The 72,089-nt window shown below is 41.9% G+C and overlaps 1 protein-coding gene and 1 long non-coding RNA gene across 2 annotated transcripts; both read right to left on the bottom strand.

Moving 5' to 3' along the window:
* Nucleotides 1-12,915: 12,915 nt before the first annotated feature.
* On the bottom strand, nt 12,916-16,555 carry LOC133804521 (uncharacterized). Its single transcript, XR_009878516.1, has 2 exons — nt 16,478-16,555; nt 12,916-13,465 (listed from the first exon to the last, which is right to left on the bottom strand). It is a non-coding gene; the product is annotated as an uncharacterized LOC133804521 (long non-coding RNA).
* Nucleotides 16,556-44,002: 27,447 nt separating this feature from the next.
* LOC133806433 (uncharacterized) lies at nt 44,003-45,462 on the bottom strand. Its single transcript, XM_062244534.1, has 3 exons — nt 45,185-45,462; nt 44,621-44,809; nt 44,003-44,300 (listed from the first exon to the last, which is right to left on the bottom strand). The coding sequence occupies exons 1-3, from the start codon at nt 45,460-45,462 to the stop codon at nt 44,003-44,005; spliced, it is 765 nt and encodes a 254-aa protein (XP_062100518.1).
* Between the last annotated feature and the right edge of the window lie 26,627 nt (nt 45,463-72,089).

The raw sequence follows: 72,089 nt of genomic DNA, 5'->3' as shown, positions 1-72,089 counted from the left end.
CAGACCGCCGCTGCTGCACCGTCGAATCCACCACCTCCTCCTCCCCCTGCAAGCATGGCGGAAGATGAGCCGCAACTAGATTTTGAAGAGGAGGAAATGGACGACGCAACTTTGAGGAGCACCTTGGGCACGTTGCAGGAAGAGTTGGCTAGTCTGAGAGCCAATCAAGAGACTGCCGCAGAAGCTATGGCAAGGCAGCAGCAGGAACTTGATCGTCAGCGGGCGGAGTTAAGCGAGAGACAAGCGGAGGTGGATCGCCGCCAGACCGAGGCCATGGCAGCCCTTGAAGCGGCCTTGCTGTTGGCCAGAAATCAGGCCGTGCCTGCCTCGCAGCCTAATCAACCTGAAAATGGGCCACCCCAGGGACGTCCCAATCCTAGCCCACCGGTCCATCCTTCAAGTCCGCAAAGGCCTGAACAGCCCCAGATGCCCCATGACGACGTCCCACTGGACCCCGAGGCAGATCCACCATCCCACGCTGCTCGAGGTAATCCCCCGCAGCAAAGGCAGAATAGGGCCGAGCGACAGCCTCGTAGTCCTAGACGCCGCGAGAATGATGGGCCACACCAAGCGAACAGGGGGCACTACCCTCCTGGTAACAGGAGAGACTCGGAGTTAGGCTCTGCGGTCCGTGGATCCCAACGGCATGATAATGCACGGGGACATCGCGACCAGCGCAGGCCACCCTCTAACGCTCGGGGTGTTTTTGCCAGAGACGAAAATAGAGGGAACAACTAGTCTTACCACAGCCAGTCGAAGTTCAAAGATGGCCACGGCTACAACGAGGCTGACTCAGGGAAGGACAATGCTGATGGGAGGAACGGAAATAGAGGTAAGAGCAGGAGCCAAATACCTCAAGATGATCAACCAAATAGACAAGATGTTGGGGGGCAACCCAGGCAAAATAATTTCTTCAACCGGCTCGGAGGTAGCGAGCAACGGAGAAGAGAGGAAGATCTAAGAGACATACTCAATGATCGTCAAGAGAAGCATGGTGAGAACATCCCCCCAGCAGCAGAGACTGTAGCTATTCCTACTGCGTTGCAAGCCCAGATAGACGCACTAAATCAGGCTGTGCAACAGCTGGTCGGAGGAAGGACCTCTTACATCGATCACGATAGAAGAAAAGGCACTCCATTTATCCAAAGAATAGCCAACGCAGAAACTCCCGGCAAGTTCAAGATGCCTACGCTCCCAAACTTTGATGGATACGGGGATCCCGTCTCGCATGTGAATAAGTTTGAAATCCAGATGGACATTCAGAAAGTGTCCGAAGACGCTCGGTGCAGGATCTTTCTTGCAACACTTTCTGAAGCCGCGCAGGAATGGTTCTTTAAGTTCCCACCTGCAAGCATAGTTTCCTGGGAAATGTTCGTAAGGGAGTTCTACGGACAGTTCTACGCAGGTCGTGTCCACCCGACCGAAGCAAACCAACTGGTTGAGATCCGCCAGCAAGATGGAGAATCACTAAAAGATTACATCCAGCGCTTTATGCGAGCGACAGCCGGAGCAAAGACAGTCGGGGACGAAGGAAAAATGATGGCTATAACCGCGGGAGTGAGGCGCCGTTCGCCCCTATGGAAAAGTCTTCGTAAGGATGGGGTTAGAACCACCCAGGAGTTCTTAGACCGAGCTGATCGGTATATCAAGCTCGAAGAAGCCATTGCCGATGATGGAAAATCCTCGAACAAGGGTAAGAAGGCTGCCGAACCCGCCAAAGCCGCCAATGGCACCAAACCAAATGGCAACGGCAAGGGCAACGGAAACGGCAACGGTAATGGCAAGAATGGTGGGAAACGGCCACACAATGAGCCTTCCACCTCCGACAATAAAGGAGCCAAGGGTAATCGTTATGAACCTAGGTTCACTAACTACACTGCCCTCGTTGAGTCTCGAGGAGAGGTTTACCAGGCCACAAGCTCTAGTGTGCCCTACAAGAAACCTGGGCCCATCCGAAAAGACATTTCAAAAAGAGACACTACCAAATTCTGTCGTTACCATAACGACTACGGACATGACACTAATGAATGCAACCAGCTGAAAGATGAAATTGAGTTCCTCATTAGACAAGGACACTTGAGAAGCTACGTACGGGCCTCGGGAACTTCCCAACGAGAAGCTCTAGGTGGCAACGAGCATACGTCCACACGCCAACGCTCGCCACCATTACAGCCTGCCCCCGTAGCCGGAACACTCTTAACCATCTGTGGAGGCCCGCACCTCGCAGGAAATAGCGGAAAGGCTAGAGAACGATATGCTCGAACTCTACGCCACGACCAGGACATCGAGATGATGACTGTGGAAGGACCGAGCGCCAAAAAAGGCCCGCTCAGAGGAATGCGGGATAACCTTCTCTGAGGGCGATGCCCAACACGTCCGGTTCCCACATTCCGATCCGCTGGTCGTGGATATCCAAATGGCCAATATGATGGTAAAAAGAGTACTGGTCGATACAGGAAGTTCAGTGAACATCCTGTATAAATCAACGCTGGAACGCATGAAGCTGTCCGTGAAGGACTTGGAGCCCTGCAATCAAACCATATACGACTTCTCTGGAGAAGGACTCGCACCAGCCGGAATTATCAAACTCCCAGTGACAACGGGTACAGCGCCTGCCTCAAGGACATTACTCGCCACTTTTGTAGTGGTCGATTGTCCTTCAGCGTATAACGCCGTTATTGGAAGACCCATACTGGTTGAACTGAGGGCCATCATCTCCATGTGGCATCTAGCCATGAAATTCCCAACGGACGTAGGGGTAGGATGCGTTTTGGGAAACCAATGGGAAGCCAGGGAGTGCTATAACGCCTCGATCACAAAGGCAAAAAGTGGAGCATCGAGGAGCGCTACCCCAGAACGATTGCAGATGACGGAAAACAGACAAACCCAATCAGGTGGAAAAGTCACCAAATAGGGTGTTGCCCAAAGTGAGGATATAGATTTGGATCCTCGCTTTGGGGATTTTGAAGAAAATGTTTGACCCGTTGAGGACCTGGAGGAGGTCCAGCTTGATGAAAAAGACCCGACCCGAATCGTAAGGGTTGGGAAGAATTTAGAACCTACAGCAAAGCAGGCGCTGGTGGAATTCTTGCAAGAGAACCAGGAAGTTTTCGCCTGGTCACATAAAGACATGGTCGGAATAGATCCTGCAGTGATCAGCCATGTCCTGAACATAAACAAAGTCTTTCCACCGGTGCAACAGAAAAGAAGGCTGCTCGATAAAGACAGATCAAGAGCCTTGAAAGAAGAAGTCGAAAGACTTAAAGAAAATGGGTTCATCAGGGTGGCGTTTTATCCATCATGGGTCTCCAATCCGGTGCTGGTCCCCAAGCCTAACGGCAAATGGCGGACCTGTGTGGATTCCACTCCCGAGGATCGACCAGCTAGTCGATGCAACTGCTGGGCATGAGATCCTTTCGTTCATGGATGCGTATTCAGGCTACAATCAGATCAGCATGCATCCCCCTGATGAGGATCATACCAGCTTTCAGACCGATACGGGCTTATATTGTTACAAGGTAATGCCTTTTGGACTAAAAAACGCAGGTGCAACTTACCAACGACTGGTCAACCACATGTTCAAGGAGCTGATCGGAGTAAGCATGGAGGTATATGTGGATGACATGTTGGTAAAGTCCAAGAAGGCTGAAGGACATGTGAGGGATTTGCGAAGGTGCTTTGATGTGTTAAGCAAGTACCATATGAAGTTGAATCCCCTCAAATGTTCCTTTGGAGTCGGGTCAGGAAAGTTTTTAGGGTTTATAGTAAATTCAAGGGGAATCGAGGCCAACCCCGACAAGATAAAAGCCCTGATCGATATGAAGTCGCCAGAAAAGATCAAGGATGTCCAAAGCCTGACCGGAAGGATAGCTGCCCTTAGTAGATTCATCTCAAAATCAACTAACAAGTGCGTTCCATTCTTCAATCTACTTAGGGGAAATAAGAAGTTTGAATGGACGGAAGACTGCGAGCAAGCATTCCAGACAATAAAGGCTCATATGTCGCAACCTCCCATCCTATCAAAACCAATCGAAGGAGAGACTTTGTATATTTATCTGGCGATTACCGAAGTTGCTGCTAGTGCGGTACTGATACGGGAAGAAGAAGGCGTGCAGAAAGCTGTTTACTACGTCAACAAAAGGCTTATCGGTGCAGAATTAAAATATCCATCGATCGAAAGATTAGCATATTGCCTAATTCTAGCCTCCCGAAAGTTGCGACCGTACTTCCAAGCCCATCCTATCACGGTTCTGACCGACCAGCCCCTTCGGCAAGTCCTCCAAAAACCCGAGGCGGCTGGACGACTGTTAAAATGGGCAGTCGAATTGGGACAGTTCGACGTAACTTATTCACCGCGAGCAGCAATAAAAGGGCAAGCCTTAGCCGATTTTATTGCGGAATTCACCGAACTCCCCAGCAACGAGTTGTGTGAAAAGCCTGAGGCACCCATGCCTCAAGACAAGACTCCTTTGTGGAAACTATTCACAGATGGATCATCTAATGAATCTCACGCTGGAGCGGGAGTGATATTGATAACGCCCGACGGGCATCGATTTAACTGCGCAATCAGATTTGACTTCGCAGCGTCAAACAATGAAGCGGAATACGAAGCACTCCTTGCTGGACTGAGAATGGCCAGGGAGATGAATATAAAAGCGCTCGATATTTACAGCGACTCCCAGCTGTTTGTGAATCAGGTCCTGGGAGAATATCAAGCGCGAGGGTTAAAAATGATGGCCTACCTTAACAAAACAAAAGATTTGCTAGCACAGTTTACAAAATACACCCTCCAGCAGATTCCGCGAGACCAAAATTCGAATGCAGACGCCTTGGCCAAACTTGCAAGTGCTAAAGATGCTGACACCTTGAACATAGTCCCAGTAGAGAGATTAAGTGAACCAAGCATTGATGCGACCGAAGCCAGCATGGAAATTCGAATAGAAGATACATGGATGGCGCCTTACCTGGAATATCTGACAAATGGGACATTGCCAGCAGATAGAAACAAAGCCAGAACTCTGCAAAGACAAGCTGCTAGGTACATACTACTCGACGGTATTATGTACCGAAGAGGATATTCAATGCCACTGCTCAGGTGCATTACATCAGAAAAAGCTAAGGAACTCATGAAAGAGGTGCATGAAGGCTTCTGCAGAGATCACGCTGGGGGGCAGAGTTTGGCGAAAAAAATTCTTCGACAGGGCTATTTTTGGCCAACGATGAACGAGGATTCAATGGAGTACATACGAAGGTGTGATAAATGTCAGAGGTTCTCCCAAATCCCACGAGCAGCTCCAAACGAGCTAAAGCAGATGCAGAGCCCGTGGCCTTTCGCAATATGGGGAATAGATTTAATTGGATCACTGCCGACAGGAAAAGGAGGAGTAAAGTACGCAGTTGTGGCAGTCGATTACTTTACAAAATGGGTCGAAGCTAAACCACTCGCAACCATCACAACCAAGAAAGTTCTCGACTTTGTCATCAAGAACATTGTGTGCCGGTATGGTTTGCCCAGAAAAATAGTATCAGACAACGGAACCCAATTTGACAGCGACCTATTCACCGATTTCTGCGGAAGGCATGGGATAATTAAGAGCTTTTCTTCAGTCGCACACCCACTAGCGAATGGGCAAGTCGAAGCTGTAAACAAAACCCTCAAGGACACCCTGAAGAAAAGACTTGAAGAAGCGAAAGGAGCATGGCCAGAACAACTACCTGAAGTCCTCTGGTCGTATAGAACATCTCATCGAACAGCCACAGGACGTACCCCATTTTCCTTAGCTTATGGGTATGAGGCTATGTTACCCGTCGAGATAAATCCCCCCTCACATCGGCGTTTAACGTACGATCAAGAGCAAAACAGCCAGCTAATGCTGGAGTCCTTAGACTCAATTGATGAGATACGAGAAAAATCTCAACTCCGAGTTGCTGCTTATCAACAAAAAGTCGCCCGGTACTTTAACTCCAAAGTTAAAGAAAGAAGATTCAACGTCGGAGACTTGGTGTTACGACGAGTTTTCTTGAATACCCGCGACCCCACTGCCGGCGTGCTCGGACCTAACTGGGAAGGACCTTACCAGATTGAAGAAGTCCTTCACCCAGGCACCTACAAACTTGCACGCTTAAACGGAGATCTCGTTCCACGTTACTGGAATGGAGAACACCTGCGCAAGTATTACCAATAAACAACCCTTCTTAAAGGACTGGCTTGTTCAAATTTTTCTATTAATTTTTACAAGTTTTGCAAAGAGGGTTAGCCACGGTGTATGGCTAACTGCTCGTATATGTAAGATTCTGTTTCAGAATCATTCGTAAAGACATGATTAGTCCATTTTTAATACGAAATTATAAGGGACTGTGCTCAGCCAGTCATTCTTGCCAACCTTTGTGAATTTACATTTACAAGTATTTGTTCATTACGTGTGTTGATTTGCTGTATTACAAGTATCATTTTTCCGCACGAACAGGAATGTTCAGACAGGCCATGGTCAAGGCAAGTGACCAAGGACCTAAAGCTCCTCGATCACTTGGGGGGCATATAAGGCACATCGATAGCAAAGCATACTCTCAAGGTATGTAAACACATGAACAAAATGAGTGAAAGCATGCTTCAAGTACTTTGTAACGCCCTACTCCCTTAGAGCCGTTACTAAGTGAATTTTTAAGACAAAACAGTGCAATGAACTCGGTAACCGAGGTTTTGAAGCAAAAGTGTGACTAATAAAAGTTAAGGCTGTAATCTTTGAAAATGCGTTGACTCAATAAGAACTTCTAGTTTTAAACAATTGGGATCCCAAAAATAAGGTTTGAAAAATATTTACATCTTGAAGTAAGTTTACAGTTGATCAGTTATAAAATCATAGGTTATTACAGCCAATTTCAAATAAACCCCCAACCAAAGCAGTCGGGCAGGCCAAACATGTACGCGTCGCTTCACGCTCTCCGTACTCATGGTTGGTTGACTCAGTCATTGCCTTTATCTGCAACACAGAGCACCCGTGAGCCGAAGCCCAGCAAGAAAACTCATGTAGAACATAACATATGCAATGTATACAATTTATCATAACAGATAATCCACAATTAAACAAGTCAACCATTAGACTAAGCAAACACGGCCATGCCGCCCCAGAAGCCTTACCAAAGCCCTGGGGTATCGGTTCTCACCGCCAAGATAACTCATGTATCCCTTGGGTCCCACCCTGAATATAACATAACAAATGTATCCACCGGGCCCCGCCCTGACTATAGCATCCCATGTGCTAGGTGTTACTTTCGGCCCACGGCCGCCCCGGCCTACACCGTACTCGGCCCACGGCCGCCCCGGCCTACGCCGTACTCGGCCCTTGCCGTTCATTTCATCATAAACACATATATTACATTCAAAATAATCATTCACACACATCATGATTCATTTAAGGTTAAACATTTGCACACAACACAATCTGGGGCCATGCCCTGCAATCATCTCATCATGCAACATGCAATATAGGGCCATGCCCGACAATGACACTATGGGCCCACGCCCTATCATCCTACGGGTGTTATAGTTTTCTTACCTTAATTCCAAATGCTTTAAATAGAAAAATGACGGCCCCCGAGCACGATCCACTTCCCGAGCACTAGCTTAACACCTAGTCACAACCAAGATAATGGATACCAATAAGATTAATCTCAAATGAGTTTCTAAACCAAGTTATAGTACTCGGAACGTTGAAATTCACCAAACATTGTAAAAGACTCAACCCCGAGCACCCTAGGTTAAATTCCCAAGCCCAAATTCTCAAAATCCCAAAATTCCTTAAGCGCTGCGGCATGGCCCAACCATGCCGCGGCATGGCCCCCAAACAGAGCCACAAAATGCCCAGAAACAGGTAAGGGCCGCGGCCCTACATGGACCATGCCGCGGCCCGCCCTCCATCCTCAGCACAACTTAGCCTTCAAGGGCCGCGGCCCTCCAAGAACCATGCCGCAGCCCGACCCTTCGAACCCCGAAAAACCCACCATTTTCAAGCTTAAAACCTCACCTTAAGCCATCCAAAAGCTCCCAAATCAAAACCAATTAATAATCACAACATTAGGATGGTTTAAACAACACAATTCCACCAAAAATCCAACCTAACACTCACCAAGATCCCAATTCCAAATTTCTGAAATTTCAAACCTAAATCTCAAAACCAACCATGGAAATTCTCAATTTCAACCATCAAACTTTAATTTAAACCTTACCTCAGTTGTAGAATCATTTCCCAAAGGATCCCATGACCTATCTTTAAAGTTTCAAGCCTCAAACTCCACCTTGAACATCAAAATCCATAAACATTCACAACCCAACAAAATCTCAGAAATTTAACTTGAGAAAAAGAATTAATTGCTTACCTTTACCCTGATTTGTTCTTGATTAACTCATGAGCTAAACCTCCAAATCCCACCATCAATTTTCAGAAATTCAAGCTTGATTTCTCCTAAGATTTCTGTGGATTCATGAAAGAAAGAGGAAAGAAAGAAGAAGAAGAGAGGGTGGAGGCTGGGTCGGTTTCTCTAAGTCTCCAAATGGTTTATTTGTTTTGTTTTTATAACTTAAGCTGGTTACCCCAAGGTTCGGGGTACCAAAATATCCCCGAGGCAAAAATGGTAAAATCCCCCAGTATTCCCGCCTAGACATCCTAACCTCAAATATATCTCCAATTATTTATTTTCATAACCCAACATCAAAATACTCCTTGACTCGCTCAAAGTCAATCATAATGCCCCGTTGTGACTTTTCCCCGCTATCCAGCTCTAGGATCGCCTCGTGCCGAAAGCTACACATCACGGATATACCCAACATGGCCAAAATTACAATTATGCCCTTCTAACACAATCCGGGCCTACATGCATACTAATATACATAGTCATGCATCTCAAATAATCAAATAGTCACATAACACGCTTTAAATCATAACCATGCATTTAACTCATAAAATCACACATAAATCCCAACATGCCCTCCTGGCACACTAATCAAGGCCCTTAAGCCTTATTAGCGATTTTGGGTCGTTACATACTTAGAGTATTTTTTCAAAATATATGTTTTGATAAATCATGACAAAGTACTATGCTAAGTTCGGTCATACGGACAAACGTTATAATAAGTAAAAATATTATAACACCAAGAGTTAAGCCTTTACACCGCAAGCATTGCTGCTTGAATGTAATTGTTCAAACAAAAAGATTTACTGCCCGTGCAGCAAAGTTTAAAAAGAAACTATTGTCTTTACATTGCGACCTGTGGGTCACATGTTCAAAAAGAAAGAAAAACAGTTAAATAAATTAAGAGGCATGGGGGGCAGGAGGATCCTGGGCAACAACCTGGTCAGTCTCTTCCTCGATGGTTTCTTCGTCCAAACTAACGACGCTTGGGGTTGCAGGAGTCGCAACTCTCGCCTCCTCTTCAGCCAGTTGAGCAGTGCACCGAGCCAACTCCGCAACTCTGACCTCCTCTGAAAGGTAGCTAAAGTCAGCACCCTGATTGTGTTTCCAGAAGTTATAGAAACATCGGAGTGTCGTCCTTTTGTACTTTTCCAGATTCTTGGAGTTGTCAAGCTCCGACTGCTGCACCTTGCCCTCGAGAGTGGCAATAGTCTCGTCCCTAGACTTGACTACCCCCTCCAGATGCTTGATTTCGCGGAGATGAGTTTTGTTGTACGACCGGTACTCTTCCCTCAGCTTAACCGCTGCATCTTTTGCAGCTTTAGCCGCGGACAGTTTGGTCACCGCTGCATCCCTCTCTCGGACCACCTTCTCCAACTCCTTAGCATGTTTGGCCTCAGCAGCCGAAAGCTCCTCAGCCACCTTCACCTGATGTTTCTCGAGAACTTTAGCCTCAATCTGCTCAAAGTAGGCCTGGGCTCGGGTACGAGCAGTAATGGCAGAAAGTAAGGCCTGTAAACGAAAGAAAAAGAAGTCAAGACTTATCACGAGAACTGAAAAAACAAAGACTCGAGGAACAAAGAAATACTTACGCTGGAGATCTCGTTCAGAGCTCTGTTCAGGATCTGATCGACTGGTAGCTCTACAGCTTGGATCATGGCGGCCCCAACACGCTCACCTTTGCCAATGCGTTCAATTCGATCCTTAGCGGATCGAATGGTACGGCTCACGAGCCTGGCCTCATGAGCCTCTTCGCGAGAAAGATGCTCCCTAGCAGGCGCAGGTGGAGGGTTGGACCGAGCAGGGGTGTTTTGCTGTTCAGAAGGAGCTGGAGGAGGGGTAGGAGTTCGCCCAGTTGGCGCAGGACTTTGCCCGGTTGGTGTGCCCTGAGGAAGGTCTTCTGGTCGACTCTTCTTGGCTGAAGGGCCTTGACTGGTTTCACCAGTTCGTTTCTTTGACCTCAGTTGAAGTTGAGGGACTTCCTCTTCCTCTTCGGCCTGGTACATGTCAAAGATATTGGGAGTCGACATATCTGCATGAAGACAAACACAAGAGGTTAGTAAGGGAAGAAAAAGGTGAAAGTAAGTAATACAACAGAAAGAAGATAATAAAGTGAATACCCGAGCTACAACTACTGGTCGCTATACTATTGACTCTATTAATCATATACTCATTTTCTGGCATGAAGAAGTTTGGCCCTAGATTTGGAGCATATGTAAAGTTGCCATCCCCGTCAAACATGTGACAGGGGATTGGCAGACCATTTAAAAGCGAAATAACGTTACCATTGTCATCAGAAGACTCTTCCAAGTCAACAACTGGTTCTGTGGCCTTTTCTTTCCCTTTGCCTTGGGGAGCAGAAGGCCTTTCTGCAGAAGGGCTGCCCGTGGGTTCCCTGATCGTAACTCCTGTTGGCCTCCTCCTTGGAGAGGGCACAGGAAGTTGCTGCTCGGGAACCCCCCCGACAGTGGGTTCGTCCATTTCGGACCCTCTATTGTCATGGCGAGGAGCCAGAAGGCCAGACGACCTTAAATTCTTTTCTAGTGTCAAGGTCTTGACACATTTGGTTGCGGCAGACATCTTGGCCAGAGTATCAGACCTCGACACCATGTCTGGTGTTGGGGTCGGGCGCAACCAGGGGCCTAAAAAGCAAATCGAGTTTGAGAAATGACGAAAAGAAATACTATATGATAAAGTATCGGCCAAGGCATAGAAAAATTTGTACCTCCTCTCGCGAAAGCCAAGTTGTCACTGGATATATCCGGAGTAAAGAAGTACTCCTTGTTGTAATGTCCCACGTTTGATATGTGGGTGGTGCCACTCAAAAACGTCCGGCCAGTTTCCTGATGACAGAAGTGAAAAAAGCCCGTCCCGTTGTGTTGAGGATTGGACTTGAGGTCAAAGAGGTAGTTAACCTCATGAGGTGAAGGTTCTGGCCAATTGTTAAGTTTGTACAGGACATAGAGTGCAGCCAACATCCTATATCCGTTAGGGGTTATTTGAAAGGGGGCGACGCCGAAATAATTGGCCACCCCCACAAAGAAAGGATGAAGAGGGAGATAAGCCCTCGCTTCAATGTGATACCGGGACCAGGCGCTGTTTGCTCCTCCTGGACGGTTGGCCCTCTGCTCCGCAGTAGGACGTGTAATGGTTACCCCCGTTAGGGGGTATTTTCTGAAGCAGTTCGCGACCATCCGAAGGGTCATCGAACTGGCTGGAGGAGTGTACCACTCGACATCAGGCGGATTGCGATGACGAGGACGAGCCCTAGTTTGGATATTGGGGTCAGGAACAAGATTCTCTCGACCACTGGTCGAGGGAGCCCCTACCTGCGAATCAGGCTGGGCAGAAGAAGAAGGGTTACTTTCAGATTCGAGCCTTTTCTTGCCAGAGGATTTTGAACGGGCCATTGAAGGAGAAGGGTGCGGTCTGGAAGAGGCTCGTGAGAAAGGTATCTGGTGGATGCGATCGGCTGGTTGTTCTTCTCCCTCGAGCAGTTGGGCGAGGAGGTCGTCGTCAATGGGTCTCTCACCTCCCCACAAATCTGGCATTAAAATCTGCAAACAGAAGAATGGGGAGGCAAGGTCAGAGGAATCTAGGAGGTTCTTAGAATAACGCTAGTCGAAGTATAAAAGCTAGGCCTTTATATAACAGCATTCTAACTAAGTCTCTCTGTGCAAACAGTTTAAAAAACGGACCAAAAGGGTGAAAGTGAAAAGTTTTCCTGAAAAGCTTTTTCGACTCCCCTTACGACGGGAAAAAATTATTTCTAACTGGTTTAAAAAAATCGAAATGCTACTTCGATCCTACGTCCTAAAAAGCACTAATCCTGGGTTTTAAACCTACTCAAAAGCCTACTTTGCCTACAAAAACATCTTATCTACAGGCGTTGATGGACCCAAAACGGGTATGTTTTAAAATTTAAACTCGCAAGCGCACGAATCGTATTTATAGAATAGTTTTCGTGTAAGCACGAGGTCGAACCCAAAGGAGTTGACTTAAATCAAAAGAGAAAACTATTTTTACCAAAGTGAAATAAATTTCTAACCTAGTTCCAAAGATTAATGTGTTTTGTTTTAAAATAAAGAAAGAAAATACTAAAAATAAATAAACTAAAAAGATTTGTTTTTAATAGTTATTTATAAAATTATTAAGATTTTAGAATCCACAAAATATAAATAATAATATTTATTAATATGTTGACTTCCCAATTTTTAGTGATAATTGAAATTAATCTAATTACCTTTTCCAAAACATTATTTTTACATTTTCCTTCACTTCAATAGTATAACTTCAAATCATTAGTTGTGAATCAATTTAATGAAACTACAAAAAAATCAAATAATGTTATTTCTAAAGCAAAATATAGTATTTTTGTTATAAGCATTGGATGTGAACAATTTAATGACACATCTTAATCAAAGAATACTATGTTTTTGCACAATTAAGAACCAAGTAAAATATGTTCTAACAATCTAAAATACATGATATTATAGATGAAAGAAATATTTAGAAGAAGAAAAATCATAAACTTTATTGCTCATTTTGGGAGGTCAACATAAAATAAACACTATATAGTTATATCTTGGTTCATCCTCCACCTTAATAATTTTAAGTGGATTAGAAACCCATAACTATCAAAAACAAAATAAAAATTACAACATAAATAGGAAAATTTGGAGGAGGAACCTCCAAATTATTCCTCTAAAAATACATAAAAACTAATCTAAGAAAAGAAAAAGATAGAGAGAATAGAGAGATGGAAGAAGTGGTGTAAGAGAAGGTGTCCTTGAAATGGTGAAATGAGACTCCTATTTATAGATAAATTTTTTGGTAAAGGATAACACTCCTATTGGTCTAAAAAAAAGCACATGGATTCATGCTCAAAATTGTCATCTTTTCCTATAGTTACAAATCCAATGGTGGAGAAAGAAGCACATGGATTGATGACATGGCATTGTCAAGAATTGGATTGGGCCTTTCATTTTGGGCTTGATTTCTTCATTTCTTTATACCAACATTTTATCAACATTTCATTTGCTCCCAACAAATACACCTACATAAAGAAATTAAACACACATAAATTAGTAACAACATAATTAAACAAAATAAATACAAAAAACAAATAAAAATACATAAAATCAAAATAAAACTAATAAATTCAAAATTACTTAAAAAATTGATAAATTAATTAAAAACTCAAGAACTAAGCAACAATTGGCTTATAAAATGTGGTAAAATAACTCTATTTTGTAGAGTTATCACACCCCCAAACTTAATGTTTTGCTAGTCCTCAAGCAAAAGAAAAATTAAAAACACACTTTTTTTTTTTTTTTTTTAATTGGAGATATCAAATGTTTTCCTCAAAAATTGCATAATGAAAGTAGCTCAAAGAAAATTATGAAGAGACATTAAGCTCATGTAATTAATCCAATAGTCAATCTTGCTTTCAACAACTAATTTTCAATATGGAAACACAAAACTATTTACCAAGTAATCATGTGGAATTTTGGAAAAATTTATGCAAAGATAAAATAATTAAATCTCAAGGAATGATGAATTAATTTTTTTTTTCGTACCAAAGTCCCATAGGTTCGTTTTTCTTATCTCTCTCCACTAATGTAGAACAACACAAAATCAATGATCAATAGGACTTTATAGGCTTGTAATGTGCGGGTAAAGAAAAAGGTGAGAAAAATGATATTGAATTTAAGCTTAGATCACTTTTTCCTAACACATGAGTATTTCCGAACTTTTCACTAGACATCACAATATTTCAAGTATACGCCATAACATTTCCATAGTAATTCTTTCCACCCATTTGGAATCTTCAATTTTTTTTTTTTTTTTTTTAGCTTGCCACAATATTTTTGTTTTGTTTTTTTTTTTTTTTAAGATGTGGCTTTCCGAATTTCTTTCCTATTTTCACTTTGGTAACAAATCAAGATGCATAGCTCTATGATATTTTCTCATGTGTAAAGAATGAAATTTATGAAGAAGTTTTACATTTCACATATGGGTAAAACAATAACAAGGCTCGTGTTTGGCTCAAATGGGGTAAACTAGGGAATAATGTGCGTAACGGTGATTAAGTAAAAAGGCTCAAACGTTCCAAAGATAGCCTAAATCATTTCCCTAATGATGTGCTTTTCTAGGATTTCGCCTCAAGAGATAATTAATCGAATTCTAGGACTTGTGAGATTTACAAAATTTTATGCTTATATAAATTAATCTAAATTACACAAAAATTCTTAGAAAGATAGAAAGTGTTCTTTTATGAAAAATCTATATTTAAGCAAGACTAACCCAAAGATTAAAAATAGAGCTTAAGAAATATTCACATTTTTCTAAGAACTAAATTCAAATTCAATTTATCATCTAAAAATGAAAAATCACCAAAAATTTTTTTTGAACATTTTATATAAAAAAAAAAAAAAAAAAAACACACAACACTACCCCCAAACTTAAACAAAACATTGTCCTCAATGAGCAATAAATTTGAAAAAGTTAAGAAAACTCCCTTGAATGTATGCTTCCATGATTTGGCTCCTTCGTTTTTGGGCTAGAAGTTTCCTTCAAACTTATTTGAACTTGAAAAACATGAAACAAACACACAACAAACGTGAAATACAAAAGGAAATACAAAATGGAACTTGAAACTTATGGGTTGCCTCCCACAAAGCGCTTTAGTTTATAGTCTTTAGCCCGACTATTTTTTTTTATTTTTTTTTATCCTACACCCAATCGATGGTGTAGAATTTCATTTGTAGGGTGAACTATAATGTTGATGCAAATGCCATAAATGAGAATTGAAAGCATCACACCTACGAAGTAATTAGAGACATGCAATTTTGGTGGTATTTCAATGAAGTAAGAAAATTGCACATCTTTTTTATTCTCCTTTGGACTTTGAGTGAATATGTAAATTGGTTCAACTATTGGCTCATGAAATACAACAATATCTTTTTCTTTTTCATCATGAGCCACAACAATCATTTCATCCAACTTCTTAGTTTCAAGAATTGGTTGGATGCTTATCAACGGTTCTCCTACAACTTCATTCATTTTTTCACTCTCATTTTGACTTAATGGGTCGTGAATGGGTTGACTAGGAAGAACTTGTTTTTCTGACTCGATCATAATAGTTGCAAGTTGACTCATTTGTGTCTCAATTTTCAAAAGGGATTGAGATTGATGATGCAAAATTTGTTGGGTCGACTGCATGAACTGTTGTAGGGTATCCTCTAGAGATGGATTAATTTTTGGTTGAGGAGGATATGACAGATCGGGTTGGGCATAACCCAGATTAGGCGTGTTGAATTGATGCACATGGTTGATTGGAGACATGTTTTGACTCCATGTAGAATTTGGATTATAGGTGGGATCAAATGGGATTTCTGAGGAATTCTCATAAGCATGCACATCATTGGTTTCATTATAATCAAAGTGCGATGATGCATAATAGTTGTACTCAGGCTTCCAACTAAAATCAATGGGATTTTCCAATGGATGACTACAATTCTCATGGTGATGAGAGTGAAATGCACTATTTATCTCCCTATGGTCATCTTGAGTTTGCCTAGCTTGTAAGACATCTAGTGTTCTAGACAAACTTTCTATTTGAGCGTTGATGTCTTCTCTTTCCCTAGGATGATATGCATTGTCAAAATTCCTAGTACTATTCCAAGGGCATCCATTTTGGCTCATGTAACCTATGCTACCAATAGGAAACATGGCAATAACTCAATGACAATTTTTTTGTGAAAATCTCAAGAAACCTTTTCTGATATGGAAGGTCAATTGAAATTGCAACCATAGAGCATAATTAGAATTTCAAGAGATTTAAATTTTTTTTTTTTTTGCAAATTAAAATTACAAGAAATAAACACAATTAAATAACAAAACAAAATTAGCAAACATAAATGAAAAATAAAATTAAATGACAAAGACAAGAAACATTTTCTGATGTGGAAGATCAGTCGAAACCGCAACCACAGAGCATACTTAGATTTTTTTTTTTTTTTTTGACAATAAAAAATAAAATAACTAGTAGAAGAATTTTACTCACCTTGACACAAATTGTTTCTCTTCTTTGCAACTCCCCGGCAACGGCGCCAAAAACTTGATGGACCCAAAACGGGTATGTTTAAAAATTTATATATCGCAAGCGCACGAATCGTCCATATAGAATAGTGATCGTAAGCAAGGATGTCGAACCCAAAGGAGTTGTCTAAAATCGAAAATGAAACTATTTTAAATCAAAAGTAATAAATTCTAACCTAGTTCCAAAGATTGATAAGTTTTAATATTATGAACATAAAATAAAAGATTGAAAAATAAAGCTATTTAAGATAATGAAAATAAACCAATAATGAATTGAAAATAAGTGTTAAAAGAAAAGATTATTAAGATACTAGAATCCACAAAATGTAAGTTTAATAATATTTATTAGTATATTGATTCCCAAGTGTTAGTGATAGTTAAAATAATTTAAACTATCCTTTTTCAAAAAGATTTATAATTTCAAACACAAATTTCTTATAAAAAGATAGGATTTTTCTTCACTTTTCAAAATTATAATTTCAAAGCATTTAGTGTAAATCAATCTAATGAAATAACAAATAAATCAATGAACATTATTTATAAGACAAAACATAATATTTTTGTTCTAAGCATGGATGTGTACAATTTAATGACACATCTTACACAAAGAATATTATGTTTATGCACTAATGAAGAACAAAGTGTAAATATGTTCTAACAATCTAAAATACAAGATATTTAAGATGAAAGAAATATATGAAGAAGAAAAATCCATAGACTTTGTTGCATTACAAGGGAAATCAACATACAACATAAATATTACCTAGTTACAAGTTGCTTCATCATGATCTTAATAATCTTATGAAAAAGATTAGAAGCACATAACTAGAGTAGAAATTACAAAATAAATGACATACATACTTGCAAAATGCTCTTGAAAAACCCAAATGGAAGAGAGAATGGTAGAGAGAAAATGAGAGAAAAAGATGGTAACCAAAACATTAAGCACCCCAAAAATGGTCTTGAAAGTCCATATTTATAGCCAAAGTGAGTTTATTAAAATAATCAATTTAAATTAATTAAATTGATTAGATTAATTAAATAAAATAAATATGGTATGTAGAGGTAAATTATAGGGTGTAATGATGATGTTGTGGTGAAAATGTGTAGGAAAAAGGGTAAAAAGTTGGCATTTTTGTCATAGGGGACAAAGGGACAAAATGCATTTTTGTTGGGCTCAATAAGGGAAATGGCAGCAATGTGGTGGTTGGGTGTTGGAGGGGGGGCCACGGGTTGGGCCTAGAGTGGGCCTCACGTGGTTGGGCTTTTGGAGAAACACCATTTTTCTTGTTACTTTCTTTCAAAATTACCATCTTTCCTTTGATTTTCTTGCTTTTCAAGGGCAATAATTTTCCTACACAATAAATTATAAACTAAATTAAAATTAAATATTTTCATTAATAAAATATATCATATAACTCCCATGAAAACATTAATTAAAATTTAATTTACATAACATTTAATTTCAATAAAATCATATTTTTAGCATTCAAACTAACAATACTAATTTTAAATAATTAAACTACAACATATTATAATAACATATCTATAAAAACATATAAAAATCTAGAAAACTACAATAAGACTAATAAATTAAAAATTACATAAAAACTTAATAAGTTAATTAAAAACTCATGAACTAAGCAACAATTAGCATGTAAAACATGGTAAAATAACTCTATTTTGTAGAGTTATCACACCCCCAAACTTAAAGTTTTGCTAGTCCTCAAGCAAAAGAAAAATTAAAATACACATATATATATATATATTTTTTATTGGTGATATAAAAATGATTTTCTCAAAAATTGCACAATGAAAATAACTCTCAGAAATTATTATGAATAAAAGTTAAGCTTATATAATTAATTAAATTGTCAATTTTGCTTTTAGAAAATATGTTTTTATTAAAATTATTTTTCACTTAAACTTATAGGAAATAAGAGTTTTTATGAAAAATGTAATTTTTGTTACAAGCAAAATTGACCCTATAATTAAAAACAAAGCTTAAAAATTATTCATATTTATAGAATAATTTAATGAAACTTGATGGACCCAAAACGGGTATGTTTTAAAATTTAAACTCGCAAGCGCACGAATCGTATTTATAGAATAGTTTTCGTGTAAGCACGAGGTCGAACCCAAAGGAGTTGACTTAAATCAAAAGAGAAAACTATTTTTACCAAAGTGAAATAAATTTCTAACCTAGTTCCAAAGATTAATGTGTTTTGTTTTAAAATAAAGAAAGAAAATACTAAAAATAAATAAACTAAAAAGATTTGTTTTTAATAGTTATTTATAAAATTATTAAGATTTTAGAATCCACAAAATATAAATAATAATATTTATTAATATGTTGACTTCCCAATTTTTAGTGATAATTGAAATTAATCTAATTACCTTTTCCAAAACATTATTTTTACATTTTCCTTCACTTCAATAGTATAACTTCAAATCATTAGTTGTGAATCAATTTAATGAAACTACAAAAAAATCAAATAATGTTATTTCTAAAGCAAAATATAGTATTTTTGTTATAAGCATTGGATGTGAACAATTTAATGACACATCTTAATCAAAGAATACTATGTTTTTGCACAATTAAGAACCAAGTAAAATATGTTCTAACAATCTAAAATACATGATATTATAGATGAAAGAAATATTTAGAAGAAGAAAAATCATAAACTTTATTGCTCATTTTGGGAGGTCAACATAAAATAAACACTATATAGTTATATCTTGGTTCATCCTCCACCTTAATAATTTTAAGTGGATTAGAAACCCATAACTATCAAAAACAAAATAAAAATTACAACATAAATAGGAAAATTTGGAGGAGGAACCTCCAAATTATTCCTCTAAAAATACATAAAAACTAATCTAAGAAAAGAAAAAGATGGAGAGAATAGAGAGATGGAAGAAGTGGTGTAAGAGAAGGTGTCCTTGAAATGGTGAAATGAGACTCCTATTTATAGATAAATTTTTTGGTAAAGGATAACACTCCTATTGGTCTAAAAAAAAGCACATGGATTCATGCTCAAAATTGTCATCTTTTCCTATAGTTACAAATCCAATGGTGGAGAAAGAAGCACATGGATTGATGACATGGCATTGTCAAGAATTGGATTGGGCCTTTCATTTTGGGCTTGATTTCTTCATTTCTTTATACCAACATTTTATCAACATTTCATTTGCTCCCAACAAATACACCTACATAAAGAAATTAAACACACATAAATTAGTAACAACATAATTAAACAAAATAAATACAAAAAACAAATAAAAATACATAAAATCAAAATAAAACTAATAAATTCAAAATTACTTAAAAAATTGATAAATTAATTAAAAACTCAAGAACTAAGCAACAATTGGCTTATAAAATGTGGTAAAATAACTCTATTTTGTAGAGTTATCAGGCGTTCAAAAAACCAGAAACCAAGAGATTCAAACAGTACACCATTTAAAAGCATGCACCACGAAAGGTTAGAAGCATGGAGTTTCAAAGTAACTTACCAAGGAAAGTGGTCGTGAAGATGGAAGTGAGAGTTTCGGGAGTCAATGAGCCCACCGTCTGATCCTACAGCACAAAGGAAGGTTCGCCGGAGAGAGTAAAACTCTGGTTTTTAGGGTTTTCAACAGAGAGGTGGCGTGCGTAAAAAGGAAAGAAGTGGCTCAAGTAACCTTATATAAGTTTGTCTTTGGTATTCAAAAGGCGTGATCATTAGTTTTCCATTTTCGAAGTATGGGGAAGCGTAATGGCCGTCAAAATTATTTCTGGGAAACTGAAAAGCCTTGATTAGACAGGAGTGGTTTGCTTTTTTCAAGAACGCACGAAGGGCTCTGACACGTCAGGAGGGGTTACCGAAGGGTCATTCGCTCAAAGTTTATTTACTGTTCGTGGTAAATAAACTTTGGGGGGCAAATGTTATCCAATAAATTAGCATTTGTGACATGGCGAATAATCTCTTGACACGTGGCTGACACCTGGAGCGTCTGCTAGAGTGTCGACCAGGAGACACACCAGAAGCAGGACAGACCTGTCTTTACCACGACCAGACTGGTCGGTGGTTCCGCTGGCAAAGCAACATTTACGGAAAGATCTTATGAATCCCAAATTGATCTCATGCAATCTTCTGAATATCCGATGATTCAGGGGATAATATCTGTAACAATATTGGGCAACCCTCCATGAGCCTATAAAAAGCAGGAGATGGCTCATGGGAAGGGACTTTTGGAGCCCGGAAATCATAGAGATTATAGAAATTATCTGAGTAAACTTGTATTGTTTATGAGGAGTGTTGAAACTCATTGAACCCAAGTTCTCTGATCACACTTTTGATCCCATATCAATATCATTCTAAGTGGACGTAGGTCATTACCAGATCCTGGGGCCGAACCACTATAAATTACTGTGTTTTCTTTACTTTTGTCATTACGTTATTATCTATACATATTCGTCTATATCATTCATATTCTGACTCCGTGTCAGTTGGCTAAATCGTGGGTCAACAGAAATAAATAATCACATATTTTATTTTTATAATTAATACCACAATTAGGGACAAAGTGACTGAAATTCTAGTTTATAATTTTTTGTTTGTGGTTTACATTTATGAATATTTCATTTATATGGTTTGTAGTTTACATTTCAAAACTTAGTGATTTACTTTTCAAATGGTAGTAGCTTACATTTCAAAGTTTTGTGGTTTACATTTTAAAGGGTTAAGATTTATATTTCAAAGCCTTGAAAGGGTAAAATAGGTATTGTGATTAGAAAAGTAATATTAATTAATATTTTTAAATTTTTAGATAAAAACATAAGTGCTAACTAAAACCTGGTAATACATAAAATTTCTTCTTTTTTTTTTTAGTGATATTTTGATGATAAATTATGACAAATTAAAATTAATATACAAATGATAGTTTTTGATATCATTCTTCGATCTTACCCGAGCAGCTGCTATGGTTGTGTAGAAAACATAAACACTAGGTTAAAATATCGGAAGATTAATTAGAGGCAGCTCCTGACCAAATTTTTTGCAATCATATTCAATATTATTGCATCTCTAGCGCGCGATGTACTCGAATTAGTGACAGGAAATGATCATGTGTCAACAATATTTCTTTTATCTTTTCAACATCCCTCCATCTAGGCTCTAATTCATTTTCTATGTATCCACAATCATCCAACACAACATTAACCGTTTCTCTCAAATTTATGTACGTAGAAGTACTATTCACACTAAACATTCAAATACTTACAACATACTATATATATATATATATTTATACATTATATAATCATTAATTCTTTCATCCCTCATAAAACTAAGTCCTTCAAATGGGTCTCATTTTTTTTTGGCCAAGTGTTACATCATTAGAATTTGGGGAAGGTTTCTTTGACTTGCTAGAACCAATTATGGGAATTGGTTGAAGAAATAGATTTGATGTGATCGAAAAAAAAATAAAAGTACAAGTGTAATTGTTTGTCAAAAAATATTGAGGGTTGTATAATTAATTTAGTATAAAGTTAGGCATATTTACATTATTAGCAACATAAAAATTTGTCTACAGCTATGTAATTAAAATAATTAAATGATATTTTATGTAACACAGAACAAGTAAAACATAATGAAAATTGATATATATTATGACTGTTTTATATGTGAGTTTTGTATTAAATTTTTTGGGACATATTTGACTTTTATTTTATTTTTTTAATTTTGGGATAATTGAATTTCATTAATTAAGTTTGAGAATGTATATTATATACATGATTTAAGAATATATTATATGATAGAATGAGTCATTTGAATCATGTATTATAATTCTTTTAAGTGATTTTTTCTGGTAGAATGTTTAGTATTAATTTATTTTTGCTAATGCATTTGACAATAAGATTAATTATATATTTTAAAAAAATAATTATAGATAGTATAATATTTAGCATTAATTAATTTTGCTATATATTTGACAATAAGGTTAATTAGATGTTTTAAATAAAAAAAATTATAAATGGTGAGTGTTAAGCATTAATTAATTTTGCCAACGTATTTGACAAAAAGATTAATTATATAATTTTCTTAATAAAAGTAGATGATAGAATGTTTAACATTAATTATTTTTGCCATTGTATTTCACAATAAGATTAATTAGTTTTATGTTTTTGGAAAAACAAAACTTTTATAGATAGAATGTTTAGTATTAATTAATTCTTCCAATATACATTACTAGAAATTTAGGCTTCAACTTTGATTATTACTCATGGAATTGTTGGAAATACATGAAAACCGAAGTTAAAGCTTTTAAAAGTCTTCTAACTGTTAGAAATAATATAGTGGAGAATAACGAAATATATATTAATATATTTAACTAAAGAGTAGATATCCAAAAATACAATACAAAGGGTTAACCAAAGTCAGGGCACACGAAACGCGCTTTCCTTAAAACAGATTTGCCCCCTCTACCTGAACGATGTTAGAGGATTCATGAGCAACCACTTCCCAGGATACAACAGCTATCATGCAGAACGAAAGCACCACTGCGTCTGCTTAGGTGAACTCGAAACAAACCTTCCCTCTATAACAAAAAATATTACAGAGACTGAAGAAAGAAAGAGACTAAGTGTGTGAGACTCTATATCTGTGTGTCCTAGAATGAGAGGAGAAGTCTCCTTTTATAGGCTTCATGGAGAGTTGAAAATGTGTGTGAATCAAGTGCATTAATGTCCAAATATCCAACAAATCTGGAATCTTAATTTCTAAAAATCAATCAGAATTAATCAAACTTATTCTGGTAATATCAGCAGTTATCCAAAGTGATTTTTTGAAAATCAATAAGAATTAATCACACTTATTTTGGTAATATCAGCTCTTTACCCAAAGTGATTTTCTGACAATCAATCAGAATTAATCACACAATATTCTGATATCTCAATTTTGAGAAAAGTAATTTGCTAAAATCAATCAGAATAAATCATACAATATTATGATAATCTCATCTTTAATCAAAGTGATTTGCTGAATCATTACCATTTTAGGCATAAATTTCTCATTCACTCATTTTTTTTCAACACTAACTTCCCTTTTGGGTTTGATGCTCAAAGGAACGAAGCTCCTACTTCAGTTTTATTATAAAAATTAAGTAAGAAGTGTAAAAGGTGGAGGGGAAATATATATATTTTTTTTGTCAAGAATAACTTTATTATTATTCTGAATGAGAAGATAAAATGTACAAACTGGACGAGAGTAATCATCTAACTAACATAAACTCTTTGTCTAGCCAAAGAACATGCAAAGATGCTCTCGGAAATTTAGACAAAGAAGTTCACATATGGTAATCAAACATAGTTGATTTTGAAAATTGCACAAATGGTTAAAACCAAAGGCAAAAGAAAATGTAACCTCAAACAACTGCCCCTGATAATACCAATGCTTCAAAGGTCGATAAGATACTTGCATCACAAAACAACCAAAGACAAGAAACTATTAATGAAATAAAATTAGGAATTCTTTAAGGAGTTTGACTATCCAACCAAAGGACCAACACTTAGATTAGTCCTAAATAAAATTTTCTTAGGAATTGAATTCGAAACTTTTTAGAGAGAATTAGAACACAGTACAAATACGGGGAGAAATTTCCTCCAACCCACAAAACTCATCATCTAGCCCAAGGGCCTGCTTAGCCAATTCATGAACCGCAGTATTAAACCGACGACTAATATGAGAAAGACAAGACCTCGGAAAGTTAGCCAATAAGGCTCTAATATTAGGAAAGATAGAACCTAGTTCATTATTATATATTATGTTTTTATTTAAGGCCATAGCAAGCGAAAGAGAGTTAGAAGAAATTGCAACAAGTGAAAGGACAAGTCTTTGAGGCTAGTCCAATCCTGCTAGTAGTGCTAGTGCTTCGGAATGAAATGCTAATAAGGCCCCTGCAAACAAACCAACCAATATTAAAATAGATGACACATAAATAATTAAAATTAAAGTAATAATTATATAAAAGTGATTGGAAAACAAACCTGTTGACGCGGTTCTTCGCCAACAGGAAATTAAGAAAAGAAGAGAAAGGGATTAGTGCTTGTGTTGACCGAAACAAATATATGATCTTATGAAATGAAATGGTGACTCAAAGTACGTTTTTTGAGTGGTTCAAAGGTTAAAATCCTTCTACTCCACTAGTCAGTATTATTGATATATACTGGATATTTGATTACAAGGTCCTTCTTACAATAAAGAATCCAACCTCCATTAACTCCCAAGGTCTCCATATTTATAAGAGAAGGCACCTGGGAGTTGGTAAGAAGGTCATCCCGTGACCTTCTTACCTATCATGTCAATTCTGTGACATTCATGATTAATTCCTAAACCTGACACATAAGTGTGGTCAAATCAATAGGTAAGGAGATAATGGGCCGCACGGCCCAACCCAGTCGTGGGTGTCTGAATACGCACGTTCTTGCTGCGTGTCCGAGAAGTCAAGGATATATCAAACACGTGATGTCTGATATATGCACGTTTACCTTGCGTGGCCGACTTTATAAAGGGTCATAGTCTCCAACTCCAGCTCATACTACGAGCTGGATACTTAACTCGACCTTCAGCCTTCAGAGCCCGGACTCTGTCCTTAAGTTATCAGAGGTGAACCCCTAGGTTACCTTGAGCTAAGGAGGTATGATCTTATGACGGCATCTCCAGCTTTTGGGGATGTCCACGAGATAATCCTGATTAGGCCGCAGCTCAGCTGGCTAATCAGCCCGTGGGAAAATCAAGGCGTACATCTGCCCCCAAAGCCCCTGCTCGTGGTATACGACGTTGTTTACCGAGTTTTTCGGAAACGAATAACTAACAGAATAATAAAAAGATAAGAACTGTAGAAATACTGAAATGTAACTAAACAAACAGTGTTTTTACGTGGTTCAGGCGTTAACAAGCCCTAGTCCACGAGTCGATGTTATTATACTTGGAAAAGGTTACAGTAAGATGGCTGGTGCATAAGAACTTCACACACTCACAATGTTTCTCTCGGGTTCTCTTGAAGAAGATGAAGCTAGAGAGATTTTTGTAGAGTTTTTGCCCTGTGATCTCTCGGTCCCCTCTCTTCTTGTAAAATGAAGGGGCCTTTATAGCTAGGGTTTCGGATTAGGGTTTTTCTCCACGTACATGGGTCTTAATTACACCAGCCATAAATAGGGGATACAATTACTGTAGTCGCATGGCTACAAGACTCTATGTGGATATATTTACGTGAAAGTATGGGGAACACACAAAGTCAGCCGTCTTTTCCAAGTTGTCAGCGGAACAGTAGGCGAAAAGGTACCTTTAGGCGTGCTGGGATGTGTGCGGCTTTGTCCCGACGGGCGTGTCAGGCGGGATCCTGTGTCAGACGGATATCATTCCAAATATGCCCTCTCCCGGACTCGACAGTTCGGTTTTGTTCTGTGCGAGGCACGGAACTGTTTCCGCGGAGACCACTCGAAGGGCCTCTCCTGGAAGGGGCCTCCCCGAGGGGTATCCTTCGGGAGTCCGGGAGAGTCAACGAGTTTCCGTGTTATGCTTGCTTGGAAGAGTAATCCGGATATCAAACAGGGGAGGCGAAGCCTTTCTGTCCATCCGCGAGCTCTGGTCACCTACCGTGAAAGACATCGATAATTCTGCTTCCCCGAAGTCATCAATCTAAACGCTATCCGGAAATCTGGATAACAGACGTCGTATAAGGCCACAGTAGGGACTTTTAGGCTTCCCCATGAACTCTTCACATTCCACATTTTACGTAGGCGCCTGATACGTGGAACATCATGGTTGGTGACGGTACGTCTTCCGAGAACCGCATTTAATGGCCTAGCCTATGCCCAGCCGTCGTTTCGTATTTCGAGTGGAGGGCCTTGGATCCCACATCAGGGCCATCCAACGGCCCTTTTTACGTGACTCTTCGTGTATATAACAGGGGTGGCCACCCTACGCATGGGCCACCCTTTCATTTGAAATTTCTCAGAAACTCTCCTTCTTCTCTCTTCATCTCAGAAGAAAAATCCCTCTTCTTTGTGACTGCCATTTTTAGCGTTCAAGAAGCTCAGGCGTGAGGACTCCTTCAAAGCTTTGGAAACAAATACTCCAGCGAAGCTCCCACCTAGGCGACACCTTCCTCAACCTCCCAACCAAACACTCTGTAAGTCCCCTGACCATGCGTGTTTTGAAAATATTTTTCACTGTAGCTTAGGTAAATATTTACTGTAGCCACATGCAAGGGTTTACTGGTTTTTGTGGGTATGAAGGGTGAAAGCCTTTTAGGTTAGGGTATTTTTGCTGTAGGAAATCGTTTTAGGAGTATGGTTTACAGGATGCATTTTCTGGGGAATATTTCTGGGTAGGAGTTTTGGAATTTTGGGTGAAAAACCGGGTAGCTAAGGGGACACACTTCACAGGCGGTTTTGCCTGTCATGCGTATTGGAACTTTCCCTCCAAGGCAAAATTTTAACCTGACCCTCCTGACACACGAATTCCGAGTAATCGGGGATCTGTCGGGAGCACAGGCGCGTGTTCATTGAACCGCGTGGTCTCACTCTCCACGGGCTGGGCTTATCTCAGCTCGTGCAAAGAACACTCCTTTTGATTCCTCATTATGCTTAGGTCGCCTTTTCTGAAATCTTTTCTTTTGTTCGTTATGCGACCAGATGGCACCGAAGAGGAACGCTACAAAGAAGACCGTCGGCAGCTTGGCCTCCCAGCAAGTCAAAGGAAAGGCGGTGATGCCGGATTCCTCGATTCCCAACTTTGGGCCGGCAGTGGAGCAGGAGCTCGAGGTGGCTCCTGACGTGTTCTTTGAGGTAGAGAGGATCGTCTCAAAGATTACCGACCAGACGAAGATCAACAAGCTATTCCTCTCCCACAACATCGGGCTGGGGAGAGCGTCAGTGATTGCCCGACCTCCTGCGGAAGGCGAGTGGAGCTGCGCGCCGCTCGACGAGGAATTCGCGGCCTGGAGCGGTGAGCATTTCAAGGCGGGGGCCTTCCTCCCGCTGGACCAGTATTTTGCTGACTTCCTAAATTATGTGAAGTTGGCCCCATTTCAGCTCCCCCCCAACTCTTATCGGTTGTTGGCGGGGTTGAGATATTTATTTTTGAAACACGAGTGGGAGGTCCCCACTCCTGCGGATATTTTGTACTTTTTCTGCCTCAAGGCCAGCCCGGATCAGCGGGGGCGAGGCGACGGGTTTTATTACTTGGCCAAATTCCCCAACACGGCTGCGGTCATCGAGCTGCCAAGCCACCCCAACGACTTTAAGGATAAATTCTTCATGTCGACGGGGTTCAGAAACTGTGAGCTCCACTACTTCAATCGCCCTCGTAAGTGATTTTCATCCTTAGCTCGTAAGTTAAGTATCGTTTAGCTCCTCCTGTATCCCTTTCTGACTTAGATTAATCCTGCAGCCATCTTCGCGAGGACAGAGAAATCTGTGACCGTCAGGGCCCAATATGAGACACTGGCGGGCTTGCCCCCCAGTGAGAAGGATTATCGCGTGCTGATAATAGACGAGACGATGGTGGCCTGCAAGCTGATTTTCCCAACTCAGACTTTGAACCTAAGGAGGCCCCGGGGGCTTCCCCCAGCTTGCGACACCAGACCCATCATCGTGGAGGAGGTCGCGGGAAATGAAGATGAGGAGGACGAGGACGACGAAGTTCCCCTCATGAGGAACAGGAAGCGGGCGCTGGAGGTCGCCCAGAGGACGGGCGAGGAGAGGATCCAGTTCGGAGCAGCCGCGGGTCCTTCTGGCCAAGGTAACCCTTACTTGCTTAGGAGTTTAGATAAGGCCACAGCAGACCCCCGGCTAGCTAGGTTCAATCCTAGGTAGCTCGTCCATCATCACCGAAGTGATCCAGACCTGAATACAACCCTGCTCCACTGTGTCAACCGGCTTGTGTTGGACTACCAAGATAGCCGGCCTAGGGGTACCGTAGTAGTAGATAGCACCCTAGCCTTTAGGTCGATCCTATTCGAGGAGTATGGGACCAACCTTCGGTCATGGCCATCACTCCGGAGGGGTGCCGTAGCTCCGGGGCTTAGGCAATATGTAGGAGAATCTAGCCTGGAACCGGAGTCAGATCTAGAACTTGCACCAGCTCGGGAGATAATCGACTTAGATTCTCCCGCGGGAGCTCCGGAGCCGATGGTCGTAACCATAGGTTCTTCTAGTCCGGGGGGTAGGATCCCTTTTTAGTATACACACTTTAATTTCTCTTTTTCCCCCTTTGTTTTTGTTTCTGTATGATTGCTAACTCTTGTACTAACCATGTCTTTGTTTTGATAGAAGAGATGTCTCAGCCTGAAGAGAGCCTGCGAGGTGCGTTCGCTGGGGGGAACCCCCCAGCTGGGGTTGCTGGGCCAAGAATGAAAAGGCTCCGAACGTCCAAGAAGGCCGCCGGGACCCCCACCAAGTCTCCTGCGAAGGAGAAGGAGCAAGCCCCAGCTGCCCAGGTCGTGGGAGCGGTTCCTCCTGCTGCAGGGGGAAGCAACATGCCCCCACCCCCTCCGAGAGCTCCGGCCGCCGCCCGGGACGCAGGAACGGAGCTCGAGGCTTCGACGATTGTACCCTCCGAGGTACGCATCCCAGTCAATCCCCAGGACCTGGAGAAGATCCCAGAGGCCTTCCGGGGAATGGTGTATGAGTCGGCAAACTACGCCGTCAGCCACATATACAAGTTCAACGAGAAGGAGCTTCGGGCCCGGTGGGCGTGCTGGAGTCTTCACTGGGCATGACCCTAATGGTAAGCTGACTTTACCCTTTTATGGCTTTTTATTATTACACTTTGCCCTGTTTTTTCTTTCTTGTCTTTTTTCTAAGGCAATTGCCTTTCCGCCTTCGCAGAGTGCCGTTGCCCTTCATCGGAGCATCGCTAGGACCAAAACTCAGCTCGAGGACATGAGGAGCGAGCACCAGACTTCTCTGAAGGCGGCTAAGGATGCCCTGGAGGCCTCGCAGGCCGAGTTGGAAAAAACCCGCCCGAAGGTTCAAGAGCTCGAGACCGCCCTTGCCATCGTGCGGACAGACCTAGATGCCGCAAAGGCTGAGGCCAAGGCCGCCCTGGAGGTCGAGCGGACAACTTCGGAGAAGGCCTTGTTAGACCTGTTCTACCATTGCTGGGCCTACAATCCAGACGCTGACTTCTCCTTCCTATCAGCGAACCTCTGGGAGCGCTTGCTGGTGAAGTTCCAAGCTCCCCTTGATAAAGAAGTGCCCTCCGAGGCCGGGAACGGCTCCGGCACAGCTGAGCAGGGCGAGATGGCAACCTCCAAGGGGCCACTTGGCGGAGCTTAGGGCCTTCCCCTCTCATGCCCTTTCCTTCAATATTCTTAACTTAATTAAATTTTTTGTGTAACCTTTGCATGAGGTGCTTCCACCTCGAGACAATTTAACTCAACTTTATTTTTAATTGATTTTCTTTCTTGCCCCTACGTATTTTAGTTACAATTTTTGAAAAACTTAGTTCGCATTAATCTTTATCCATATCTCGAGCTCTTTAGGGAGAACAACGATTAATAGATTTAAATCAACTTCTAAGTTTTTTGACCTAGTTATATCCAGGAACTTAATTTGAAAACTTAGTTCGCGTTAATTTTTATCCATATCTCGAGCTCTTTAGGAAGAACAACGATCAATAGATTTAAATCAACTTCTAAGTTTTATGACCCGGTTATATCCAGGAACTTAATTTGAAAACTTAGTTCGCCTTAATTTTTATCCATATCTCGAGCTCTTTAGGAAGAATAACGATCAATAGATTTAAATAAACTTCTGAATTTTATGACCCGGTTATATCCAGGAATTTAATTTGAAAACTTAGTTCGTGTTAACTTTTATCCATATCTCGAGCTCTTTAGGGAGAATAACGATTAATAGATTTAAATCAACTTCTAAGTTTTTTGACCTGGTTATATCCAGGAACTTAATTTGAAAACTTAGTTCGCGTTAATTTTTATCCATATCTCGAGCTCTTTAGGAAGAACAACGACCAATAGATTTAAATCAACTTCTAAGTTTTATGACCCGGTTATATCCAGGAACTTAATTTGAAAACTTAGTTCGTGTTAACTTTCTTCCATATCTCGAGCTCTTTAAGAAGAACAACGATCAACATATTTAAATCAACTTCTAAGTTTTATGACTTGGTTAAATCCAGGATAGGACTTAGTTCGCGTTAATCCTTACCAATATCTCGCATTTTTTAAGAAAAACAACGATCAATCGATATGAATCAACTTCTAAGTCGTTAAGGTGACCTGGTTATATCCAGGTACCATATGCCCCCCAAGTAACTGGGAAAGGGTCTTTCGTGGTTACTTTAGATTACACTTGAAAACATGTATAAATATAAACAAAAAGCGGACTCTCATTGCTTAATACATAAAAAATGGCCTTTTAGGCCTTACAAGTGAATCATTGATAGTATTTCTTTAAATGGATGGCGTTCCAAGTCCGCGGGACTGCCCCTCCATCAAGCTGAGCTAACTTATAAGTTCCCTCCTTAATGACCTCGATGACTTGATATGGTCCTTCCCAGTTCGGTCCCAAGACTCCATCTTTGGGGTCCTTACCGGCTAAGAAGACTCTCCTTAGGACCAGGTCTCCAACGCTAAAGGTGCGCTTTTTAACTTTGGAGTTGAAATAGCGAGTGATCTTTTGCTGATAATGGGCGAGCTGGAGTTGCGAATCTTCTCGTCTTTCATCAACTAGGTCAAGGGAATTGCATAGTAGCTCGTGGTTGCGGTCCTGGTCATAACACTGGACCCTATGCGAAAGCACCTTAATTTCCACGGGGAGGACTGCCTCACTCCCAAAGGTTAGGGAGAAAGGAGTATGACCCGTAGAAGTCCGATGCGAGGTCCGGTATGCCCATAAGACCTGGGGGAGCTGTTCTGGCTAGACCCCTTTTGCTTCATCTAATCTCTTCTTTAGGCTCGCCTTTAGAGTCTTGTTGACAGCTTCGACCTGGCCATTCGCCTGAGGATAGGCTGCGGAGGAGAAACTTTTCACAATTCTGAACCTTTCACAAAACTCGGTGAACAGGTCGCTGTCGAACTGAGTGCCATTATCGGAGACGATCTTCTTGGGCAGGCTGAATCGACAAACAATGCTTTTAACCACAAAGTCAAGCACTTTTTTGGACGTTATCGTCGCCAAAGGTTCTGCCTCGGCCCACTTCGTAAAGTAGTCGACGGCTACCATGGTGTAACAGACCCCGCCTTTTCCAGTAGGGAGGGCGCCCACCAAGTCGATCCCCCAAATAGCGAACGACCATGGGGACGAGATCATCTTCAGCTCGACCGGAGGAGCTCGGGCAACTGCGGCGAATCGCTGGCACTTGTCGCATTTTTTCACGTATGAAATCGAGTCTTTGGATAGAGTTGGCCAGTAATATCCTTGCCTCAGGACCTTTAAGGCCAGGCTCTGCCCCCTAGTGTGGTCTCCGCAAAAACCCTCATGCACCTCCTGCAGGATGGCCTTTGCTTCGCCTGGAAGAACGCATCGCAGGAGGGGTAGGGAATACCCACGCCTGTATAACACTTCATCAACCATCGTGTACCTCGGTGCTTGATACAGGACTCGCTGTGCATCATTACGCCCTTCAGGCAGCTTTCCCTCGACGAGATACTCAAGGATGGGGGTCATCCAGGTCTGCCTGGCATCGATCATCTCGACCTCTATCCTGACATCTTCTATGCTTGGTTTTTCCAAGAATTCTATTGGTACTAACCCCAAGGTCTTTGTTTCCCTAGAGGTGGTGAGCTTGGCAAGAGCATCGGCATTAGCGTTTTGCTCCCGAGGTATCTGTTCGATCGAGCCTCGCCTAAACGCGGACAGCTCACCTTTTACCTTTGCGAGATAGGCAGCCATCTTGGGTCCCCATGCTTGATATTCGCCCAGAACCTGGTTTACCACAAGCTGGGAGTCACTGAAGCACTGGACGGAGCTCGCCTTAAGCTCCTGGGCTATCCTTAGCCCGGCCAGCAAAGGTTCGTATTCGGCCTCGTTGTTGGAGGCCTTGAATCCGAATCTCAGGGCCGAGTGGAATCAATGTCCCTCGGGGGATATCAAAATGATTCCAGCTCCGGAGACATTCTCGTTGGAAGAACCATCCACAAAGATCCTCCACGACGCCTGGGGCGAGGTGACTTGGGGTGAGTCCTCCGTGGGATCCTCCTAGAATCCCGCGCATTCTGCCATAAAATCGGCCAGGGCCTGACTTTTTATAGCAGTTCGCGGAGTGTACAAAATCTCGAACTGACCGAGTTCGATTTCCCATTTTAACAAACATCCCGATTCTTCAAGTTTTTGCAAAACCTGCCTTAAAGGCTGATCGGTTATGACCTGTATCGAGTGGGACTGGAAGTACGGCCTGAGCTTTCACGAGGCCGTGATAAGGCAGAACGCCAATTTCTCCATCAACGGGTACCGGGATTCAGCCCCGAGAAGTCTCTTGCTGATGTAGTAGACTGGTCTTTGAACTCGGTCTTCTTCCTAGACCAATACGACACTGGCTGCATCCTCAGTGACAGCTAGGTAGAGAAAAAGAGGCTCTCCTGCTTTTAGTTTGGATAGTACGGGCGACTCGATTCCTCGGGTATTGACAATGAACCCCAGGAATTTCCCTGACGCGACACCAAAAGTGCACTTCTGTGGATTAAGCCTCATGCCATACTCCTGTAGTATCTTAATACATTCTTCCAGGTCGGAAACATGGTTATCGACATTCTTTGACTTGACTAGCATGTCATCAACGTACACTTCCATGTTTTTTCCGATCTGGTCTGCGAACATTCTATTTACTAACCTTTGGTAGGTAGCTCCGGCATTCTTCAGCCTGAACGGCATGACCTTGTAACAATAAACGTTTGTCGGGGTCATGAAACTGGTGTGCTCCTGATCCGCCGGATTCATGGCGATCTGATTGTAGCCCGAGTACGCGTCCATAAATGACATGAGCTCGTGCCCCGCCGTGGCATCTACCAACTGGTCGATCCTTGGTAGTGGAAACAATCCTTGGGGCAGGCTTTATTCAAGTCGGAGAAGTCTATGCAGGTTCGCCATTTTCCGTTGGGCTTCGGGACCAGCACGGGGTTGGCGACCCATATTGGAAACTTGGCTTCACGGATAAAGCCACATTTTTTGAGCCGGGCTACCTCTTCCTCCAAGGCTTCAGCCCGGGTTGTTCCTAGGCGTCTTTGCTTCTGGGACTTGGCTGGAATGCTTTTATCCAGATGAAGTGTATGCATGATGACACTCGGGCTGATGCCCACCACGTCCTCATGGGACCACGCAAACACGTCCAGGTTATTCTGCAGAAATCTGATCAGCTCCACCTTCCTCTTGCTGCAGAGGTTTTTCCCGAGCTGGACCATCCGTGATGGATTCTGCGGATCAATGTTCACTTCCTCGAGCTCCTCAATAGCCTGGAGCTCAGATCTGTCCTCGCCTATTTGGGGGTCAATATCCTCACTTAAGACGACATTTTCCCCTTTGGCAATTTGAGGATTTTCAATCTCAGGATCAGCTAAGGGTTCCTGAGATTCCTCTTCACCACTTTGGATGGCCATTGCCAGCTGCCCGGGTTTAGATTTTCCCTTCATGGAAATGCTGTAGCATTCCCTGGTGGCGAGCTGATCGCCATGGACAGTGCATATTCCCATGGAAGTAGGGAATTTCATCGCGAGGTGGCGAATGGAAGTGACGGCCTCAAATGCCATGAGCGTAGGTCGTCCCAAAATTGCGTTGTACACAGCGGTGCCGTTAATGACCACGAACTCGAGGAGTTTCGAGACTGTTCGAGGTCCTTCTCCCAGGGTGATCACCAGCTCGATCGTCCCTATGGCCACCGATCCTTCTCCCAAAAAACCATATAACATCATGGAGGTCGCCTTCAGCTCGGCGACGGTCAAACCCATCTTCTCTAATGTGGATCGGAATAGGAGGTTCACCGAGCTCCCGTTGTCGATCAGCACCCTCCTCACTCTCCGATTGGCGAGTTGAACTGCCACGACCAAAGGGTCATTGTGAGGGAACTGGACATGGCCCGCATCTTCCTCCGTAAAAATGATCGGTTGCTTCTCCAATCGCTGTTTCTTTGGCAGGCGCTGCTCCGGGACGAACTCTACTCCGTTATGCGCCTTCAGTTCATTCACGTATCTCTTCTGGGCGCCCCTGCTCATGCCAGCCACATGCGGACCTCCAGGGATGGTGGATATCTCCCCTCCAACCAAGGGAGGAGGGATGTCCTGATCTATCCGAGACCCGGGCTGACTGGCCGAGACTTCTGGAGTGGGTCGACCTGTTGGGACTCTATTCCGCGCGTATTGAGCCAATGGGCCAGCTCGGATGAGAGTCTCAATCTCATCCTTTAGATGCCTACAATCATCGATGTTGTGGCCAACATCGTTGTGAAAGCGGCAAAACTTGGAGGTATCTCTCTTCCCCTTTTGGTGCTTCAACGGCTCGGGCCTCTTCCAGGGGAGGCGAGCAGAATTAGCTAGGAAAATGTTCTCCCTAGACTGGGTGAGCTCTGTGTAAGTCGCGTAGATGGGCTTAAACTTGTCTACGGACTTATTCTTCTTTTTGCCGTGCTGGCTGCCTTCGCCATTCCCCTATCTTTTGCCTCCACCGAGCTAGTTGTTTTGTGTGATGTTTTGGGTCACTGCCACGACCTCCGTCCCCACTCCAGCAGGCTGATCAGGGACCTGGCTGGTTCCTGCAGCTGAGGCTTCGGCTTCCTCCAAGTTTATCCATTCCTGGGCCTTGTTAAGGAATTCGTTAACCGAGCTGACTCCCTTTCTTTGTATGTCTTTCCAGAGATCCCCTCCGACGAGGATTCCAGTTCTCATGGCCATGAGCTTGGAGATATCATCCGCGTCTCTGGCCTGAGCAGCGACGTTCGCAAATCTGCTCAGGTAGGCCTTTAGAGTTTCGCCGGGCAGTTGCCTCACGTTAGCCAAAGAGTCGGCCTGAACGCGAGCAGCCTGGGAGACTCGGAATGCCTTTTTGAAATCTGCCGAGAAAGTCTTCCAGGAGCTGATTGACTGTATTTTACCTTTCTTGAACCACTGCCTGGTAGGTCCCGTCAGTGTGGAAGGAAAGATTAGACACCTTAGCTCGGGGCCAATGTTGTGGGCCATCATCAGGGTGTTAAACATCCCTAGGTGATCCGACGGGTCTCCGTCTCTATTGAACTTAGACAGGTGCGGCATACGGAAACCAGGTGAGTAAGCCATTGCTGCTATGCTGGGGGCAAAGAGCTCCATCTCGTCCCCAGAATCATATTCATCTTTTTCTTTTTATGACAGGAGCTTCCTCATCAGCTCCTCCATCTGGGCCAGGCGCTCGAGGGTTTGGTCCTGATGTCCTTGGTTATTCCGGGGCTGTTCAACAACACCGGTTCCATTGTACATATTTGGTGGGTTATTGCCCTTCCTATCTTGAGATAGGTTATTTGGGGCATTCCCTCCGTTACGTACTTCGAACAGGGCCCCCCCTGAGCGAGCATGGCTGTCTCCTCCTACCTGCTCCCCTCTATGGGAGTTAAGGCGATCCCGCAGATCGCCTCCCAGAGAGGCTTGTGGGCTTTGTGCCGAACTTAGGCATTGACACAGGTCTCCACCAGAAAGGTCACTCCGGCGACTACCGGTCCAGTAGCTCCTGCTAGAGAGGCTTGGAGCTCGCCTTTGGTGCTGAGGATCTGGGCTTTCCCTTGGCGCCCTGCTACGCCGGGAATGTCCAGCTAATGGCGGATCTCTCCTGCTACTTCCGTAGGCTGGAATATCTCGGACGGGCCGAGGGGGAGATGGATATCTAATTGGAGATGGAGGATGCCTGACTGGAGAGGCGATCCTGGTTCCGTCTGGACGGATCAAGTTCGGTGGGGCCCTTTCGGCCCTGCCAACCTGCTGGTCCCGAGCCTGGCTATCTGGACGAGGCGCAGGACGGTTGTTAGGGACGGGCTGATGCTGCGAGCCCTCCCCGGATCTCCTTCGGGAATTTCCTCGAGCTCCCCTGGGTGCTCTCGAGGATGGTTGGGAGCTAGGGGTTGACGTTCTGACTGAACGGCTGTATTGTTGTTGCCTGGCTCCAGGCACTTCTTCGAAGTTTTCCTCTTGATGGTGTGATGAAGGAGTGGAGTTGGCTGTCGGAAATCTGTTCGAGCGGCTATGCCTAGACCGGTTACCCCGGCGAGACTTAGTAGCCTCGCCTTGCCTCTCTCCGACGTTAGCGTCGGTTGTGAGAGGGGGTAGTCGGGCCAGCGCATCCTTGATCTGTTGGCTAGCTATTGCTGGCTGGCTCCTCAGCTGAGCATTCTCCATCTCCACCGCAGTGTAATAACACGGGTTTGGATTGGGTGGCCGGGGTGCCGAACTTCTGGTGTCATCTTGGCCCGCCGCCTGCTTTCCTGGCCGCTGCTGGGCTTCAGGAACTTGTTCACCAGGGATGGCAGTATGATGAGCCTCCTGCCCATCATGCTGTTCTGCCTCGTTACCGTGCCTGGATCGAGTAGTCATCATAGTTGGATGTTTGCGACAACACTAATCGAACTTGCTCTCAACGAAAGCACCAAACTGTTGACGCGGTTCTTCACCAACAGGAAATTAAGAGAAGAAGAGAAATGGATTAGTGCTTGTGTTGAACCGAAACAGATATATGATCTTATGAAATGAAATGGTGACTCAAAGTATGTTTTTTGAGTGGTTCAAAGGTTAAAATCCTTCTACTCCACTAGTCAATATTATTGATATATACTGGATATTTGATTACAGGGTCCTTCTTACAATAAAGAATCCAACCTCCATTAACTCCCAAGGTCTCCATATTTATAGGAGAAGGCACCTGGGAGTTGGTAAGAGGGTCATCCCGTGACCTTCTTACCTATCATGTCAATTCTGTGACATTCATGATTAATTCCTAAACTTGACACATAAGTGTGGTCAAATCAATAGGTCAGGAGATAATGGGCCGCACGGCCCAACCCAGTCGTGGGTGTTTGAATACCCACGTTCCTGCTGCGTGTCCGAGAAGTCAGAGATATATCAAACACATGATGTCTGATATATGCACGTTTACCTTGCGTGGCTGACTTTATAAAGGGTCATAGCCTCCAACTCCAGCTCGTACTACGAGCTGGATACTTAACTCGACCTTCGGCCTTCAGAGCCCGGACTCTGTCCTTAAGTTATCAGAGGCGAACCCCTAGGTTACCTCGAGCTAAGGAGGTATGATCATATGACGGCAACTCTGGTTTTTGGGGATGTCCACGAGATAATCCTGATTAGGCCGCAGCTCAGCTGGCTAATCAGCCCATGGGAAAATCAGGGCGTACAAAACCCAACCAAACGGGGATCCCTTTGGTTAGGTTCCTACAATTATTAGTTCTAAATTGCATTGTTACTTTCAATCAATTTCAAGAATCTAGCTATCTTTAAGAATTTTTCTTAATAAATTGGAATGTTTTAAAAGAACATCAATATACCCTTGAAAGGTTTTGGTAGGGCTGCCAATACTTTTTTATTTGAGGAAAAATAATTGCTCCAAAACCCATCATGTTTGTGTGATTTGAGATCGCAATATCAACAAACACTAAGAGGATGGTATCCCAGTTCTACTCCTCTTTGATTTGGAGATTTTTGACGTAAAATAATTTGTTATGCCAGATTTTATGCATTTTTTATTGTCTCATAATACTGTGTTGCCGACTGAATCATCTGGCATGGTTGTCTTACTGGTTATCCGTGTGTTCTTTTATTCCTTTTAAACCATATTACCCATGATATAATCAACATTTTCTTAAAAGATTATTTTTCTAGAATTTCTTAAGCATAAAGAAAGATTTCCTTGAAAGAAATGTCTTCTTTTCTTTGTGAGAGGAAAGGGTAGTTCTCATAATCCCAAACTTTTTTGGCGGATGGACTCTAGAAAATTGCATGTGCATTAGAGTCAACCCCAAAACCACAAATTGGACAAACACTATGAGTTGTAATATTTCGACTATATAGGCTTCTTAGGTTGGGTAGAATTTTGTGAAAACCACTTCATACAAAGTACAAATTTTTTTGTGGGATTTTTAATCCCCAAAAAGATTTCCGCCATATAGATAACACATCACTTGATGAAGAAGGTAAGGTCTATCATTTGATTTTGCTAGACTGCAACAACTTTTTACAGCATAATTTCCATGATTTGTATAGTGCCATAACCATGAATTTGAAAGTTCAAATGGGGTTAAAGGTGTAACGCCCTCGATAGCCAAGACCGTTACACTGTGTATTTTAAACAGTGCTAGACTCTCTAAACGTGATTAACGACTTAAGGTTAAAATTTTTGGATGAAATGAATAATCATTTCATTAAAACGTTAAGTTCGTACATGAGATCCCAAAATAAATATTTAAAAGGGTTATTTACAACTCAAAATGTTACAACAAGCCGGCCTAAGCGACAAAATAGGGGTTAACCCTAGTTCCTCTGAGAAACCTCGACCGTGGTGGTCGGGGCAGCCGCATATGTACATGTCGCCACCGAAGCTCTTAAACTCATGGCTAGTCTAGCTTCCCTTTCCCCTTACCTGCACCACATAGCACTTATGAGCCAAGGCTCAGCAAGAAAACTTAAACATGCTCATAAGCAGTTAAAGACATATTACATACTCATAATTAGCATGCCTAGCAGTAATAACTATATTCGTGCATGGATTCTATTAAAATAAGTGACTACAAGGTTACACCAGGGACCCATTTCCCTAAATAACTAACCATAGAGTCATAGTGGAGCCTGTTGCACTAGGATGAGTGACTATAGAGTCACCTTGGGACCCAATGCCCTATCCTCTATATAACTAGCCTTAGGGCTAGCCAAACATACTTGTCGCTATATTTTCTAAGCAACCATAGGGACTGTCAAGCATATACCACGCTCCTGATTTGGCCTAACCATATCGAACTGCGCTCAGCATGCTATTGCCGCCCTTGACTTATAAGTCAATCCTTTCGACCAGCGCTCAGTGCACTATTGTTGCCCTTGACTTATAAGTCAAGTCTTTTAAATCAGATAATGCAGAAAAGCATACATCATTCAACAATTATCCAAATACAGAGTATTAAAGCATGCTTAATCAAAAAATCACATGCATAATCATAATCACGCTCATTCACATGGGCCAAGGATCTAATCATAACCATGTCCAGTAACCGGGCCAAGCCCTAATAACATATATCACATATTGAGTGCAATTTTCTTACCTTAGGACCATCGATATCGAGTAAATAAAGGCTTCAAGACTGAGTCCTAGCCTCTGGGACCTCAAATTCTACTAAACTAGGTAGTAGAACCCTTCCCGAACCCTTAGGTTTGAGTCCTCGCACTGACAAACCTCTTTTGGCTAATTTTCCCAACTAGCACTGCAATGACCCCTGAAGGGCCGCGACGCACCCTTGAAGGGCCGTGATGCACCTCAAATCAAAGATCCCCTAGCCTACTATCCCTGGGACACGCACTGCGACACCAAGACGATTCAGAGAACCGCTCCAGCATCTGAGTTCATGCGGGCCGCAACACTCCAAGAACAACGTTGTGACGTACCCCTGCAAACCCAATTTTTCAACATTTCTTTTCGAGCCAAACCCTGCAAATTCACCCCAAAGTTATGCCGAACCCATAATTGAGTTCTAAACCCATAACAGTACATCCTAGGCAACATATTAACATAAAAAACTAAACCAAAACCTCATCACAACCCAAAATCCCAACTTTGAGTTCAAACTCAAGAACACCAACAACCCAACTTGAAATTCAATAAGGATAGAGAAAATTACTTACCCCTACTACAAATGACGACCCTAAGCTGGTCCATGATTCAATCCCAAGCTTTAACACCCTTCTATGCTCACCAAATCCAAGTGTCATCCTTTAAAAATCTCAAAACCCCAATATCTACTAGGAGAGAAAGAGAGAACTGAGAGAGAGAAAGAGTAAGCCGAGTGAACTAAGTGTCATCTGGTTTCTTCTAAGGTTTTTGATAGATTAAGACTATCCATGGGCATGAAAAGACAAAAACGCCTTTACTTATTTCCTTGCTCTATAATGCCCTCAAGGACAATATAGTCATTTGCCACTTTCCCCACTAATCTCAATTAACACCTCATAATCTCCCAATTCATTCCAATATTCTCGAGTAATCACCAAATAATTTCCCATTACCCGGTAATCCCCAGTAATGTACAGAATTACTCAAATACCCCTGGGCTCAACCCGAGCCGGGTATTTGACCCCGTTGTTACTAAACTGCTAACTTGCTTACATGGATCGCCTCGTGCCTAATATCCAAATATATCCACATAATAATGTGCTCTCAATTTTAAAACACACATTGTAATGACCCAAATTTACTAATAAGGCTTAAGGGCCTTGATTAGTGTGTCGGGAGGGCATAATTGGATTATATGTGATTTAATGATTAAATCATGTTATATGATTATTTGAATATCTGTGATGCATGACCATGTGTATTAGTACGCATGTAGGCCCTGATTAGGTTAGAAGGGCATAATTGTAAATTTTGGCCCGTTGAGGGCATAATTGTATATATATGTGATAAATTGTCGAGACCACATTATTATGTGGATATATTGGTATTATGTGATTCGAGGCGATCCCAGTGAGCGGTTTAGCGAAAAAGTCACGGCGGGGATTTATACCCGGCTCGGGGCGAGCTTGTGGGTATTTCTGGGAATTTAGAGAATATATTGGGGTAAATTTTGACATTGAGGAATATAATTGGTGATTAGTTAGGTGTCGGGAGGTAAGCGGTAAATATTAGAGACACTCGAGGAATTAGCGGGAATTGGTTGAAATGACCAAAATGCCCCTAGGTGGATTAAAAGGCTTAGGATTTATGGGAGGGTATTGTGGTCATTTGGCTTATAAAGGATAAATGTTATTAGGCTTTATACCTTAGTGGACTGTGTAGAAAGGGCTGGAATTCTGAAGGAAAGAAAGGAAAGAAAAGAAAGAAGAGAAGGGAAAAGGGAAAGAAAAACAGGGCAATTTCTAAGATCGGTTTGGGACTTCTTCATCATTTTCTTCTGGAGGTTTGAGGTGAGAATCCAAAGGAGCTTAAGGCTGAGATTGTATACTTGGGGTCTTGATCAGGTTGGGGAAACTAGCTGAGGTTGTTCATCAGTTGAGGTAAGCCTTTGAGGTTAATATTTCAGTTCCTGGTTTTGGTGTTGAGCTGGTTTTTCTAAGCAAAGTTCTGTGGGAATCCTAGGGAGTTGAGGCTGAATATTTGAGGAGGAGAAGGCTGAGCAAGAGTGGGAGACAACCTAGGCTAAGCTCATCCATCAGAGGTAAGGAACTTTAGTTTTAAGCTTTGTGATTTCTGTGGTTTTGCAGAGTTTTTGAGCTTTAGGTCCAGCTATGGTGAATTCTTTGATTAGGGGTGTATGTGATTGAATTATGTGTGGTTGGGATGTTTGGGATGACTGGAGGATGTTGGCAGGCTTGTTTTTAAGTTTGGTTGAAGTTTGGAAGAGTTTTGGTAAGGTTTGGCTCGGGAAAATACGAAGGAGAAAATGCTGTGCAGGGCTGTGCTGTGACTAGCACTAGAGCGCTAGTCACAGGGCGCTGTAGCGTTAGGCCCTGGAGTTTCTGAGCCTTTTCGGCTCTGTTTGTAGCACTGTAGCGCTCTCCTTAGAGCACTGTAGTGCTACCTTGTTTCCAGAAAGGGGATTTTCGGTTATTTTCAAGGGTTTTTGCTCGGGGGTTCGTGGTTCAATTCCACCACCCCGTTTGGTGGAATTAAGGCTTCCCGAGAGCTCAGGTGATACGAACCACGCCAACAATTGTGACGAAACCCAAACCAAATCTGGAAAAACAACCCAAGAACACTCGAATTTGGAATGGAAACTGCGACCCAATGCTTAGCAAAGCACAAACCTTGGTATGGTGAAGACGCCACAAACGGGGATGGATTATCCGTTTGATAAGTCAGATTTGAACGCCACAAGGAAACCCTTGACAAGTTCGAAAAGTCTCTTCAAGAACTCAAGAAGAAAAAATCACAATGTTTTTTTCATTCACAAAAACTATCTGAATTCCAAACTGTCCACAAGGCCTAATATAGCCGAAAATTACAAAAGTTTTTTTTTAGACATATAAAAAAACCCTAAAATACCCATAATGAAAAAGCCCAAAACGACATGTCTTTGACTCCAACAAAGACTCTAATAAAACATGAAAATATAGTTCAAACTAAAACAAATAATTTACAAAGAAGCCAAATCTTAATGAAGCTCCTAAACTAAATCAACTTTGATGAGCAGCACAAGCCTTTGTTCACCCTCAGTAGTGAACTCGACCTCTTCCTGTTGTAGAATTCTTCGGAATAAGTTGTTAAGCTCTTCTTTGAATCTCCTAGCTCGCGCCCTCATCACCGGACCAACTGGAGCTTGAATTGGATCATTAGTCTTGAAGTCCTCATCATTCCCCCCCTCTTGAGAAGGATTTGTCCTCAAATCGTCACCTACGTCAAAAGGACTCAGATCAGTAACATTGAAAGTAGCACTAACATTGTACTCACCTGGTAAATTTAGTCGGTAGGCATTGTCATTGATTCGTTCTAGCACTTGAAATGGACCATCTCCTCGAGGTAGCAACTTGGAATGTCTTTGTGCTGGAAATCTTTCTTTCCTCATGTGCAACCACACCCAATCACCGCGCTCAAAAACCTGGTTGTGACGTCCCTTGTTAGCTTGCTTGATGTATTGGTCTGTCCTTCTCTCTATGTTGAGCCGTGCCCTCTCATGGAATTGCTTCACAAATTCTGCCTTCTTCTTGCCATCTAAATTCACATGCTCAGAAACAGGTAAAGGTGATAAATCCAAAGGAGTTAAAGGGTTAAAACCATAAACAATTTCAAACGGTGAAAACTTAGTAGCAGAATGCATGGAACGATTATAAGCAAACTCAACATGTGGTAAACAATCCTCCCAAGTCTTAATGTTCTTACTAATGATAGCTCTCAACAAAGTGGATAATGTTCTATTAACTACTTCTGTTTGACCATCATTTTGAGGATGACAAGTAGTAGAAAACAACAGTTTCGTTCCAAGTTTACCCCACAACGTCTTCCAAAAGTAACTCAAGAACTTAGCATCCCGATCTGACACAATTGTTCTAGGCATCCCATGTAATCTCACAATCTCCCTAAAGTAAAAGCATCATCAGTTTTATGACAAGGTATAAAGTGAGCCATCTTAGAAAACCAATCTACAACCACAAAGATTGAATCCCTCCCACGCTTACTCCTAGGTAAGCCCAAAACAAAATCCATCGAAATATCAACCCAGGGTGAACTAGGAATATGTAGGGGCGTGTAAAGACCATTTGGCTGAACTCTCGATTTAGCCTGCCTACAAGTGACACACCTACCACAAATTCGTTCAACATCTCATTTCATGTGTGGACAATAGAAGTGCTCCTGTAACATAGCTGGAGTCTTAGTGTCTCCAAAATGTCCCATCAACCCTCCACTGTGGGACTCCCGAACTAACAAATCTCTCAACGAACAATTAGGTACACACAACCGATGCTCCCTAAACAAGAAAACCTCATGCCTATAAGACTTTCCCTCAGCAAATTTTTCACAAGGACCATAAATCTCCCCAAAGTCGTGGTCAACATGATAAAGTTCCTTAATGTGCTCAAAACCAAGTAATTTAGCATCAAGAGTAGAGATTAAGGCATACCTGCGTGAAAGTGCATCAGCCACCACATTCTCCTTACCTTGTTTATACCGAATGACATAAGGAAACATCTCAATTTACTCAACCCATCGTGCATGTCTCTTGTTCAGCTTATGTTGTCCTTTCAAATGTTTCAAAGATTCATGATCCGTACAAATCACAAACTTCTTCGACCACAAATAGTGCTGCCATGTCTCTAAACCTCGAACCAATGCGTACAACTCTTTGTCATAAGTGGGGTAGTTAAGTGCAGCTCCACTTAGCTTCTCGCTAAAGTACGCAAGTGGTCTCCCATCCTACATAAGAACAGCGCCAATACCTACACCAGAAGCATCACATTCGACTTCAACGTGTTAGAAAAGTTAGGCACAACAAGTAAAGGAGCGTGAGTAAGCTTGTGTTTAATAAGTTGAAATGCCTCCTCTTGTGCTTCACCCCATTTGAATGCAACGTTCTTCTTGATAACTTTGGTAAGTGGTGCGGCGATGGTGCTAAAATCCTTCACAAACCTCCTATAAAAGCTAGCAACTCCATGAAAACTTCTAACATTACCTACACTGGAGGGGGTTGGCCACTCTTGGATGGCTTTGATCTTCTCTTCATCAACCTCAATACCTGTAGCACTCACAACAAAACCTAGGAAAACAAGCTTATCTGTTCAGAAAGTACACTTCTTGAGGTTAGCATATAACTTCTCTTTCCTAAGCACATCCAAAACCGAATGTAAATGTGAGGCATGATCATGCAAACTCTTGCTATAAATAAGAATATCATCAAAATACACAACAACCAATTTTCCAATGAATGCACGCAAAACATGAGTCATTAAGCGTATGAAAGTGCTAGGTGCATTAGTTAATCCAAAAGGCATGACTAACTACTCATACAATCCATGTTTAGTTTTAAACGATGTCTTCCATTCATCTCCTTCTTTCATTCGTATTTGATGATACCCACTCTTAAGATCAATCTTAGAAAACACACAAGAACCATGCAATTCATCCAACATATCTTCTAATCGAGGAATGGGGTGTCGATATTTTACCGTTATGTTGTTGATGGCTCGGCAGTCAACACACATTCTCCATGTCCCATCCTTCTTGGGAACTAGAATCACTGGAATAACACAAGGACTCATGCTTTCTCTCACATGCCCTTTCTCCATCAATTCTTCAACTTGCCTTTGAAGTTCCTTTGTCTCCTCCGGATTGCTCCTGTATGCTTGTCAGTTTGGGATTACAGCACTGAGAACAAAATCAATTTGATGTTCAATCCCTCGGATAGGTGGTAAACCATGTGGTACCTCCTCGAGAAACACATCCTCGAACTCCTGCAAAATAGAAACAACAATACTAGGTAGCGAAGAATCAAGTTGGTTAGTGTTTAAAAGAGCCTCCTTCTACATGAGTACAATCATCGGCCGTTTTGCAATCAATGCTCGCTTAACCTCACTTGTTTTTGCATAAAAGTTTCTTTGTTTTCTCTTTGATTTTCCCTCCTTGGCCGAACTCTTCTCTCTCTTTTCTCTCTAACTTGATTCTACCCTGCTCTCTGTTTGTCTCTCTTTTCCCTCACTCTCATTCATCTTTTCACTCTCTTTCTTTTGCTCACTCAATTTTTTTTGATCACTCAATTTTTGCAACCTCACTTGATCTTCATATACTTGTTTTGGTGTTAACGGAGCTAGAGTGATTGTCCATTGAAGGAACGTGAATGAGTACTTGTTGGTGAAGCCATCATGCTGCACCCGCCGATCAAATTGCCAAGGTCTTCCTAGAAGGAGATGTCCAGCATGCATTGGAACCACATCGCACAATACTTCATCCTCGTATTTGCCAATTCAAAATGATACAACAACCTGCTTTGTAACACTTACTTCACCACTATCATTCAACCATTGCAACTTGTATGGACGAGGATGTCTAAGTGTTGTGAGCCCTAGCTTCTCAACCATGGAAGAACTAGCAATGTTAGTGCAACTACCACCATCAATAATAACACTACATACCTTGTCTTTCACATGGCAACGAGTGTGAAAGATGTTCTCCCGCTGCACCTCTTCTTCCTCTTCTTTTGCTTGCAAATTTAAGGCTCGCCGTGTGACTAGTGCAAGCATCTCACCTTATTCTGCCCCAAACTCATCACCATCCATAGAAGCGTCCTCCAATGGTGGCATGTCATCAAGATCATCTTCATTTTCAGAATCTATCTCCCCATTATCCCGAAGTACCATAACTCGCTTGTTTGGGCATTGGCTAGCTATGTGTCCTCTCCCCTGACATTTGAAACACTTAATCTCACTAGAACGGGATGAAGTAGGGGCTGTTTTACCTTGAGAGGCTGTGGTTGTGGTGGCTGGTTTTGGCTCAGTTTTAGGCTTGTGAGTAAAAGGGTTTTCTTCTTTCTTTGGATAGTTCGTCCGCCAAGGTGCTGCACTTGGATTTTGTGGGATTTGTCTTGGATTTGAACTTGTACTACCCCTCTTGAGCCGCCTCTCAACTTTCATTGCCATATGCACCAAATCTTCCAATTCCACGTAATGGTGTAGCTCAATTGTATTAGCAATCTCTCGGTTCAATCCATTCAAAAACCTTGCCATTGTCGCCTCCCGATCTTCTTCCACATTGGCTCTAATCATAGCCATCTCCATCTCTTTGTAATACTCATCAACACTCTTGTAACCTTGACGAAGACCCTACAACTTAAGGTATAGATCCCGATAGTAATGAGCTGGTACAAAACGTCGCCTCATCACCCTCTTCATATCATCCCAAGTCTCAATAGGACGATCTCCATTTCAACTCCTGTTGATGCACAACTGATCCCACCAAACAATAGCATAATCAGTAAATTCAATTGCAGCAAGTCTTACCTTCTTCACTTCGGAGTAGTTGTGACAATCGAAAACCAACTCCATCTTCTTTTCTCACTCAAGGTATGCTTCGGGATCACTCTTCCCTTGAAATGCGGGGATTCTCATCTTGATATTTCCCAAATTATTATCTACCCAGTTCCTAGCTTCTCTATCTCGGCCATACCTCCTATGGTTACCCTCTGACATCCTATCAAACTCTTCATCTAAATCTTCCCCTTCAAACTCTCTTTCACCCTCAACATCCCGTTGTTGCACCCTGTTCTTCCGTGCCCTCCATTGCGTTCCCTCTTCTACCCTATCCAACCTCTCAGGTATTTGTTCACACTCCGCTCTCATCATCCTTCACATCTCCCCCATTAATGCTTGAATTTGTAGATTCGGAACCTCAGGTGGTAGAATATCATTACTTGCATTTTTCTCTAGATTTTGTGCCATGATGGAAATCTGCAAAATAAGGTTAGAACAATATGGAGAAGAGGCTTCACCACACTCCCTCACGTGTTTCACTCGAACAATATTTTCACTCAAATCCACTCGTGTTTCACTCAATTTTGATTGCTTTTATCCTCAAATAAGCTCGCACCTTTGCCTTTTTCCACTCGTATTCTTCTTTAAGCTCTTTCAAAACTAATCAAACGATATTATGAAGGATTCAAGTAGCAAATCAAACTAGAACAAACCAAACGAATATATATATATATTTTGCAAAAACTGATGATTTTTGATACACTTGCGTGAGGATTTGGAAAAATAGCCTCTAGGATATAAGGAACAAGATTAGAACAAAATTTTTTAATAGAGGTTTCAAGACTTTTTTGTTTTTTGTTTTTTTTGGATCCTCTTGATTTTTCTTCTTCTTTTTTTTTTTATTTCTCATGTGCAGATACAAGAAACCAGAGAATCAGAATTTGTGGAACTAGAATGATTCGAAAACAAGAACAACTCGGATTTCACAAAAGAACAAAAAAGACTCAATGCAAATTCAGATTTCACAATAAGAACAAGAGAAACTCAATGAAAATTCGGATTTCACAATAAGAACAAGGCAAAATCAATGCGAATTCAGATTTCACAATAAAAACAAGAGAATTCAATGCAAATTCGGATTTCACAATAAGAACCCTAATTCACGATTTCAGAGAAAAAACTTATAGGGATTTTCAGAAACCTTAATTCAAATGCACAAATTGAACAAAGAAACGAAAAGAAAAACAAGGAAAAGGATAGGCCAAACCGTATGAACCTAGGCTCTGATACCAACTGATATGAACCTTGCTAACAATTGTGACGAAACCCGAACCAAATCTGGAAAAACAACCCAAGAACACTCGAATTTGGAATGGAAAATGCGACCCAATGCTTAGCAAAGCACGAACCTTGGTAAGGTGAAGACGCCACAAACGAGGATGGATTATCCGTTTGATAAGTCAGATTTGAACGCCACAAGGAAACCCTTGACAAGTTCGAAAAGTCTCTTCAAGAACTCAAGAAGAAAACTCACAATGTTTTTTTCATTCACAAAAACTATCTGAATTCCAAACCGTCCACAAGGCCTAATATAGCCGAAAATTACAAAGAGTTTTTTTTTAGACATATAAAAAAACCCTAAAATACCCATAATGAAAAAGCCCAAAACGACATGTCTTTGACTCCAACAAAGACTCTAATAAAACATGAAAATATAGTTAAAACTAAAACAAATAATTTACAAAGAAGCCAAATCTTAATGTAGCTCCTAAACCGAATCAACTTTGATGAGCAGCACAAGCCTTTGTTCACCCTCAGTAGTGAACTCGACCTCTTCCTATTGTAGAATTCTCCAGACTATGATGTTAAGCTCTTCTTTGAATCTCCTAGCTTGCGCCCTCGTCACCGGACCAACTAGAACATGAATTGGATCGTTAGTCTTGATGTCCTCATCATCGTGATTAATCCCGAGGCTAGGTTTTTGACTTGAGGTTTGGTGATGATTCTGGTCTATGGTTGTGAATAGGTATACGCTAGGGCTCAAGAGGGATCATGCTTGAGGATCAAATCTAACAAAACTTGCAAATCTGAAGGTAAGAAAACTACACCCGAGTATGTGTTTGTGAAGGGACTAAGGGCTCCCAATATCTGTATAATGTCATAGATGGTATTATGCCATGGGACATGTGATAAAAGGCCTAAGGGTATCGTAAATTATACTTGCGCACAGGGCGCGGCTCGGCCACTGGTAGTCGAGGACAGCATAATATTCACTAAGCTTGGTTTAAGCGGGTCAGAGTCAGTGGGATAAATCGAGGGTGCGGCCTAAGGGCGTTAACCCTAGTTATCATATGTGGATTGATTATTGATATGGAATGATATACTTGGTATGCTGAATACTTGATTAACATTAATGCCTAGACTGTTGAGTACATGCTTATGCGGTATGAGTTATCTGATTCTCTGTTGAATGATTATGATATGTTATTGTGTTTTCTTGCTAGGTATTGGCTCACGGGTGCTACGTGGTGCAGGTAAAGGCAAAGGAAAGTTGGACCAATCCTGAGAAGGAGGGCTACGGGGCTGAATGTACATAGTCAGCTGTTCGGCCGCCACGACCGAGGAGTGGAGCAGGACGAGAAATGCTTAACTGTATGTTTTTCCTTAGAGTGGCTGGTCACTGTATCTAAATCTTGAATCTTTTGTAAACAGTATTTAACTTATTACTTTTGGGATCCCATGTAAAAAGAAAATGTTTATTTATAAGAAATGCGACTTTTGAGATCAAAAGGTTTTAACCCTATTTCAACTATAGTTTCAGTAACAAGTTTTGAATTAAATGACTTGATTAGTAAGTCTTGCACCTTTATAAACACACAGTGTAACGGTCTTGGCTATCCAGGGCGTTACAACTTGGTATCAGAGCGTCCTAGGTTTAAGGGTTCCTGAAGACTGGCTGGACATATACATTCGCCGCGAAAGCCAAACTCGACTCAGGGTTTGGTAAATTGTGTATACTTGACTATGTGCGTAAATGATTTGAGTGAGATATGATTGTTGATATATGCCTGATTAATAGGGAGCATGAGATACTGATAGGGCCTGGCCCTTGACTATTGCATGATGATATTGAGGCGTGCTTATCAGCACTGCTATGCATGTGAATGAATATATGGATGAATAATTGGATAAACTATTATAACTTGATTGCTTGTGAATGATTGGAGTTCCAGTGGTGGATCATGAAAAGATTATTACCCTATCATCATAGTCTGATTGCCGAGTCGTTGATTGCAGATTGACTTGGATAATTATGCGTCCAAGAAAATCTACTCGACTAGCCGGTAGGTCTGAGACTAGAGGTGATGACCGGGGCCAGACCCCTCCGCCAGTCCCTGAGAACTGGTAGCAGCTTATGGCAGACATGCAGGCTCGGCTACAGAGCCAAGATGAACAGATCCGAATTCTGCGGCAGCAGGCTCCATTAGGGAGTGTTGCCCCCATTGTGCCACCTACAGTGGTACCTGTTGTACAACCAGTAGAAGTTGGGAATAGATGGGAGCCATTGTATGAGCAGTTTAGGAAGTAGCAGCCCTCGATCTTTGAGGGATGACTTGATCCATTGAAGGCTGAACAGTGGATGACCATGATTACTACCATTTTGGAATTTATGAGGGTAGAGGGACATGGCAGAGTGACCTGCGCCACATATATGTTGAGAGAGGATGCCCGAATCTGGTGGGAGGTGGCATCACAGACCAGGGATGTTACTGCTTTGACTTGGGAAGGATTTAAGGACCTATTTAGTCAGAAGTATTATAATGTTGCCCTCAAGGCAGCGAAGGTAAATGAGTTCGTGGGGCTGGTTCAGGGCAGCATGACGGTTACAGAATATGCCCTAAAGTTTGACAGACTTGCAAAATTTGCACCAAATCTTGTGCCTACCAATGCAGCTAGGCAGGACAGATTTGTTAGAGGGCTTAATGCTATGATAGCCAGAGATGTGAGGATTACAACAGTTCCTGGAGGGACAACTTATGCCCAGGCTGTGGAGAAGGCTCTTATCACTGAGGAAGCAGAGAATAAGATCTGGAGGGAGAGTGCAGCAAGGCAGGAGGGCCGCAGGGCAGTGCCTCCATATTTTGGTTCTGGTAGGGGTGGAGGCCCCAGTGATTTAAAGAGAAAGACCCCTGAGGCTTCGACCGTTCCTGGTTCTGATAGAAGAGGTCGGGGTACTCAGGGTGGCCGTCAGGGAGGCGGTGACTCATGGAGGACTTATCCTGAGTACACGAGGCGCAGAAGACGCCATCTGGGCGAATGTCGGGCTAAGGCCTGTTATGTGTGCGGGGTGGTGGGACACCTTAAGAAAGACTGCCCGACAATGAAGAAAGGAGATGCGGGGAAGGTGGACAGCTTGACTCCAACTCGAGTGTTCACTTTGACACAGGCAGAGGCCGAGGCTAACCCCTCGGTAGTGATAGGTCTACTTTCTAGTGCTTGCTCTCCTTTTACTATATTGATAGACTCTGGTGCTACACATTCGTTTGTTTCTAGTAAGGTGATTGATAGACTATGTAGACCTAGTGAGTATTGTACTTCAGGGTTTGGGACTATTTTGCCTATAGGGGAACTGGTAGTATCTAGGAGGTGGATTAGGGCACTGCTAGAGATAGTAGATGGTAGAGAGTTGTTAGTAGATTTGATTGAGCTGAGTATGGAGGACTTCGATATGATATTGGGTATGGATTGGCTGGTTAGATATGGAGCTACTATTGACTGTAGAAAGAAGATGGTGATCGTTGAGCCAAAGGGCGAGCACCCCTTTATATTTGTGGGAGCGGTGCATGGACCCCGCGTACCTAGGATATCAGCACTGTTACAAGGAGGGTGTATAGGTTTTCTGGCTAGCGTGGTGGATACCACCAGGGTTTCGCCAGTAGGACCGGAAGAGACCAGATTGGTTTGCGAGTTCTTGGATGTGTTCCCTGAGGACTAGCCAGGTTTGCCGCCGCATAGAGAGATTCAGTTTGTCATTGAGTTGGCACCGGGGACAGAGCCAGTGTCGAGGGAACCATATAGGATGGCACTAGTAGAATTGAAAGAATTGAAGATCCAGTTGCAGGAGCTTCTGGATTTGGGGTTTATCAGGCCTAGTTACTCACCATGGGGTGCTCCAGTTCTATTTATGAAGAAGAAGGACGAGACTTTGAGAATGTGTATAGACTACAAGGAATTGAACAAGTTGACTATTAAGAATAAGTACCCCTACCAAGGATTGATGACTTGTTCGATCAGCTGCAGGGTAAGACGGTTTTCTCAAAGATTGATCTTCGATCTGGTTATCACTAGCTGAGGATCAAGGACGAGGACATATCGAAGAAGGCCTTCCGAACGAGGTATGGGCACTATGAGTTTCTGGTCACGTCGTTTGGTTTGAACAATGCCCCAGCATCCTTCATGGATCTAATGAACAGGGTGTTCAAGGACTTTCTGGATCAATTCGTCATTGTCTTCATTGACGACATCTTAGAAAGGATTGGTCAGGTGGCTTACAGGTTAGCCTTGCCACCATCATTGTCAGGAGACCATGACATATTCCATGTTTTTATGCTCTGGAAGTACGTCTCAAATGCAACTCATGTTGAGATATGAAGACTTGGAATTGCAGACAGATTTGGCTTATGAGGAGCAACCGGTCCAGATCTTGGATCAGAAAGATAAAGTACTACGGAATAAGACGATTCCTCTTATTAAGGTATTGTGGAGGAATAGTAGGGTCTAGGAAGCGACTTGGGAGCTTGAGACAGCGATGCGGGATCAGTATCCCGAGTTATTCAGGTAAATTTCGAGGGCGGAATTCTCATTTGGAGGGGATAGTTATAATGACCCAAATTTACTAATAAGGCTGAAGGGCCTTGATTAGTGTGTCGGGAGGGCATAATTGGATTATATGTGATTTAATGATTAAATCATGTTATATGATTATTTGAATATCTGTGATGCATGACCATGTGTATTAGTACGCATGTAGGCCCTGATTAGGTTAGAATGGCATAATTGTAAATTTTGGCCCGTTGAGGGCATAATTGTATATATATGTGATAAATTGTCGAGACCACATTATTATGTGGATATATTGGTATTATGTGATTCGAGGCGATCCCAGTGAGCGGTTTAGCGAAAAAGTCACGGCGGGGATTTATACCCGGCTCGGGGCGAGCTTGTGGGTATTTCTGGGAATTTAGAGAATATATTGGGGTAAATTTTGACATTGAGGAATATAATTGGTGATTAGTTAGGTGTCGGGAGGTAAGCGGTAAATATTAGAGACACTCGAGGAATTAGCGGGAATTGGTTGAAATGACCAAAATGCCCCTAGGTGGATTAAAAGGCTTAGGATTTATGGGAGGGTATTGTGGTCATTTGGCTTATAAAGGATAAATGTTATTAGGCTTTATACCTTAGTGGACTGTGTAGAAAGGGCTGGAATTCTGAAGGAAAGAAAGGAAAGAAAAGAAAGAAGAGAAGGGAAAAGGGAAAGAAAAACAGGGCAATTTCTAAGATCGGTTTGGGACTTCTTCATCATTTTCTTCTGGAGGTTTGAGGTGAGAATCCAAAGGAGCTTAAGGCTGAGATTGTATACTTGGGGTCTTGATCAGGTTGGGGAAACTAGCTGAGGTTGTTCATCAGTTGAGGTAAGCCTTTGAGGTTAATATTTCAGTTCCTGGTTTTGGTGTTGAGCTGGTTTTTCTAAGCAAAGTTCTGTGGGAATCCTAGGGAGTTGAGGCTGAATATTTGAGGAGGAGAAGGCTGAGCAAGAGTGGGAGACAACCTAGGCTAAGCTCATCCATCAGAGGTAAGGAACTTTAGTTTTAAGCTTTGTGATTTCTGTGGTTTTGCAGAGTTTTTGAGCTTTAGGTCCAGCTATGGTGAATTCTTTGATTAGGGGTGTATGTGATTGAATTATGTGTGGTTGGGATGTTTGGGATGACTGGAGGATGTTGGCAGGCTTGTTTTTAAGTTTGGTTGAAGTTTGGAAGAGTTTTGGTAAGGTTTGGCTCGGGAAAATACGAAGGAGAAAATGCTGTGCAGGGCTGTGCTGTGACTAGCACTAGAGCGCTAGTCACAGGGCGCTGTAGCGTTAGGCCCTGGAGTTTCTGAGCCTTTTTGGCTCTGTTTGTAGCACTGTAGCGCTCTCCTTAGAGCACTGTAGCGCTACCCTGTTTCCAGAAAGGGGATTTTCGGTTATTTTCAAGGGTTTTTGCTCGGGGGTTTGTGGTTCAATTCCACCACCCCGTTTGGTGGAATTAAGGCTTCCCGAGAGCTCGGGATTGGTCCCGAGGCTAGGTTTTGGACTTGAGGTTTGGTGATGATTTTGATCTATGGTTGTGACTAGGTGTACGCTAGGGATCAAGAGGGATCGTGCTTGAGGATCAAATCGAACAAAGCTAGCAAATCTAAAGGTAAGAAAACTGCACCCGAGTATGTGTTTGTGAAGGGACTAAGGGCTCCCAATATCTGTATAATGTCATAGATGGTATTATGCCATGGGACATGTGATAAACGACCTAAGGGTGCCATAAATTATACTTCCGCACAGGGCGCGGCTCGGCCATTGGTAGCCGAGGACAGCTTAATATTCAGTGAGCTCGGTTTAAGCGGGTCGGAGTCAGTGGGATAAATAGAGGGTGCGGCCTAAAGGGAGTTAACCATAGTTATCATATGTGGCTTGATTATTTATATGGAATGATATACTTGGTATGCTGTATACTTGATTAACATGAATGCCTAGACTGTTGAGTACATGCTTATGCGGTTTGAGTTATCTGATTGTCTGTTGAATGATTATGCTCTGTTATTGTGTGTTCTTGCGGGACCTTGGCTCACAGGTGCTACGTGGTGCAGGTAAAGGCAAAGGCAAGTTGGACCAATCCTGAGATGGAGGGCTGCAGCACTGAATGTACATAGTCAGCTGTTCGGCCGCCACGACCGAGGAGTGGAGCAGGACGAGAAATGCTTAACTGTCTGTTTTGCCCTAGAGTGGCCGGTCACTGTATCTAAATCTTGAATCTTTTGTAAATAGTATTTAACTTATTACTTTTGGGATCCCATGTAAAAAGAAAATGTTTATTTATAAGAAATGCGGCTTTTGAGACCAAAATCTTTTAGCCCTAGTTAAACTATAGTTGCAGTAACACATTTTGAATTAAATGACTTGATTAGCAAGTCTTGCACCTTTATAAACACACAGGGAACGATCTTGGCTATCTAGGGCATTACACACATATTTATAGATATGCCCTTAACGGGTCAAAATTACAAAAATGCTATTCTAATTAGAAATGGGACCACATGCATGCTTAATACATCTAAACATGAAAACATAGTCATATTATAACATAACTCACACAATTCACATAATCATGCATATAATCACATAATAAATTCAACTATTGCCCTCCTGGCCCCCTAATCTAGGCACTATGCCTTATTAAGGAAATTGGGATGTTACAAAAGGTATGGCTAAAATATGTTGAACAACTGGGGTATTGAAAGGTTGTTCAAATAGTGTGATGTTCCAATTTTGTTGTGTTTCCAAAAGGTCAGAAACTCTTAAAGGGTCAGATATGTTAGTTAACCTGGGATAGAAAGATGGAGGTCTTGGTATCCATGGATCATTAAAAGCTGATGTAATGCCCTGGATAGCCAAGACCGTTACATTATGTGTTTTAAATAGTGATAGACTCTATAAACGTGTCTCTTGTCCATAAACGTCTAACTAAACGTGATTAACGGTTTAAGGTTAAATTTTTTTGTCAAAAGGAATAACCATTTCATTAAAATGTACACATTTGTACGTGGGATCCCAAAATAATGTTTAAAAGGCTAATTATAGTTCAAACGTTACAACCAGCCGACCTAAGTGGAAAAATAGGGTTTGACCCTAGTTCCTCTGAGAAACCCTGACCATGGTGGTCGAGCAGCCGCATATGTACACGTTACAACCGAAGCTCACCCACTCATGGCTGGTCCAGCTTCCTTTTCCCCTTACCTACACCACATAGCACCCGTGAGCCAAGGCTCAACAAGATAAGTTAAACATACTCATAAGCTGTTAATAATATATCATAGAATCATAATAAGAATGCCTAGCAGTAATAACCCTACTCATGAATGCATTCAATTAAGATAATTGAAAACAGTGTCACACCGGGGCCTGTTGCCCTATATATGCGACCATAGGGTCACCCCAGGGCTGGTGCCATAAATAAATGAATAATAAGTCATATCGGGGCTCGTTACGCTAGGATATGGGACTATAGAGTCAACCCGGGGCCCACTACCCTACCTGCTTTATAACCAGCCTTAGAGCTGGCTCAACGTACTTGGCGCTTTAATTTTCCTATGACCATTGGGTCAGACAAGCATATATCACGCTCTTGATTAGGCCTAACCATATCGACCAGCGCTCAGAGCGCTATATCCGCCCTTGACTTATAAGTCAATGCTTTTCAATCAAATAGTGCAAGCAAGCATACATCATTTATCAATTATCCACATACAGAGTACTTGCGCATGCTTAATCAAGCAATCACATGCATAATCATAATCATGATCATTCACATGGGATCGAGCCTGAATAAATCTATATTTAACAACCAGGCCAAGCCTGGATCACATATATCACGTATTGGATGCAATTTTCTTACCTCTGGTCCAAGTACGAGTTAGTTAACCATGACCTACATGCACTATCCTGTTCCGAGCCCTAGCGGTACCCTAGTGTAGCGTCCCAAATTTTCTAATAGGGCTTAGGGCCTTGATTAGCGTGCCTGGAGGGCAATAAGTGATTTATTATTTTAATATGTGAATTTGATGAGTATGTGATTAGAAATGCATATTTAGGTGAATTAAATATGCATGTGGGCTCCATTTGGTTATTAGGGGCATGTTTGTAATTTTAGCCCGTTGAGGGCATTAATGCAATATTTTTAATCTTTACCACGTGCGAGTGGTGATATATTTGAGATGCATGATCCGAGAAAGTCCTAGGGAGCGGTTTAGCTAGGAAGTCACAACGGGACCCAAAACCCAACTTGGGGCGAGTCGGGGGTATTATGAGCATTATACATTTTATTGGGTTATCGGGTTATGAAAATAAATATTTGGAGACATATTTAAAGTTAGAACATATAGGAGGGAATATCGGGGAAATTTACCATTTTTCCCTCGGGGACGTTTTTGGTACCCCGAGCCTTGGAGGTAACTTAAGTGACTTAGGATAAGTAAGACAAACATAAGAAACACTGAGAAGCTTGGCATAAACCGACCCTCTCCCTATCACTTGGTGTTTCTCTCTCTTTGGAAGCTTGAAGGTTGAAGGAAGTTCTAGAGGAAGTTGAGCTGGGAATTCAGAAATCTAAGGCTTGAATTGTGGGAGGAGTAAGCTTGGGAAATTGAAGAGCAAGTGTGACCTGAATTCATCCTTGAGGTAAGAACCCTAATATTAAATTAACTGAGTTTAAGCTGAGTTTTATTAGAGTTGTAGGTTTATGCATGTAAGCTGAATGATGGATCACTCTTGGTTATCTAGATGGGTTTTTGGGATTAGTTTTGTTAGGTTTCGCTGCTGGGACCAGTCTAGGATTACTGTAATGATTAAATGGAGTTGTGGGATTGATTTTGGGGTAATTTGGCTTGGTTTTAGTTGTAAAAATGGGGGATTTTTCTGGGTTCGAAGGGCCAGGCCGCGACATTGTTCTTGGTGAGCCACGACCCTCTAGAACAATTTGGTGGCCAGAAAGAGGGGCGGGCCGCGGCACCTTATAGGTTGGGCTGCGGTCAGCATAGGCTAAAATGGAGGGTTGGGTTTCTGGTTGAGGCGGGCCACAACACAAGGCCTTGGGGCCGCGTTGCTTAGTGGGTTTTTGGACCCCGAGAAGGTATTAGGCTCGGGAATCCAAAAGTTAAGGCTTGGGATGGATTTTATCACCCGGATTGATAGAATTCAAGGACCCGGAGCTTAGAATTATAACCCAAAGTTATTTAATGGATTAGAATTTGATGGATGGATATTGTTGATACGTTGTGCTAGGTTTTCAGCGAGGCTCGAACTAGGGGACTGTGCTCGGGATATCGGTCCTTGGAAAGCTTGGGACACATGTAAGAAAACTTTTGTACCCGTAGAGCAAGGCGTGGCCCTATAGTTTGTATTGCAGGGCATGACCCTATGTGATTATGATGCAGGGTGTATCCCTATTGATTATGTTTATATATGTTTAAGTATTTGTTAAATTTATGCTATGTGTTGCATATCTGTAAATGTAGGGCAAGGGCCAGGAACAGCGAAGGCCGAGAACGGCAAGCCCGGGTTCTGCAAAGGGCCAGGAACGCATCAAGCACATGTAGTGCAAGGCCGAGTATGGCAAGGGGCCAGGAATGGCGCTAAGCACGCGGAGTGCAAGTTGCTAGGGTGAGACCCTTCTTGGATGCTTGGGACATCCTCACGGTGTAGACCGCGAACCCAGGGCTTGGTAAAGCGCCTGGGACGGCATAGCTGATATTTGTTTAGCCTGTTGGCGACTTTGTTATATGCTTATTGATAGTTGTGCATATGTTAATTGCTTGTGTAGAGTTTTCTTGTTGGGCTTCGGCTCATGGGTTCTCTATGGTGTAGGTAAGGGCAAGGGAAAGGTCGATCAACCATGAGTACGGAGAGCGTGAAGCGGCGTGTACATGTTCAGCCTGCTTGGCTGCCACGACCAGGGGTATTTTTTTGGGAGATGTTTTGTACTAGTCCGAATTTTTTTGTTTAGTCGACTTTAATCATATTTTGAGTTGTAAATATTTCTAAATAGTATTTTGAGGCCCCAAATGTATAACACTTTGTAATTTCAATGAATGGTTACATTTTCAAATTATATGGTTTTTATTACAGTTTAGCTACTCTTTTAACCTAAAACCTCGATTAGCAAGTAAATTGCACGTTTTAAACTTACTTAGTAATGACTCTGAGGAAGTAGGGTGTTACAACTTGGTATCAGAACAAGCCAAGGTTTATGGTTCCTGGAGATTGACCGAACATGTACGCTCACTGTCAGTGACAAGCTTGACTCAGGGTTGGTTGGTAACGATTGAATTATATGCTTGATTATGAGTTTAAATGCCCTCTTTGCTTGATTATTTTATATAGAGCATGATGAATGAGTTAACATATGCATGATGCTAGGGCATGGCCCCCTTGAGTGTTGTATGTTGTTTGTATTATGTGGATTGTTGTTTGTGGTTGGTTGGTGCGAATTGGGTGGTGGTTTTGGATGTTGTTATCATGCCTGATAAGCGGCGTCGTTGATTGCATGCATATTATTGAGATGCCTCGACAATTAGCTAGACTCCGCGGCAGTAGGGCCGAGGATGACAACTAGGGTTAGGACCTCCACCTGCCCCACAGAATTGGCAACAGATGTTTGCCGAAGTGGAAGCTAGAATGCATCGAATAGAGGAAGAACTTCGACAGTTGAGGCAACAGGACCCTCCTCAGAGCATTGGGTTGCAAGTTCAGCAGGCTGTGGTGCCAGTGCCAATTCAACCTGTTATGGAGAATAGGTGGGAACCTTTGTATGAGAGGTTCAGGAAGCAGCATCCTCCCACCTTTGAGGGTGGACCAGACCCACTGCAGGTAGAGCAGTGGATGAATATGACTTCCTCCATCCTGGATTTCATGAGGGGGGAAGGGAATGAGAGGGTAGCTTGTGCCAGCTACATGTTCAGAGAGGGTGCCCGCATCTGGTGGGATGTAGTGACACAGAGAAGAAATGTTGTAGTTAGGACTTGGGAAGAGTTCAGAAGCATGTTTAATGAGAAATATTACAGTGTTGTAGTCCGACCTGCAAAGGTTGAGGAGTTTATCAACCTAACTCATAACCAGTTGACAGTTATTGAGTATGCTTTGAGATTTGACTAGTTGGCGAAGTTCGCACTAGATTTGGTGTCGACTGATGTAGCAAGAAGGGATCGGTTTGTGCGGGGGTTGAAAGTCATGATCGCTTGTGATGTTAAGATAACTTTGGATCCAGGGACTACTACATATGCTCAGGTAATAGACAAGGCCCTTATAGTTGAGGGGGCCGAGGATCAAATATGGAGAGAGGGCGCTACTAGGCGCGATGCCAGGTGGACGGTGCCTCCTTTTACCGGATCTAGTCAGGATAGTGGCCCCATTGAACAGAAAAGAAAGGCCCCGGATTCTTTTGCTCCTCTTAGCTTGGATAGGAGGGCACGGGGTGCTTTTAGCAGCCGTCAGGGCGGAAGTGACAACTGGAGAAGTTTCCCAGTGTGTCCTCGGTGCAGACGACGACATTAAGGAGAATGTAGGATCAGAGCCTGCTTTACCTATGGGAGTATCAATCATTTGAAAAAGGACTGCCCACAAACCAGGAAAGAGGAGCCGAAGCAGGGCGGCAGTCTCGCTCCTGCTAGAGTATTCACCTTGACTCAGACTGAGGCTGAGGCTAGCCCTTTGGTTGTGACAGGTTAGATTTTTAGTGCTGGTTCTTCTTATACTGCATTGATTGATTCGGGGGCTACTCATTCATTTGTGTCTGCTAGAGTGATAGACCAGCTAGGTAGACCTAGTGATTTGTATGTTAGGGGTTTTCAGACTTTGTTGCCAACTGGGGAACTGGTAGTCTATAAGAGGTGGATTAAAGCATTGCCGGTAGAGATAGACGGTAGAGAGTTGTCTGTTGATCTGATTGAGTTGGTGATGGATGACTTTGATATGATCCTAGGGTTGGATTGGTTATCAAGGTATGGGGCGACGATTGACTGCAAGCGCAGGATGGTGACTTTTGAACCAGAAGGGGAGGTACCCTTTGTATTTGTGGGGACAGTTAGTGGATCGCGAATACCTATGATTTCACTACTACAAATATAGGCTTTCTCTGCGGTTTTTTTTAAACAATATATAAAAAGCGCAGAGAAAAGGTTTGAAAGAGTCAAAAAAATTATATTTAATGTCCGCGCCCTATTTTATTACGGTTTAAAAAAAAAAACTCAGTGAAAGGTTTGAATGACTCACTTTTCTCCGCGGTTTTGGGTCTAAAACCGCAGAGAAAAGTGTAGAACTTTTCCCCACTTTTCTCCGTGGTTCTATACCCAAAACCGCAGAGAAAAGTCCACTTTTCTCTGCGGTTTTGGGTATAGAACCGCGGAGAAAAGTGGTCTCCACCTACTTTAGCACATTAACCTATTTTTCCCTCTCATTTGCACATCTTCTTCCCCTTCAAAGAGACATGGCCGAAGCTCTCCCACCACCGTCCCTACCCATGGGTAAGCCCCACATTGTCCATTTTTTTTTGTTTTTTTGTTTTTTCCATTTCCTTGCATATTAAAGCTTGAAATCATGTATATATACTTAATCTTGAGTTATTTTGAAGTTTTAGGGTAAAAATGAAGAAATATTGTGTGGGTTTAATGGTGTTCTCTATGTATGTTTATATGGTTATTTTTTTTAATATTTTTGAAATTTTATATAGGATTGGAAGACATTTTCATTGTTTAAAACGTGTATTGATCACTAAAACTGGATTTCTTTAATGTATATTTTGGTTTTAGGGTATTTTTGTATTATTTTATTTATAATAATGTTGTTTACACAATTTTTTATATTAAAAATTAGTGCTTGCATGTGTCCGCCACCAACGAGCTATGAAGTTTATTTGTGTTTTGATAATATTGACAATGTGGTGGCTAAGGGTGTAATCATTGTACCAAACATGGGTAGCCAAATTACCGTCCATGGAAATGTACTTGATGATTCAGTTGCGAGGGTTTGTCTTATAGATGTCTTACAAGAAGAAGCTGAGATCCCTATTCCCTTTGGTAACGTACGATATGTTGGGGACGCACGAGACACATTCCTGCCTTGGCCAAAAAATTTAATTGTGGCTTGTCAGGTATAAAATTATTTGCTTAGATATTTAAATTTTATTTTTAAATGGGTACACTATATTGATATGTTTAATGCTATTATGTAGGGTCCATCTTCATCTAAACACAAATCCCTATCACCAAGCCCACATTTATCATCAGTTGGATCTCACGTAGTCATCCCCGCTGAAATAACTCAATCAGAACCTTCAAATTGGTTAACAGATAACCAATGGGACAAAATTGATCTGAGTCTAAAATTTATAGTGAAGGAGTATTATTCCAATAAAGGAATAGATGGGGTTGTACAAGTTCCCGTTGACCCGGAGTTTATAGGAGAACGCGAGGCTATCTTCATCACTTCGGAAGACGTTTATCAAGCAGCCTCCATGGATAAGAATGGATCCTCAGCTATGTTGTTTGGTATGAGGTATGTATCAATCCGTTATGTCATTACAAACTATTAGAGGAGTTTGAATATATTAGATATTCATCCGTAGTGAAGTAAGTTCTGAGATGAAATTGTGTGATGCGGAGATAACAGAAGGTTGAGAACATGTGTGTCTTAGTGAAGTAGGTTCTGCGAATTTTGTGTGCTGCGGTGGCTTATGGTTGAGAACATGCATGTTGTTTGTTGTATGTTTTGTCTGAATTGAATTTATAGGTTCTAATAATTTTGGATATGCTATAGAAACAGAGGAAACTCTGCCCAATTTTTTTTTGATGATATTAATTTATTAATTGAAAATGTAATATGAATGATTGATTTTCTACAGATGCATTTGGGAAAGCATGCACCCAAATTCACGACAATTATATAATTTTTTTGACACCGAACATCTTTCTATTGGCAATGATGAAAGTAAAAACTATACGGTGGATCTTATAGCCAAATAGATGATGACTATGGATAGACGATGCCAAATATATTTCATTCCTTGGATTGTTGAGTAAGAACGAACTACTTAAACATTATCACTACTATGGTTGAATTTTAATTTTATAATAATCATATTTTATTATTATTTTAGTCGACATTGGATGTCGGTGCTCGTGATGATGCGGGGGATGACCATAATTTTGGACCCTTTAAAAAATCATAAATCTCCACCAATAATTACGGAGGTTATGGGAAAGTAAGTTCTTCAATTGTAATGTATGCATTATTAATTTTTAAAAGTTGAGAGCATAATATGTATTTAATTAATTTTAATTTTTATAGAGCATACGCACAATGTTTGGAAAATGAATACATCGGCACATTTACAAAATTGGTGAGAGGTTCTTGTCCAAAACAACCTGAAAGTCATGAATGTGGTTATTATGTACTAAGATACATTTATGATCTTGTAAATGCACCGAATCCGGCAGAAGTTATCAAGAAGAAAGTATGTTATATTTTAAACTCTTTTTTGCTTAAGAAAAACTAGATATAGTATTTAATTATCTAATCTATATTAACTTTTCAATTTTGCAGTGGTTTGACAAAAAGCAATTCAATTATAAAGAGGATCTACTACAACTACAAAGTGATTGGTTAGCTAGATTAATGCCATTTGTTTATGAAATCTAAATTTTTGTATGTATGTAAGATTAAAGTGTTAACTTATATTGGTTAGAATGATTAAAGTCTTTGATTCATTACTAGCCAATTATTTTGTATTAGATATGAAATGTATATATAACAATTTAACAAATTAGTTATACTATTGAAAATAATTATGTATAATTAAAATTGAAAATTAATTTTTTTTATTAAAAATGCTGGGTTATCAACCGAAATTGATTTTTTTTTAATGAGAAGCTCTTTTCTCTGCGGTTGGCTTACTAGAACCGTAGAGAAAAGTGTAGCTTTTCTCCGCGGTTTGCGTAACACTTTTCTCTGCAGTCGAATACACTGTGCTTTTCAATACTCTCGAAAACCGCAGTGTATTGAGTAAAAAACCGTAGAGAAAAACCTTTTTTGTAGTAGTGTTTTGGCACTGAAGGCTAGAGACCTGATGCAGGAAGGTTGCATAGGATTCCTAGGAAACATTATGGATACCTCCAGGGTTGTGTCGAATGGATCGAGTGAGACCAGATTGGTATGTTAGTTTCCATATTTATTTCCAGTAGATTTGCCAGGGTTGTCGCCACAATGGGAGATCGAGTTTGTTATAGAGTTGGCGCTAGGGGCGAAGCCAGTATCTAGGACACCTTACAAAATGGCTCCGGCAGAGTTCTTGGTGAGCCGCGACCCTCTAGAACGATTTGGAGGCCAGGAAGAGGGGCAGGCCGCGGTGCCCTATAGGTTGGGTCGCGGCGCGCAAGGCTAAAATGGGGGGCTGGGTTTCTGGTTGAGGCGGGCCGCGGCACAAGGCCTTAAAGCCGCAACGCTTAGTGGGTTTTTGGACCCCGAGAAGGTTTTAGGCTCGGGAATCCAAAAGTTAAGGCTCAGGATGGATTTTATCACCCGGATTGATAGAATTCAAGGACCCGGAGCTTAGAATTATAACCCAAAGTTATTTAATGGATTAGAATTTGATGGATGGATATTGTTGATATGTTGTGACTAGGTTTTCAGTGAGGCTCAGACTAGGGGACTATGCTTGGGATATCGGTGCTAGGAAAGCTTGGGACATAGGTAAGAAAACTGTTGTACCCGTAGAGCAGGGCGTGCCCTATAGTTTGTATTGCAGGGCACGACCCTATATGGTTATAATGCAGAGCGTAGCCCTATTGATTATGTTTATATATGTTTAAGTATTTGTTAAGTTTATGCTATGTGTTGCATATCTGTAAATGTATGGCAAGGGCCAGGAAAGGCGAAGGCCGAGAATGGGAAGGCCGGGTACGGAAAAGGGCCAGGAACAACATCAAGCACGTGGAGTGCAAGGCTAAGTATGGCAAGGGGCCGGGAGCGGCGCTAAGCACGCGGAGTGCAAGTCACTAGGGTGAGACCCCTCTTGGATGCCTGGGACATCCTCACGGTGTAGACCGCGAACTCAGGGCCTGGTAAACCACCTGGAACGGCATGGCCGTTATGTGTTTAGCATGTTGGCGGCTTTGTTATATGCTGATTGATATTTGTGCAAATGTTGATTGCTTGTGTGGAGTTTCTCTTTCTAGGCTTCGGCTCACGGGTGCTCTATGGTGCAGGTAACGGCAAGGGAAAGGTCGATCGGCCATGAGTATGGAGAGTGTGAAGCGGTGTGTACATGTTCAGCCTACCTGGCTGCCACGGCAAGGGGTATATTTTTTGGGAAATGTTTTGTACTAGTCCAACTTTTTTCGTTTAGTCGACTTTAATCATATTTTCAGTTGTAAATATTTCTAAAAAGTATTTTGAGATCCCAAATGTATAACGCTTTGTAATTTCAATGAATGGTTACATTTTTAAATTATATGGTTTTTATTTCAGTTTAGCTACACTTTTAACCTAAAACATCGATTAGCGAGTTAATTGCACATTTTAAACTCACTTAGTAACGGCTCTAAGGAAGTAGGGTATTACACCTAGTCACAACCATTATAAATGACATCTATCAATATCGAGTAAATAAAGACTTTTGGACCGAGTCCTAGTGTTTGGTACCTCGAATTCTACTATACTAGGTAGTAGAATCCAACTTGAGCCCTTACGTTTGAGTTCCCTCCACCCAAAACCTAACTTGGCCAAAATTCCCATTTTGAGTCGTGGCACCCCTCACATGCGTCGTGGCTCTCCTCAAGTCAGAGTGCTCTGCCCTCTTTTCTTTGGACATGGTCCGCGGAGCAACCCATGAGGCATCACGGTGCGATGGCGAATCAGGGAACCGCCCAGGCTCCTGGGTTCATGAGGGCCGCGACGCGACCCAGCGAACCCAATTTTTCAAACATTTCTCCGAGCTAATTCCCTTGAAATTTACCTTAAAAAATGTACCAAACCCACAACTGAGTCCCAGAACATCATTAGTACATCACATGCAGCAAAACCCAACTCACAAATGAACCAAAGTCACCAAAACTTAGAAAAACAAAACTTAGAAACTTAAGGGCTCAAATCACCTCAAATATAGACTTTTTTAAGCTAAATTCCCAAGTTATCAAGCTTCTAATCTTCCCTAGAATCGTTATCAATCTAATCTTGCTTAAATCCGAGCTCTAAAACTCGAGTTTCCTTTGCAAACTCTAACGAGCGTAAAGAGAGAATGAGAGTGAGATTCTGTGTTTATTGAGTTAATGAACTCAGTTGAACCCTTATATTCAAACGATCCCGAATGACCAAAATGCCCCCACTCAACCCGCTTCTCCCTCAACACCCCATAAGGGAAAAAAATGTCATTTCCACTCTCTAATTCCTCTCTATATCCAAATTTCCCAATATAGCTATTTCTCCTAAAATACGACTCAAGCTACAATGAGTCCTGATGACTCTCCACATCACCCAAAATACCCCTTGGCTTGCCCCGAGCAGGGTATTTCTCCTCGTTGTGACTCAACCACTAACTTGCTCCCTAGGATCGTCTCGTGCTGAATAAATCAAATGTATCCACATAATAATGTGGTCTCAATCAATGTTCACACAAATATATACAAATATGCCCTCAACATGCCAAATTATGAAAATGCCCTTCTAATAAGAAATAGGCGAACATGCATGCTTAATACACCTAAACATGCCAACATGGTCATATTATAATATAACTCACATAATTCATATAATCATGCATATCATCACATAATAATGCAATTAAATTAATTATTGCTGTCCTGGCCTCTAATCAAGGAACTAAGCCTTATTAGGGAAATTGGGAGGTTACAACTATCCCCTCATTTCAGGAATGTTGTCCTCGAAATTTTACCTGAACAACTCGGGATACAGATCCCGCATGTTGGACTCTAATTCCCAGGTCGCCACCTCAACCTTTCTGTTCCTCCATAATACCTTAACCAAGGGTATGGTTTTGTTCCTTAGGACCTTGTCCTTCCTGTCTAGTATCTGGACTGGCTGTTCTTCATAGGAAAGATCATCTTGCAGCTCCAGATCTTCGTAACTCAATTCATGAATCACATCTGACACGTACTTCTGAAGTGTCGAAATATGAAACACATTGTGTATGGCCAACAATGCTGGAGGTAAGGCCAATCTATAGGCCACCTGACCATTCCTCTCAAGGATTTCAAATGGTCCTACAAATCTAGGGCTCAACTTGCCCTTCAACCCAAATCTCCTCACCCCTTTCCATGGTGAGACTCTAAGGAAGACATAGTCTCCCACTTGGAACTCCACGTTCCTGCACTACAGATTCGAATAACTTTTCTATCTACTATGAGATGCGAGCATCAGAGCTCTGTTCTTCTCAATAGCCTCACCGGTCCTCTGAACTGCCTCAGGACCCAAGTATTTCCTTCTCCCATCTCATCCCAGTGAATGGGCGATCTACATTCCTATCACACTACATCTCATAAGGAGCCACCCCAATGGTCAACTGATAGTTGTTGTTGTAGGAAAACTCTATCAAAAGAAAATACTTACTCCAAAACCCTTCAAAGTCCAACACACATGCTCGCATAATGTCTTCTAATATCTGTATCGTCCTCTCTGACTATCCATCTGTCTGTGGATGATAAGCGGTACTAAACTTCAGCTGTGTGCGCATAGCCTTCTGGAGACTTCTACAAAACTTTGAAGTAAATGTAGGGTCCCGATTTGACATGATCAACCTCAGAGCCCCATGAAGACGCACTATCTCTCTCACATAGAGATCTCCGTACTGATCAACTGTATAAGTCATCCTCACTAGCAAGAAGTGAGATAATTTGATGTATCGATCCACGATAACCCACATTGAATCATGTTGACTCACGACTGTGGGTAACCCAACCACAAAATTTATTGTAATATCCTCCCATTTCTATTCTGGGATATCCAGACACTGTAATAGCCCTGCTGGTCTTTGATGCTCAGCATTGACCTGCTGACATGTCAAGCACTTAGCCACATACTTAGTCACATCCCTCTTCATACCAGGCCACCAATACAGCGATCTCAAATTGTGATACATCTTCGTGGTTCTTGGATGCAAAGAGTAAGGGGTGGAATGAGACTCATCTAGAATCTCTCGTTTGATAACAATATCCATCAAAACACAGATTCGACCCTTGTATGTCAACAAGCCCATATCTGACACTGAATAGTCCTTAGCCAGTCCAGCTAGGACGTCCCCTCTGATCCTCATCAGGTGTGGATCACTCAACTGGCCTTCCCTTATCCTCTCCACTAAATCTATTCCAGCACTAGTCATATCCTCTGCCAACTCTTTGGATATCTGTCTCACACTGTATAATTGTCTCGGACCTTTCCGGCTTAAGGCATCTGCCACTACGTAGGCCTTTCCTAGGTGATAAAGGATTTCACAGTCATAATCCTTTACCAAATCCAACCGACACCTCTGTCTCATGTTCATGTCTTTCTGTGTGAAAAAATACTTCAAGCTCTTGTGGTCAGTGTATATCTCACACTTCTCCCCATAGAGGTAATGCCTCTATACCTTTAATGCAAAGAGCACCACTACTAATTCTAAATCATGAGTAGGGTACCTCTGCTCCTATTCCTTTAACTGATGTGATGAATAAGCAATCACCTTCCTTTCCTACATAAGAACACAACCCAAACCCTATCTCGAGGCATCAAAGTACACTACAAACTTCTCCTGATCTGTTGAAAGACTAGTACTGGAGCTGTAATCAACCGCCGCCTTAACTCCTAGAAGCTGTTCTCAGACCTATCTGACGACACAAACTTATGATTCTTGCATGTCAATTCCGTCAGTGGGGTAGCAATCCTTGAAAACCCTTCCACAAAATGACTATAATAACCTGCCAATACAAGGAGACTCCTGATCTCTAAGGCATTCCTTGGCCTTGGCCAGTCTCTGACTGCCTCAACCTTAGATGTGTCCACCTTGATCCCATCTCTACTAACAATGTGACCAAGAAAAGTCCCCTGTGGTAATCATAACTCACATTTCTTAAACTTCACATACATTTTGTGTTCCCTCAGCCTCTGTAGAACCAACCTGAGAAGCTGCTCATATTCTGCCTCTAACTAAGAATAAACTAAAATATCGTCGATGATGACGATCAAAAATTGATCCAGATAATTTTTGAACACCTTGTTCATCAGATCCATAAAAGCGACTGGGGCATTAGTCAAACCAAATGACATAACTAAGAACTCATAATGCCCGTATCTGGTACAAAAAGCAGTCTTCGGTATGTATCCATCATTGATCCTCAGCTGGTGATAACCAGATTGAACATCTATCTTTGAGAATACCGTCTTACCCTGCAACTAATCAAACAGTTCATCGATCCTTGGCAGAGGATACTTATTTTTAATGTTTAACTTGTTCAGTTCCCTATAGTCAATGCACATCCTTAGAGAACCATCCTTCTTCTTTACAAATAGGACTGGTGCACCACATGGTGAGAAACTGGGTCTAATAAAACCCAAGTCTAACAACTCCTGTAAGTGTACCTTTAGTTCTTTCAACTCTGTTGGGGCCATTTTGTATGCTACCCTAGACAAAGGCTTAGTCCCTGGTGCAAATTCAATAACAAACTCTACCTCTCTATGTGGCAGCAACCCTGGTAAATATTCTGGAAACACATCCACAAACTCACAGACTAATCTAGCCTCTTCTGGTCCCACTGGCATGACCTGAGTGGTATCTACTACAATGGCTAGGAATCTTATGCAACTACCTCGCAGTAGGTCTCTAGCTCTCAATGCACAATGCCAACAAATACAAATGGATCCTCACCCTCAGGCTCAAAGGTCACCATCTTCCTTTTGCAATCTTTGGTTGCACCATACTTCACTAACTAGCCTATGCCCAAAATCATGTCGAAGTCGTTCATAACCAATTCAATCAGATCAACTAACAACTCTTTGCCATCCACTGTCATTGGCAATGATCTGACCCATCTCATGGAAACTACCAACTCCCTAGTCGGCAATAAGGTTCTGAACCCCACAACATAATAATCACATGGTCTGCTCAATCTATCAATAATCCTACTAGAAAGAAAAGAGTGTGTATCACCAGAATCAATCAAAACAATATGAGAGGTTCCAACACTAGAAAGCTGACCTGTCACTACTGAGGGACTAGCCTCAGCCTTTACCTGCGTCAATGCGAACAATCGACCTGGAGTTGAGCTGTCCGCCTTCCTTGGTTCTTCCTTTCTTGGTCTCGAGAAATCCTTCTTTAAGAGTCCCTTTATCCTACACAGAAAGCAAACCTTTGCTCGACACTCTCCTAAATGACTCCTCCTACATCTGGTGCACTCTGGGTAAGTCCTCATGCCTGGGCAGCCTATCTGTATACTACGTGGTCTCTTGTCAGGGCCTGGAGCTGAAAAGGCTTCCATAGCCTTCCTGTTCTGATCACTGGGGGCTCCGCCGCTACATGAACCCATGAATGGAGGTCCCATCCTCCTAATGTCTCTACTGGCTGTGTTCTCGCGACATATTTTTTTCTCTACGCAATCTCTAGTAAGGGCTTTCTCCACCACCTGTGCATAAGTTGTCACTCCAAGCACGGTGGTAATGCGATCATCCTGGGCTATCATAGGCTGTAGCCCCTCAAGGAAAATTTCCTTCCTTGTCCCATTAGTGGGTACCAAGTCTGCAACAAACTTGGCCAGTCTATCAAATCTCAGTGCATACTCTGACACTGACATGTTCCTCTGTAATAACTTACTAAACTCTTTTTCCTTTGTAGCCCTAACTGCATCATTATAATACTTCTCATTAAAAAGAGTTCTAAACTCTTCCCAATCTAGGGTATTGACGTTCCTAGTCTGGGATATCACTTCCCACCAAATTCGGGCATCCTCCTGAAACATGTATGTGGCACAGGACACCCTCTCATTACCAACTACCCTCATGAAATCTAGGATAGTGGTAATCATACTCATCCACTGTTCGGCCTTAGCTGGATTTGCACTTACCTAAAAATCTGGAGGGTGCTGCTTCCTGAACCTTTCATAGAGAGGTTCCCATCTATTTCTAGCCTCTGCCGGCTATACTACTGTCGGCACAAACACAGGTGGTACCTCTGGCTAAATGTTCCCTGCACGAACCTATTGTTGTCTCAGGAGGCAGATCTCTTCTTCCTGCCTCTGTAATCTAGCTTGCATATCAGCAAGCACTTGCTGCTAGTTCTTAGGAGTTAGCGGAGGGGTCTGACCTTGATTATCATTCTCAGCTTGTATTCTCTAGCTGGCTTACAGATCTGACTGCCCTGGAAGCATACTTCCAAGCTTGTACCTTAATGTAGTAATTAATTTGGCCAGTTAGGTAGTAATAACTATACCTTTTGCTTGCTTATGGTCCAAGACCGAACAAACAAGCATTCACATTCAACAGTCATGCAAATAAGCATGTCAATTCATATTCATTCCCAAACATGGTGGTAATAAGCACTTCCTGACATTTATAAGCAAGTAATGATGCTAATAAGCATTTCCTGGCACTCATAGACAAATATTGATGCTAATAAGCATTTCTGTAACATTTAACAGTGATACTAAGCATTTCTTGGCAAACATGTACATATAACAGTGCTAATAAGCATTTCTTTTGCATTCACAAGCAATATTAGTGCTAATAAGCATGTATTTATCAATTATTCAATTGTCAAAGGTCATGCCCTATCAGAATATCTCATGCTCCCTAATAAGGCAGGTAGATAAGGAATTTATTTCCTATTTAAGCAGTTAAACACATAACCACAAAAATAGTTACCAAACCCTGAGTCTAGCTTGTCTTTAGTGGCGAGTGTACATGCCCAGCCAGTCTTCCAGAACCCTTATCCTTGGCACGATCTCATACCAAGTTGTAATGCCCTGGATAGCCAAGACCGTTACACTATGTGTTTTAAATAGTGATAGACACTTTAAACGAGTCTCTTGGCCATAAATGTGTAACTAAATGTGATTAACAGTTTAGGGTTAAAATTTTTGGTGACCATTTCATTAAAATGTTTACG

The sequence above is a fragment of the Humulus lupulus genome, chromosome X, assembly GCF_963169125.1.
Source record: "Humulus lupulus chromosome X, drHumLupu1.1, whole genome shotgun sequence".
NCBI classification, from domain to species: domain Eukaryota; kingdom Viridiplantae; phylum Streptophyta; class Magnoliopsida; order Rosales; family Cannabaceae; genus Humulus; species Humulus lupulus.
Note: the sequence above shows the minus strand (reverse complement) of the source record. Positions and strands in the feature narration are given on the sequence as shown.

Coding starts and splice junctions, on each gene's coding strand:
- LOC133806433 (XM_062244534.1), bottom strand. CDS start 45,462: ATGGAGAAAGGGCATGTGAGAGAAAGCATGAGTCCTTGTGTTATTCCA. Junction 44,810..45,184: donor TTTAAAACTAAACATGGATT/GTATGAGTAGTT, acceptor TAGCTTTTATAG/GAGGTTTGTGAAGGATTTTA. Junction 44,301..44,620: donor TCGAATGTGATGCTTCTGGT/GTAGGTATTGGC, acceptor ACTTTCACGCAG/GTATGCCTTAATCTCTACTC.